The following is a 70,487-nucleotide window of genomic DNA, read 5'->3' on the forward strand; positions in this document are numbered from 1 at the left end:
TGAACTTGAGTGGGTGTGGCCTTCTATCATTTGAGTGGAATTTTTCAAGTTCATGTTGCCATTGATAGTTATATTTTTTGGCACTGCATCCTTTTATGGGCTCTTTATCTACTGGTGATGCTTGGAAGAATGTTAGAAGCAGGAGTTTTTAGATGGATTGGCAGAGACATGGTTAGTGATCCTCAACAGACTTCCTACTTACGATCACCCGAGCAAGTAGTCTAATGCGATTCTCACTTTTATATGCTAAGCTGAGAGGTTTTACAGCATTGATTCATCAGTAAAGCCCTTCGATGTTTGCCTGCTAAACTATGTTGGCTTGATAAAGAACTAATTAGAGGTTCTTACTTAAGGAAGCTGCAGTCAGATTCTGCTTGGAATGGATGTATCCACTGCGGTTGGAAGTCTCGGAATCAAAGTTTTTGCGAGGTTGAGATCTTATTGCAGTTGATATTGCTGTTAGAATGATGAGGTTGTTTTGGAAACCAAATTTGGAAATGTTTCTTGGTGTGAAGAAGAGTCTAGGTGATGTGCATTTGAGATTGTGCTATGTTTGGAATATCGAATCTCGATCGATTTTGCTTTAGCTTTTAGCAAAGGATCAGTTCTCAAGAACATGCCATTTTGGAATCTAACTGACCATTTATTTCTCAAAAACAAATGCCCAGTAATTGTCATGTCCCTTGTCCAGTTAGGAGGTTGAACTAATGCTCTAGTCCCGATTTTATGAAATCTTTTTTATTTCTGTCGTCTAATACTTCACTATGATGTATCAATTGCGGTCATTCTTCAAAAGGAAAAGGAAACTACTGAAACTGCACTTAATCGTTTGCAGATCATTCTAGTAACTTTTTAGGTACTCAAATATATGAAGGACGATTTTTGTTAAAATTATGAGCTAATAAATCATACACATTTTTAAAAATGAACATTGTGTAATTTTCAAATTATCTAGATCGGATAGAAAAACTAATATATAGAAACTATATCGCTTGAAATAACAATAAATTCATCATACTCCGTTGTAATCATTTTCATACTCCGTTGCAAAATTTTTCTTTCCTACATTAATATTTATGTGTAAATTTTACCCTTATCTCAAGTTTCTGAAAGATCATTTAAAGAGCTCCCTCGTGTAATCTTTTTCATACTCCGTTGCAAAATTTTTCTTTCCTACATTAATATTTATGAGTGATATGTAGTTTTCAATGCTTGTCGATTGAGGAATTTAAATACAATTTAAACGGGAATTCTTCGGGCCATTATTAAGAATTGGATTATAGTTTGTCCTCTGTTAATAACAAAATTAAATACAAATATGATGATTGTGTTAATAACAAAACAAAAACAGAACAATAAAAGTAGGTGGCACGTCTAATACTCATTTGGACTATGGTTTAATTCTTGTGCTTTATGGCTGTGTTTGATTTAGCTTTCATAAAGGGTTTTAGTCCTTCAAAGCCCCTTGGGAAATGCCCGGTTATTGACAAGCCTTCTATGTTGCACGGACACATTACACGTGCTTCCGTGTCATGTCTGACACATATCGGATTTGTCGACACGTGATAAACTTTTGTCGACACATTTCAACACACGTGTCCAAAAGACGATGGAGGGTGGAGACTAGAGGCAAGGGCAAGGGAGCAGAGATGAGGCCATGAGCAACGGCAAGCCCGCGACGATGAGTAGAAACCAGTCCTCCTCGAGCAAAGTCCCTCGAGGCGAAAGTATATCCCCACCACTTCTTTTGGCTTCCGCTTCTTCAACTCATCTTCCGGGCGGCGGTGCCTCTCCTTCTCAATCACTATGGTGGTAGCAGTGGTGGTGGCGGTGGCGGTGATGGTGGTGTGGCGCTCCTTCTTCCTGCCTCACCCCCTAACCCGTGGCCCAGCCAAATTAGAGAGAGAAAATAGTGAGAGAAAGCCTCTAAGTGCTTGTGTCGTGTGTGGGTCTCTATCTGCGTCCTTGTGGATATCAAAACTCCCTTCAATCGGAGGAGGAGAAGAAGAGGAGAGGAAGGAGGGTTGTGCGGCGAGCAGGAGGAGAAGAAGGAGGGTGTACTAGGGTTTTGAGAAGGAACTAAAAGAATAAATAAATAAGGGACTTGCGTGTTGGAGGGAGGGAGAAGTGACTGGTTGATGGCCTATCAGGGAAAGAAAAGGGCAAAAAGATTTGGGGTGGGGCGAAAGATATGAGGGAGGAGCTTTTTGGGGACCCCTCGGGGACTTTTTATTTTCGATTTTGGGGGGGAAATAAAATTAAAAAGTAATTTCGATAAATAAAAGTAATGAATGTTGAATGATTAGTGTAAATTCATTTTAGGTTCTTTTTAAATTATTTAATTATTTATAAATTTGAATCAAATTAATTACAAATAAAAATATTATTTAATATACAATGTGTCATAGTGTGTAGGAATTTTCTATCTTTGAGAAATAACATGTCGCGCGTCCGTGTCACGTCTCCGTGCAACCTAGCAAGCCTTCCCAAAGGAGTTTTAGCCAAATGATGGCCTTAAAAAAGCTAAAAGACCAATGTTGGTAAAGACTAGTTTTGGGCTTTAAGCATTTGATTGAATGCTGAAACTAGTTTTTTTCTTCCAAAATTATTCTTACCAACTCTTTCGTTTTCTGATTTTGCCCCTTGTTATTATTGTTCATCTTTTTGCATGAGGGAAGTCAACAAGGGCCGACAAGGGCAAATCAGGCTAGCAAAGGGCCAACGTGTTCATGCAACCACATCAACCATGTTGAGGGCCACTTAGGTCATGCGACCCCAAGCGATGGCTGTTGGCACCAGATCTTGGCCATGGCCGAGGCCGGCGACCGGCCAAAGAAAAAAGAAGAAGAAGAAAAGAGAAGAGAGAGAAGTGTTTCTTCAAAAGTGTTTCTAGAACAAAAAACAACTTTTTTTTGTTTCTCATTTCCGTTCTTTTTTTGTTTCGGGAACAAAAAAAATAGATTTTGAACAAAAACGCAAACAAACGCGTTTTTTGTTCTTTTTTTGTTCCATGGAACAAAAAAAACAAAATTTTTGTTCATGAACAATAAAAAAGAACATTACCATGCAGCCCCTAAAGCAACAAACACAAAGGGACATGAAAAGCATGGCATGAACAACCGGCCCCCATAAACACAAAAACCCTTAGCTAGGGAAGAGAACAATTGCCAAAAATAGCAAGCCGCTGCTCACAAGGCCAGAACAAACATGCACTAGTTGAAAAGGAAGCAACTAAGGATCCCCAGAGAAGATGACCGGGTCAATGCCCCAGCTCCTCTGCAACCTTCTATTTCTGAAGTTATCTTCGACATTCCTAAAAGTGATCGTCTTATCTCTGACCACTTTAAAAAGATGGCTATTCATAGCCGGAATAGCAAGATGTTGTTCTCTGAAAAGGATGTTATTCTTGTTTTCTAAATAATATGACAAAGTGCTCCAAAGGAAAAACGAGCTATGCACTTATAAAAATCCTTTCCCAGCAGTGATTCTCCTCCCATGGCCTGTTACGCCAAGGAAAATTGCATTTGGCCGCCCAAAAAAAAAAGCAATCCCCATTGTAACACGACAACCAAAAAACAAGTGGTCAATAGAATTGGGCACCTCATTGCAGAAGGCACAAGCACTACTATTTATCTTGCCATGAGACAATAATAGCACCTGTGTGGGAAGCCTGCGCTTGGCCATAAGCCATAATTTATATATGTGTTTGTTACATTTAATAACATTTTAATACGTATTAACTCTTTTGCATTGATTAAAGTATTTCCGAATGCATTGTTATTGAATTGTTGAAAATCTCAAAGTATTGTGTAAACTTTAAATAAAAGCTAAGGGCATCCAGTTACTAGCTTTAAGTATATGTCTTGTTACACATAAAGAAATGACATATGTAGGTTCATTGGAACCATAAAGATACATCAAGTTTTATGACACTTAAGGAAATGGAATGTTAACTAACAAAGGGGAAGGCACATAAGGTATTACCCTTTATGAGATATTATCAATTTGTCACACTATCATATTAAATTTATATCGGTAGAACTAAAAGCACTCGTGACCATGAAAGGCTGTGTGTATACATATAATTACTGCCATAATTCGATATTTAAGATTTTATGGAATCGGATTGACTATTAAGAATTATTTCTAAATCAATATAAAGGTGCGCACACACAGTACATTTTTAATTAATATAGCCCGAGTGGGAGAATGTAAGAATTTTTCTAATGTGGCTAATATTAATTAATATTTTAATTTACCATTTTACAAGATTGGTCTAATAAAGTGAAATATAAGGTTTCCTAATTTATCTAATATAGGGCTGGCTAGTGTGGGTCGAGTTGAACGTAACCCATGATGAGAGCACCTATCTAAAAACTCTATAAATAGTGCTTAATTCCCCTCCTCTAATCTTAATACACAAATATCCTCACATAAGGAGCTTTTATCGAATTCAAAAGGTGAGTGGTAATCTCATTAAACTAGTGATACAGAAAACAATAGAGAAAAATCACTTAACCTTTGAATTGTAATTGTTTCGAATCAAGAACAATGGATTCCAAATTAGGTGCTTAAATTTCTTTTACTCGATTATATATGTCCTAAGTTCTAACTGTGGAAATTTTGGGTGTGCTTTCGTGATTAATAGATGAAACTTCTATAGAAAACTTATGATGCTTCTATGGTCTATAATTCCAAATGGTCCATATTGTCATTAAACCAAACCTTTTTTGGTGATTTGGTTTGGTTCAAGAGTACCTTTTTAGGGGGCAAAAATGGTTCACAAACAATTCGCTTTTTGCAGTTTGGTTTGGTTTCATCTTTTTTGAAATGATTAAATTCAATTTGAACCGTGAAACTAATTGTATAATCTATTGATTTTTTTAAAATTTATTTTTACAATTCATTCATAAAGTAGCCTATTTGAAGTAGGTTTGATTTTCATTTTTTGTGAATCTATGAATTATTGTTAGTGTAGACTTTGGTTCTTTTCAGAAATTATTACTCCTTTTAAGTTAGTTAAGTGAGTTCAAGCTCACGAAATTACAGAAAATGAAAGAAGGAAAAACGATTTGGTTTGATTTCAAACTTTCCTAACTACAAATGATTTGGTTTGGTTTCACTTTTCTTCGAACTATATTTATGCCACCTCATTTTTTCCAAACCGCACCAAACCACACCGTGCTCTCCCTTAGATCCACTTGCAGTAATAATCAATCCATGATTCTAGTGAATGAATTTCTCGACTCCTCATAGAGGTGGTTACAAGTATGTTAAAATATATCCTGAATTTGAACTCATCAAACAAACACGGTTCAAGTTAAATCGAGTAACTTTGGCTAACGTCTTTTGACTTTGTTCATGAATCAATTTCTTCGCACGTGCCGCTCGAAAGATGAAGAAATCAGCAAGCGGACGTGTTTGATTTTTCTTCCTGTGGCCGCTGCACATAAAAGAAATGAATGGCATTCGACACTTCTCTGTGGGGCTCTTACGCTCCTTATTAAATGAAGGGCGCAAGAAGACTTTCATGTCGTCACACATGGAAGATCTGACATGTCAGGTGCAAGAGAAATTGAAGAAAAGAGAGGAATATGGGCTTTGTTTGTCTCTTTCTATTTTGCATTAAACGTGTTCCCTTACCTTTCATCTTCTTTGTCAAAGGCCATGGGAATGGGCAGGAAGAAAGAACAAAATGAGCAGCTGTTTTGATTTTTTTTTTTTTGGGTAAGAGCAGCTGTTTTATTTTGTCCTCTGAAGAGAGGAGAAAAGAGATGGTTTATCATTAGTCATCATTGTCGACTTCAACCAAGAAGAGAATCAAAGAAAAATAATTAATATCACAAAAATTTCAAATTAATATACTTATAATAAATTTATTCGAAATTAATTTTTCAATCACGAAAAATGCTAAACTAATATATCTGTAATAAATTAATCCCAAATAACCCCAAAAAACTCAAATCGATATACATGTGACAAATTTATCTCAAATTAATTTTTTGACTTCCAAAAACCCCAAACCGGTACATCCATTTGTTAAATTGGATTAATACCACAAAATTAATAAAACTGTAACAAATGAAGAGTAAAATTCCGAACTGGTACACCAGTTAAATGTCACGTGTCATCTAACTTAACAATTTGACAAATGAATTTCTGACAAAAGATAAATTTGTCAAATTGTACTAAATTACAGTAAATTCGTCAAAAGTATATTAATTTGGAGTTTTCCATAATATTAACCCAAAGAAAAAAAGGTGTGGGCTTCTTTTGTCCTTTTCATTTAACTCTTGAAGACTTCTTTGCTTCAGCCGCACAAAGCAAGACAGTTCTTGCATTCAATGATCAAGACTCTCTTCTGCATCATAAAAGAGAGTGGAGATGTTCGACAACAATTGCGCCAAGTCCTTGGTGGCTGAGAGACGACAGAACTCTGAGACTACACAGAGGAGTGTGTGGAGAGTCCTTCTCATGAGGATTTACTTGTTGTAATTACACTCGAGTGGTTTAGCCAATTAGATTCTTGTTAGTAGAAATTGTCTAATTTCTTAAGTGAGATTTCACCGGAAATAGTGAGGGGCTAAATACTATGTGATTTATTAGGTGTAATTGAGGGCTGAAAAATTGCGAAAGTGTGTTGAGTATTCAAGTGATTGTAACTCTATTATATCACTTACTTCTATAGTAGAATTCCATACTGCTTTTCTCATGAATGTAAGTTTCGAAATTTGGATCAAATCACGTAAATCCAATGTTTGATTTCATTTTCCATCCTTCCAACTAATTTTACTGATTCGCTTGGCCCTCCCTGTCCGCAACGGGGTCAGTCTTGGGTTGGCCAAGATAGGGCACCGCCTATTTGCCTTTTGTGGAAGTCCTACATGGGATGCCCGAGATTTCTCCTGTCAATCCAAACGGCTCGATATTTAAGGGCACGGTATCACATTGTATTTTAGAAGTTCTCTCGTGTCGGATCCTATTTGTTCTCTTTTAACCGGCATGGACAATAGAAACAAGATAGAATAGTTAAATGTGTGGGAAATATGAAAAAAGGAGATAAATCAACAGATAGAAAGTAAAAGCATCGTTTATGGTATAACGATTATATTGTATTATTTACTCGCTCCTCTATGCGAATGAAGCCTTACTTCTATCGTTTGCTTGAGCAAGCTGAAAAACTAACAGTGGAAAAGTGAGTGAGTGAGAGGGAACCGTAAGGGTAGAGAAGAAAGATCGGCGACTTGAGATTAATAACGAGTTTAATCTCGACTTTTTCCTTGGATTCTAGTATTTATGTTGTTTGGGGCACTTCTACGGTATCTCAAGTGTACCATACGACATTATAATGGATCATCGTAATTAAATATAAAAATTGCGTACCACATTGTAAAATTGATTTATGGGGATGTTACAACTTTTTGTCGTAACCAAATTGTAAAATAGTAAAAAAAAAAAAGTGGAGGTATGGTACACTGGTATATCGGGAAAAGTGTCAAAAAAGTCATAAATATTTTATTTTTGTGCCGATTTAGTCCTAAACATTTTTTTGCTACCGATTTAGTCCTAAATCTTTTTAATTTAGTTCTTTTCGGCCAATTTTGGCTGGATTTTGCTAACTTGGACGCCAGCCAACTGACATGGCTTGATTGGTGTTAACATGGACAACTTTTAATAATATTTTGATATTTTTCATTCTTTTTCTTTTTTTTTTTTCTTCTCATTTTCTTCCTTCAGCCGATCACCGGACCTCGACGACTAGCCAGAGACGACGGCCAGCAAGGTTGAGGTCGACCTCGCCAGATTCAGCGAAGATGAGCCTTGCCCACCTAGCGCAAGGCTGCCCTCGAGGCTCGGGCGTGAGGGCGAGCCCCGCCAGCTCAACGCAAGGCCGCCTTAAGGCCGCCTCCTCGCGCCGAGCCGCGGGGCTCGCCCTCACCGTCCGGTGCCTTGAGGGTCGCCTCGTCGCTAGGCCAACCCGCCGCCCGGCACAAGGCCGCCCTCGCAGCCACTAGCGAGGTGGTCGGCGAGGTCGACCTCAACCTCACTAGCCATCGCCTTAGGCCGGTCGCCGAGGTCTAGCGACCGGTTGGAGGGAGAAGAGGAGAAGAAAAAAATTAAAAAAATTAAAAATTAAAAATTATTAAAAGTTGTCCACATTAGTGCCGATCAGGTCACATCAGCCGACCAATGTCTAGTCAACAAAATCCAGCCAAAATTGGCCGGATTGACTAAATTGACAGGTTTATGACTAAATCGGCACTAAAAAAAGGTTTAAAATCGGCACAAAAATAAAAGGTTTATGACTTTTTGGCACTTTTCCCCCAATATACTTTAGAAGTTCCCATGTTATTCTTGGCAGTGAGTCATGTGTTAATTGGCATCAATCATTGACAAGCCTCTTCCGTCGGTGTATTTCGACATTTTTCTCTTTGTTATAGTAATCCACCTTGTGGGAAGAGTACTACGGTGTTGCTATAATTTAAGATAGTTTATGTTGATGATATGCTTTCTCCTCTGACGAAACAAGAGAAGACCTATTGTAATCCCATTTTACATAGCAGAAGTTTTTGGTGAGCTTGCTCCGTAGTTTTTCTGCAGTTGGGGCTTTCCACGTAAAATCTCATGTGTCCCAATTTTGCATTTCATGGTTGATTATTCCGGTTGCGCACGGCATGACGTGATCACACCCTAGCCTTTCCCCAACAGGATACCTGTTAAAACTTGCAGAGTTAGTAATGCCATCCATCATTTGCCTGAACTTGAGTCAAGAGCATGATCAAGCTGCCAAATACGAGTGAAAATTCCTTCCAACATAATCAATGTGTTGGTAGTGATTTTTAATGGCCAATGTTTAAATACATGAACGAGTTATGTTAGAAATCCCACATCAAATAATTGATATTGTATAAAATATTTAATATCTCATAATTGACCCATAACTCATTGGCTTAGATTGATGGGCCCCCAATTTTTATCGAGCTTCTACTACGTTCTCCCAACAAATAGTATCAAAGCTGATGGTAGATTGATGAGCCCTAATTTGTTCCAATGTTTGGTAAAAGATTGAATTTGGGCATTGAACAGTTGGTGTGAGACTAAGTAGTTAATATTATAGTTGGCCCACAACGCATTGATTTAAGTCTTTGAGTGGTAGGTTTGACTAAACATATTAACAAGCTTGGACTTGGGCTCCCTTTTGACAATCTCTCCAGGTAAAGATATCATTCTTCTATAATGATCCAGATACCTTAGGTAAAGAGTCTTTAGTAACGTCGAGGACTAGAGAGTAGCTCGAGGGGCAGACCAAGCGATAGATTTCAATATAGAGATTATCCAAACTGACTTCAATCTGGGAGTTGTACAACTCGCTGACGATCTTGTGAGCAATACTGGCTATTTCAATGAAGTTAATAAAGATGAAAACCATTCCATTTATTAAAACCAAGAGTGGGAACGGTTATAGCCATGGGACGATCCGCGAAAGAACAGTTATGGCAAAACCCATGATGGCAGTTGATGTTACAAAGCAGAGAAAAACCATGGAGAAGTTGAAGCGATGCAACTGAGACTGCACGTGCAACCCAAGTGTCGTCTAAGGAAGTGTCTAGAGTTTAAAAGGAACGAGCACAAAGAGAGAAGATGCGCTTAAGTTATGCAAAAAGTGATCGGTTCAAGGTAGAATTGGTTCAACCACTGGGGGTTCGCCCCAGTGGCCACCCTTCCAACTTGGAAGGGGAGGTGAGGTTCAAATCCCCATCTTCTCGGGGGATGGGGGTAGCAGAGGACGCGTAAGTTTCGAGAGTGGGTTGCGACTCCCACGCCCGCAAGGTAGGACACAAGTCCGCGAGTGAGTGTAGAGTAGGCAAGAGAGACCAAAGAGAAAAAAAAAAAAAAAGGTAGAATTGGTTCTGTCTAGGAATCGACCCCGGAATTGGTTTTCTTTTTCTTATTTTTTCTTCATTTTTAAAAAAGAATCAAGATAAATAGCAACTACAGTAAAAATAGTATGAGCTATAAAATGACTCAAGTAAAATATCGATACAAAACAAACAGAAATATAAGGTAATGAGGAAATTAAGCTCGTTTAACAAAAATAAATCATCTTCGTTCAACTTCATAAAATAGGCTCTAATGAGTTCACAGGTGGATGGGTGAGTAGGTTCAACATCTAGAATCTAGAACTTACCCGGACATTACCAAATCCAAAAATTTGGAATCAGGAAAAATAACTATTTCCACTAGAACTAGGAACCAGACCTATTTTTGTAGGCAATCACTTCACTTCCCGAGAAGAACTAGAACAATTTTACACAACCCAACCCAACCAATCCACTGTCAAATTTTCCTCTAAAGTTTATAGTTCAAAAGCAATGTCTTTTAGTTTAATTTCGCTTTAGGGTTAAGCTTTTAGTTTATAATGTACATTGTGGATGTTAATGTAGTGTTCCGTTCCATTGTTTCCTTTTGAGCATCACAATATTTGTAAGTTCCCGTTAATTTCAGTTCCAATGAAGTTTGTTCCCGTTTCTTCTTTCAAGTGTTTTCCTTTTTAATTTCCTTTAAATTCACTGCTCGCAGTTCAAGTTTCCTTTTGTTGTGGGCACCGTTATTTCAATTTCCTTAAGTCGCACTTAGCTCTACTTTCATTTGATTTCCAGCATTTTAATTTTGTTAATACTTAAATTTTGGTGACTCGGTTATTTATTTATTGCATAAAAATTAAGGATTAAGTTTATCCTTGAAAAAAATATTAGAATGCATAGTATATAATTTTAGGTGCATTTTATTTATTATTATTGTATTTACATTGAGCTGGTGATAGATGAGTTTGAATTGGTATTTCTGAACTTTAAATTGACAAGTAGGAATTAGCCTAGGCTCGTTTTTTTTTTAATTATCTTATGAGAAATTGAGATTTGATATGATATTACGATTGATTTTTTAATATTATTGAAGGTAGATTACGAGCTTATCTTCATAAAATTTGGAATTTAAGAAAATCGTATTGCAATCTTATCTTTAACTATAGGTGATAAAATTGATGAAAAATATTTTGCAAAAGAAATTTTGAAAGAGACGTGGAAAAACAAAAGGAATATTACGTTCGAAAAGTTATAAGCGATCTTCGTATATTAAAAAAGAGATTAAATATTTCATGAAGGTCATATTTTTTTTTACCTATAAAAGGAGCCGTGTACGGTGAAGGAAAGAAGGGGGAAGGGGGGGGGTCTTCTCTTCGTTCGAAGGAAAAAACAACAAAAAAAACAAAAAAGTCGAAAGTCAAGGAAAAGTGAAAAAGAAAAGGTCGGCAAAAGAAGACAGCAGCAGGGTGAGGGGACAGGCCAGCAGAAGAGAGAGAAAAGAGAGTAAAAAAACAAAACCAAAAAGAATACTGTTCATCTTCCTCACAAGTTCCCCTGCTACCGCCGGTCTCCTCGCGTCACCGCCGTTCCCCTGAGTCGGCTGCCGTCCCGCCGCTGCCGCTCTGCCGGCCACCGCTGCTCCGCGCCCCTGAAGTCGCGACGGCGCCTCTGCCCAGATTTGCCGTGCCGGAACGCGACCCCAAGTCACCGCGCGTCCGCGCGTCGCCACTGCTGCAATCCGACACCAGGAGCCGCCGCTCGCCGTACCGCCCTGCAACCGTCCGAAGCTCCGCCCCGCCGTCGCTGTTCCCGCGTCCTCTGCCGGAGTCTCTGCTCCGTCTCCGACTTGGCACTAACGCTCCTGCACTTCCTCGAGCACAGCCCTGCAGCAGCTCATCCGAGCCGATCGCCACCGAGACGCCTGAAGCCCGAGGATCCGCCCCGCATCCACCATCGCCGCTGCAGCGCCTCCGTTCTTCTCGCCGCGACACCTGACGCGGCTGTCCCCGACGCCAGCAGATCCCGAGCGGCTGCCGCGCCCCCGCCTCTGCTCCGCCGCGCCTCCGCACTCTGCTGCAGCGCCGCCAGCCCGCTTGAGTCAGCTGTCGACCCCCCTCTCCGAGTGACGCACGTAGCCAGCCTTTGCCGAGCTGCTCCGCCCCCTTTGCCCGCTGGTCGTTGCTGCTGCCGCCTCCGCCCGCCGCGGGTCCTCACCGGAGCTCCGGCGACCTTGCCCATCACCCTCACTGGAGCCCTTGGTGACCCACCACCATAGTAGGCCTTGTCAAGCCAAGCCGGGCCACGTCGAGCCGTTGATTTAGCCGGATTTTGGAAAATTCAAAATTAGGTAGTTTTTATTTTATTTTTAATTATTTTATTTTAATTATTTTTTATTTCTTTACTTGAAATATTCCTTGACGTAAGATTGAGATTTCCGACATGAATTAGTCTCTTAAATTAAGAATAAGAATTGACAGTTCAATTTTCACGCCATATATTCAACTCATAATCGTTTGGAAAAATTGCCAATTCAATTTGATTCATGATTTTGTTTAAAAATTGGCTAACTCGATTTTGCGCATACGCTAGATATGGTTCATCAATTTATGGATATCAATCTTATCTTATTTAATTTACCGTTATGTTGTTTGAATCAATTTTATTATCATAAAAGAAAAAAAAATTAAAAAAAAATATTTGAGTTAAGATTATGTTCTTGCATATTTAGAAATATAGGGATTTTATTTAGAATTTTTAAAAAATAAAAAATCTAAAAAATGCATTCATCTAGGATGTTAGATTTTTTTTTTTTTTTTTAAGTTGCACGTTAAATTATGTGGCAATTTTAATTTCAAATTTCATAGAAAGGAAAAGAAAATAAATAAATTAGAATTACGGTATTATTTGCACGTTATTGCATATTATGATAAAATTGTATGTTTAATTTTAAGTTTAGATAGATTGTATGCTTTTTAAGAAAATAAAAAATGTCATGTGCACGTCATATAGAATTATATTCATGAAATGCACGTCATTTAATTATTGTTACTAGGTCCATTTAGTTAAAAATTGTCTGTCATTAGAATTAAGTCATTAGGTTAATTTAGATTGCACATTTAATTATTGCATTTCTTTAAAGTTACTTTACTCATGTCTATACTACTATGTCATATCACTTAATGTTAGATTAGTAACATTGCATTACATATGAATTAAATTCTCATTAAATAAATGAAAACATAAATTGAGTGGTTGCGTGTTAATTAGAAATCATATATATGACTGTTAATATGAATTATACTCTAATAATGCATATGTTTTCGTTACTACGAGATAAGTCATGCAATTTATTTATTGTTTTATTATTAAATTAGTGGTTTGTGCACCCATACGATCACCTCACATGTTAAGGAAGTGAATTAAAATTAATTCAAGCTGTCTGCAAAATATTTTTTCGGAAATAAGAAGAGAAAGGTACCGAAAGGGCATTAGAAAAGTCTAGTATCCCTATACCCAAAGTCTCTAGTTCGTAGAAGTAAAATAATTATCTCATTATTTTATTTATATATCAAATCGACCTACTATAAACTGATTAGTGATAACTCACTTTTGCATGCTAAATATTTGAACTTAAGTCACGAATTGATATGAGCTTAGAAGAGCTCGAGTTAAGTCGGACTTAGTAGTCCATTAGCTTAATCCTAGGTGATATACCCAAAATTTGGTTGTGACAAATTTCAAGAGTTCGTTTTTTCTTTATCGTTTAGATTGAAGAAGTTATTTTCCAAATATTATTTTACTCGACACCTTTTACTCGCACAAATATATTTTGATGCAATCTAAAATACTTCTTTTGTGGAAATTAGATCACTGTGTGCTCGAGCTACAACCAGAGAACAAGCTTTTTGTTTGTTTTCCCTATAGCCCGTCTGTAAGATTTGCCCTAGATCGAATAAGGCCCAACATCTCTATTAGGCATGCCTGGTTGGTCGAAATTTTCTAAAGTTTTTCGAAATGACAAGGAAGAGGCATGAAGTCGAAGCTTCAAGCAATCAAATGCCAAATAGACAGTGACTTCTGGACAAAAAATTTAGGTGTGAATAGATATCTGCTTCTCCACATGCAAAGCTCACGCTTTTTGTTAACAAGCGAATCGATAAATATGCACTACACGAACAATGTTTAGGAAGTAAACTTGATCAATGGACGAGCCTGCGTGAGGTGGGCCCAATACCAGACTAAAATTCGTCGCTTTACTAATTACACTCCTCGTTCTTTATCCCTCTTGGAGGCATGTCCAGTGGTGTTTTTTTTTTTTTTAAAATTGTAAGACTTTATTTATTTCACGAAAAATATTTTTTTGCAAAACATTTTCTCTTTTTCTAACATTTGGTTCTCTTAAAAACTAAGTTAGTGAAAATATTTTTCTAATTAATAGAAAATCTATGTTTAAATTCAAAAAAATGATTTCCTATTTAAAAAATCAAATGTCGTTTTCCAAAATTTGATTCGGTATTACTATTTGTCCCGCAACTTTATGCTTAGACACAAAACGCCAATACTAGTTTGCGAGTCCCCAGTGTCTAGGACTTGTTCTCCAATGCTCGAGCTCAAGTCCATCAAGGCCAAGCCCATGACCCTAATGTTGATGCCCAAATCCCCAGTGCCCATGCCAAGGGCTAATCACAGCCAAGCCTAGGTTTGAGTACCCATACCTAGGCTCTTAGAACTTGTGCTCGAGTCCATTGAGGTTGAGCTTGAAACTGTGGCACCTGGGCTTAGGTCCACAAAGGTCAAGGGGGAATTACAATACCCAAACTTAGTTCTCCAACACTTAGGTCTAGGTCCATAAAGGTCGTGCTATGACTTGATCCCCAATGCCCTAGTCAGGGTCCATCAAGGCCTAATGAGAGACTCTAATGCTTGTATCCAATCCTCGGCTGCCCATGCGCAAATAACTAATACTCAAATGGTAAATGTCTATTTAAGAAAATCAAATCAAATCAAATTTTTCATATCACCCCAACAAATATTTTCCAGTTCATTTTCAAGTTTTAGCTAAACATTGAAAATGACTTGGTGGAAAACATTTTCCAAAAACTGTCACATTTTTTGCAAAACAAATGACACCTAAGTTCCATACTTACCAACTCTAGACTTATATTGTCATTTTTTTTCAACAATTTGTGTGCTTTGTAAGAAGATTGAGATCTGCAGAGGATGAAATGAAAGAAGATGGAGATAGAGGATGGGATTGAAGGAAAGATGTAATCAATGAATGTAAATGTACAATTCTTCTTGTAGATATTACAAACAGTCAAATAATGAAATAAATGATTCTTTTGCCTAGTTATAAATGTACATGTAATCTTCTAATCAAATCAATAATCAAATTAGATCTTCGATTGAGTAATCCGGGAAAATCCGCATATCTTCCAACATGCTTTTCTTGTAAGTTTTGTGTTATAAATGTGTCGTCATAAAATTATTTTTAAAAAAAAATCCCCTGTGATGACATATTTATAATACAAAGATGAGGTTACATGCGATACATTGGAAGAACCAAATTCATCCACGGAAAGTCTGTTCAAATATGTGGTATACGTACACGTTTTTATAATCGTTCACGTTTTCAAAATCAATGGTGCGAATCAACCCTCATTCTCATCCGACTTTCGCTACTAATCTGTGGTATTCCTTTCCTTGGCACCGACGAGTTGACCGTTCGCTAACTCGAACGATAAGCCTTCGTCGCTCGTTCTTATAAAGGAAGAGAGTTCCATACCAGCTCAAGACCCGTAAATCGAAAGAGAAAGAGAGAAGAAAAGCCAGTAGAGTGCTGAATGATCTATTAACATGGCCAAAACATCGTCCGATGCGTCGAACATTTTCCTTGCTGCGATCTTTCTTTTTCTTGGAAGTGTTGTCCTTGGAGCTCAAGCGAAAAATGTCCACTACTACGACTTCGTGGTAAGTAAACCAAAGTGGATATCTGCGGCTCTACGTGTGAAGTTTCAAGTTTTGTTAGTTAAATCGATGTTTCCTTTGCTAGAATATTATAATTAACCATCAGTTTCCAGAAGATACGGAATCAATGATTATGCATTTGAATCTTAGCGATTAATTATTCTCAAATCTATCTTATCCCCATGTGTGAAAATTGTTTTGTGCGCTTAGGATTATATGTCGAGAGAAAAGAAAAATGGATGTGACACGGGCTGAAATATGCGGATCAAAAAACGAGAGAGTCCATCCATATGACCTTCCCCTTTTAGTTTCATTTACGTGAAATAAGGCAGTGATGAGAACTCGGTGTGTATGAATCTAACTCGCACACACCATTAAATGAGATGGGGCTCGTTTAGACGCACAATCGAACAAGGCATGCAGATTGGGCTCATATGTGCTTTACTTTGCGGAGCCTCCGCGTGACCAGACATCGTCATTTCTCCACTTTTGTTACCAAAGAGGGAATCGGCGGACTGATCGAGTATTTTTATTCTTCCTTCCTTTATTGGGCGTGGACCACCACTAGGGAAAATTTGGACGTAAATCTAAGAAAACTTAAATTTGGGGACCATATAGAGGGACCAGCCAATGTCTCAGCTAAACATAGTCCACAATAATTGTTCTGACTTCCAAGTAGAAATTTGATTGTGTGGTGACCTGTACATACACCGACAAAATCGTTGAGATATAGTACCTTATCTTGTCATTTTTTTTAATGGATGGTGCAAATTTTTAGTAATAAATCTACTTAAAATTAATTTTTATCCTTGCAGCTGAGAGAAATTAATGTAACGAGGAATTGCACAACGAAGACAATTTTAGTGGTGAATGACAGTCTTCCTGGGCCAACCATTCGCGTTCAGAAGGGCGATCTTGTCTACGTGAAGGTTCATAATCAAGGACTCTACGGGGTCACTCTTCACTGGTAATTCCTTCTGTCCATCTTATTATAATCTTTTATTGTTCTCTTATTGTTATCTTGTGACGTGATAGTCATAACCTAAACGAAGTGAAATTGTATCTCAAATTATACTAAGATATAACCCCATTAGCAAGTTACATATGCTCAAGTACCTCTAATTATCTGTGGTGGTGCTCATTAGCACATTTTATTGAGCTCTATTTTCCGAGTTTCACTTAGTTGAAACAAGATTGATTAATGTACGTGCAAGAGTTAAACGACAAAAAGAAAAATCTCAAAATCAAATAATATTCTAGAAAGACATTGAACATTATTTATTGAATGAAATCACAAATTGTCTAGCACGTGGGGTTTATTAATGTGATGAAATTCGCTGGCTTGTAGGCATGGGGTGAAGCAACCACGCAATCCATGGTCAGATGGTCCAGAATATATTACTCAGTGCGCTATTCCACCAGGAACAGATTTCACTTATGAAGTGAATTTAACTGAAGAAGAAGGAACTGTTTGGTGGCATGCCCACAGTGAGTGGACAAGGTCTACCGTGCATGGTGCTATTGTCGTTCTACCACAAGAAGGATCAAGTTTCCCATTCGCCACACCAGACGGGGAACATATAGTCGTGCTTGGTATGGTCTAAAGATTTCTTATGGGACTCTTTTTGACATAAAACTAGAGGCTAGGGATATGAAGTTGATTAGAAGTCATAGAATATATATATATAAACATAGATTTCTGTTGACCATGTAATACTAAAAATTTGTCCATCTTAGTCAATCTCAATGACTCAATTTTTTGGCTACCAATCCTTCGCTTAACTGTGTTTTTCAATCCATTTGGGAAACTACTCACCCAAAACATAAAAGAATTCCTTTCCCTAAATGCATGTAAAGTAAACGATGATCAAGTGTTGTGATGTCTTTGAAATCATTACAAAAGTTTTGATTATAGCGAAGATCAAATTCCCTTACTTGAATATTGATATTTTGTCACTGTTTCATCTGGAGATTGGGGTTTAATGGTCAGACTTTCTCCAATGGATCCATCTTTCTTGCCCAAGAGAAGAGGAGGAAAATAATAAACTTACGTAGAAGTTTTAAAAAATTATTAGACGACTATGCTCTACCGTGTAATATACATTTGCGTTCGAATGATAAAAGCAAATGTTACCATAATTTAATTTTCCGTTTTCCCTTCATCATTTGCAGGTTCTTGGTATAAGGAAGGAAATTCTCTGAATGAAGCCCTGGAGATGGAATTGTCTGGAGGCAGTCCTGAAGAACCTCATGCAGCTGGCTACATGATCAATGGACAATTTGGAGATTTTGTTCAATGCTCGAATGGTACATCCTATACTCTCAACCATCTTCTTCATTTTTTTCCCTCTTTGTTTGGACATTATCAGATGAGGATAGGAATGCAAACCGAAGACATAATGGTTTTTCCATATATTGCATGTTTTGCCATGCACAATGTTCTGATAGATTGTTCTTTCATGCTATTAACTTTACAGAAACAACGCATCACTTTTTTGTTGATTATGGCAAGACCTATCTCTTCCGTATAGTCAACGCGGGGGTCAGTTCAGATATGTTCGTCTCCATCGCCGATCATAACATGACCCTGGTTGGAATGGATGGAGCATACACAAAACCAGTAGTCTTTTCATATCTAATGATTGAACCTGGACAGACGATGGACATATTAGTGTCCGCAAATCAATCTCCCGGAAGGTATTACATGGCAGCTCAAAGATTTTCAAGCGAAGATATGATTTACGACGAATTTCCACACCTTGTTGCTACCGCTATCATCCAGTATAGTGGGAATTACAGTCTGACATCGCCACCGAGTTATCCAAATGATACCCTGCCGGTTTATCATAACTACAGTGCCGCTGCTAGTTTCAATCAACAACTGAGAAGTCTAGGAACCGAAGAACATCCCGTAGACGTCCCTCACAACGTGACCACGAGGATGTTCATCACAGCTTCCATGAACGACGTGTCGTGCCCAGATGACTCCTGTTATTTCGGTGATTACAAAGATGCCACAGCCGTAAATAACATAAGTTGGGTGGACCCATCCGTCGATGTATTGCAAGCTTATTACAGGAACATCAGTGGAATATACACCGCAGATTTTCCCGATTTTCCCCCGCTTATGTATAATTTCACAGGAGATGATCTGTCGAGCAGCCTTGTGATGGCTAATGCAGGGACAGCCGTAAAGGTTTTGAATTACAATGAAACTGTAGAGATTGTTTTTCAAGGGACTAATCTGGTGGGCGCGTCAGCATACCATCCAATGCATACTCATGGATATAGCTTTTACGTCGTTGGGCTAGGGTTAGGAAATTTCGACAATGAGACCGATCCTCTAGTGTACAACTTGGTCGACCCGCCTAAAGTCAATACGTTCGGAGTTCCTAAAAGAGGATGGCTTGCAATCAGATTCAGGGCAGATAATCCAGGTATATTTCATCCTGTTTTCTTTATTTGTCTGCGTAATTTAACGTCTAATCCCCGATTCTCAAATTAACTACAAAAATTGAGACTTTAATCGAGCGGTTTTTCTCCATAGGTCAAATTGTAATTATTTTGTCCCCTTGATGGGAAAAAAAAAACAAGAAAATACGCAAGAAACACAAAATATCGAAATTCATTCTCACTACTTGGACCAAAAGACCATTTTGTGTTTGAAAGAGAATTCAACCACTAATGTTTGTAACTTGGGATGTGGCAGGTGTATGGTATTGGCATTGTCATATAGACCGACATATGAGTTGGGGAATGAGTTCCGTTCTTATCGTGAAAAATGGGGATACGGAAGAGACAAGCATGAGGCCACCTCCTTCCTATATGCCTCCTTGCACAGCCTCCAACTCCAAGGACAAACTCTTTGGTGGAACAGCTCAGAATTTAAAAAGTGACATCTAATCGCCAAGATTTATTAGGCACCAGGTGATACGTCAATGGTCACATGGATTTTCGCTTTCATCAACGCCACGAGTTTATTTATGTATGCGTCTTAGAACCATCGAATTGAATGAATTACTGCCTTTTATATTTGGATCTTCCTTGTAAAATATTAGTTCGAGTTGGATATTTTTCCAGAAATTCCTCGATTGACTAAGATGATCATGATAAGCCAAGTGTCTCATGAATTTATTTAAGTAAAATGCAGAATAAGAAGCAAAAGTGAAGGAGAAATTAGGAAGAAAACCCTAACAGAGCAAGACCTATAAAGTGAATATGAGAAAGTTAAATTGTCCCGTTGAATTAGATTTTTTTTTTGTCTGTTTTCCTATACGCCCACTTTAATATTTAATTTCAAACTTTTGTTCTACCTCCTTACAAGATGTAAGAGTCGAAACTCATATTTAAAACTAAATCGTCCACACCAAATTCTTCCTTAGAATGTGATGATTTGAACCCCCAACTCCCCTTCTCATGTAGGAAAAATGACTATTGGAGCAAATCTCATTGGGCCACTAGAAACTCAATATGGATTAATTTCTAAAATATTTATTGATGCACATAATTTTCCCTCCACATAGCTCGGGAAAAAGTATTAAAAAAGTCATAAACTTATTGTATTAATACTAATTAAATCTTGAATTTTTTAATTGGACAAATTTAGTCTTAAACTTTTTTCCATTAGTACTAATTTGGTCCATCTAGCTAATTTAAATAAAAATTATTGATGTGGACACTGATTGCTCTATTTGGCACTTCTAGTGTTGACATGGGTATATTTATATAATTTAATATTTTTTCAATTTTTAAAATTTTAAAATTTTTAGTTTATTTTCCCCTTCTTTTCTTTCCTCTTATTTTTCCCCCAATTTTTTTTTTCTTATTTAAACTATGGCCGGTGACCAACCACAATTGAGGGCCAACGAAGGCGTCATGACCCTTGCTGGCCACAAGTTAGTGTCACCCTTGTTGGATCTAGCAAGGGCACGACCCTCGCCACTTGGGCACAAAGGCAACCCTCGCCAGACTAGGCAAGGGTAGAGAGGGTCGAGCCCTCACCAAAGGCCACGAGGGTGACCCCCGCCAAATCTAGTGAGGGCCACCCTCACCTGAGTTGCTATAGTCGTGCCTTCACCAAACTTGACAAGGGCTCCCTCGCCCAAGCAATGAGGGTCGAGCTCTTGCGAAATTCGGCGAGGATCACTCATGCCCAGGCTGCGACGTTGTCGCCGACCCTTAGCACGGCTAGTGACCACATGGCAAAGGAGAAAGATTGAAAACAAAATGGAAAAATTAAAAAAAAAATAAAAAATTATTTAAAAATGTTCACATCAATATTGGCCATGCCACGTAAGATGACCGATGTTCACATCAACGATTTCTAATCTAAATTGGCCGAACGAACTGAATTGGTACCAATAAAAAAAATTGAAGACTGAATTAGTTCTATTAAAAGGTTTAGAACTGAATTGATGCAAACAAATAAGTTTAGGATTTTTTTATATACTTTTCTTGCATTCCTCAGCTTGGTTAAAGATATTACATTGTTGACCATTTTTACTAAAAGGACATAAGAAAATGTATCTCTTTGAGAGTTGCTTCATAATTAAGAATATTGCACGGCCAAAATTTATATATATATAAAAGAACCCCCAATTTCTTTAGATTCCCTGGAATTTTTTAGGCTATTAAGGAAAATAAATATTGGTGAAAGTGTAGGAGAGAGTTTTAATCTATTTACTTTTTCCCAAAGGCCATGAAGAGCAATAATGTGCTAGTACCTATTTTTACCACGTGCTTATTAGCACATGAATCATTGGTCTGCAATTTTACAGTGTGACATCGTACCATGGTTAGAATCACACCGATTGTTTATTGAGGCCCGGTCCAAAATCACGAGATATTGACTCGATTTTGATTGAACTCGACTTAGTAAAACTCGACTTGGGGAAGCTTGACTTACTTTCTTAACCGACTTCGCAACTTATCATTTTATGTGCTAAGCGAATTGGAACAATATTATGGTACGTGGAACTCACTATTCAATGGTATCCATCAAAAATATGGTGAGTTCAAATGAAATTATGATCCAGGAGTTAAATTATGAAATTCGTTAGTGAAAGCACTATAACCCTCGTAGAAACCTTATGTGAATTTAGATAGACTCAACTTGGAACAACCCTCCAAGTGTACACAAATTTTTGTACAACTTAATTTTCTTGTATTTTCTAACACAATAACAATCCGTAGACAAAACTCAAACAAGAAGTAAGACTTTTGACTCAAGATGACTCTAGAAACAAAATATTATGCATAGGATCCAACATACTCATGAAAAGACACAAAAATCTCATTCTTGGGTAAATTGAGCGGCGCTTACTAAGCACAACTTCTTTTAGAAAACTTCAAATAGCATGAATATTTGATGTATTAGAAAAGATAACGACCCCAAGTGTCATAACTTTCGCAAGAGACTCACTTCATAACCATAACTTTTTCCTAATTTTTTGAGTGCTATGACTTATAAAAGAAAGTTAATTTAAGTACCATAATTTTAATTGATCATTTGAGTGCCAATATTTTTCTAAACGTTCATCCAAGTGCCAAAATTCGATGTGACATCTCACTTTTGTCAAGAAAGTTATTAATTGAAAAGTTACATAGCACTTTAACGATCAAAGAAAAATTCTGACCCTCAAGTGACCGTCATATTAAGTTATGATATTTAAATGATTAGGAAAAAAGAGTTGCAACATTTAAGTGAGTAATTATGAAAGTTATGATATTTGTAATATTCTTTATATTTGTAATATTCTTTTCCCCATTAGAAACTAACTAGATACGTGGAAAGGTTGCAAACAAATAGTGTGAAACCATATTAGAGCTATGTTGATGCCTAAATTTTGATTAGGCCTTAGTTTCTATGTTTATGTAATTTTCCTTTTTTTGGATAATAAATAAATAACAACAATATATATATAATAAAAATAAATAAAAACAAAAGTAGCAAAAACAAAAGCAGCAGCCTTTTGGTCGACAATCCCAGCCCCTTCCTTTTATCTTCTCTCATGTAGGCCCCCACCGGCCTAGCTCGCGCGACTCAGCCCAACCCCTTCTGCAGTTTGTCTCCTTCTTCCTGTTGTCGTCTTCCCCAATCGGATAAGCAGCACGCGCTGGAGACGAGGACGCGCACGACACCGGAAGACAGAAGGAGGCGGCAGCGTACGATGGAGTGGACGCGTCTTCAATGCGAGGCGGCCTAGCTAGAGCCACCTCAATAGATAGGATGCCGGTTTGGCCGACGAAGGCTGTTCGGCGTGCGAGGACCGGCGGCCGAACCTCCATTGACCGACCTCCTCCTCGCCTATAAATAGGAGGCCACAAGCTCCGTCGAAGGGCACGGTGAACTCGGAGATCTTCCCTTGAGAGACTTTAGGGGAAATCGAAGAGCGAGCACGCAAGAGATCGGGTCGCAAACTCGAAAGACCTCCCTCCAAGAGACTTTAGGGGAGGCCGGCGGCAAGCGAGCCCGAGGGGGAGAGATCCGAGTGGGTGGAGGCTGAGAAAGGGGGAAACCGGAGTAAAGGGGGTAGATCTGAGCGTGAGGGGGTTGAACGAGGTCAGTCGAAGGAGAGAGAGCCGTCATCTTGAGCAGAGCCGTCGCCATCCCGACGCACACACCACCGATCGCCGCCGTGTCACACCGTTGCTGCAGACAGGTAACGGTGGGTTCCTCCGTGTCGTCACCATCGTTTCGCCCCTCTTCTTTTGAAACCCTAGTCTCGGCCTCGGTCCCGTTTTGGCCAAGAGACTCCGCGTTGCTGCCACAACGCGTCCTGTCGAGTAGTCGGCCGTTGCTGTCTTCCTTGTCGCCGCTGCGTCGTAGAGCCATCGCCCGTCATCGCCGCCACCGTCGCCATCTGTTCGATGATGTTTCGGTCTCCATCAGCGCCGCGAGTAGAGAGAGGTGGGAGAGAGAGAGCGCCGCGAACCGGTGGAATCGGGTTGGGCGCATGACCCGGTTCCCCTAGGGTTTAGTTGCGTGGGCCAAATTTGCATGGGCCTAAGAGAAGTGGGCCTATTTCGCTTTGTTTTTGGGCCGACTGCTTAAAAAGGAAAAAAGAAAAGTCCTGGGTCGAGCCTATGTTGCAAGCCCGTCCGGGTCTTGGGCAAATGGTCTGGTCGGACCCAACTCGGGATTTGACCCAGTCGCATTTTAATATTATAATTATATTATAATAGTTTAATTAAAAAATAAAAAAATAATCTATTTTCCAAAAAATCAAAACATCAAAAATCAGAAATATTTCTTATTTTCCCAAAAAAGCCAAAAAAAAAAAAAAAAAGCCAAAAAAGAATTATATTTTCCAAAAGATCAAAAATCCAAAAAAGGCCTTTTTTGTCCAAAAATGAGAAAAATACCAAAAATGTTTTTCCTCCACAAAATGCATGGAAAATCCCTCAAACATCCAAAAGCCTTAAGGTTTAAATAAGATTAGGTATCAAAAGGACATTAGTGATTAATTAGTGTAATCGAGTTCCCGATCCTAATTTCTCTAGTTGCACATGAGCGGGTATTTCTCTCGATATTTCGCTTAGGTTTCTAATCGACCCACCCCCAAACCGATTAGTGGCGACTCCGTTTTAAAATTGAATTATAGGTTAAAAATTTGAACCATTAAGTTGAGAATTGGTGGATTTGGGAGAGTCCGGGCTAAAATAGACATAGCCGAACCATTAGCCTCCGCAAGGCATTTGCCTCGATCGGGCGGCACCGAAAAAAAAAGAGAGGTTGTGACAAGCTCGAAATCCTCATCAAAATACAGAAGAAAATGACTCTTAAAATCCTGTGGCTAGAGTTGAACTTATCCCCAAACAATTCTCAATACTCTTCTGGAGATAATTCTTCACCATTTCCTTCGAGACTCGAAATGGACCAGAGGCTCTCGATTTGATCTTCCTCTCGGATATTGGATCCTTAGGATTCATTCGATAGGTCGCCTTGGTTGGGATATGGACACAAAATTAATGCAATGCATGAAACTCATTAAGTAAAGGCTGAGAAATAGATGGGGTCTCCTCTTTTGCTCTATTTTCTTCCACCATAACAATAGTATAAGTATTGCAAGAATCCACCATTGCTTTAGGAAAGTGAGACTTTGAGAGAAGATTGCTTTTGTATTTATTTATTTATTTATTTATTGCTTGAGTAGGTTATAAACTCTTTCTATCTTGTAAAGGCCCGGAGTGATCTTGACCCGACATTTGACAAATGGATAGGTGTTTTCGAAGCCATTATAGATTGCCCTCCAATCATGCAATCACAGTCCTCCAAGATGTAAATGAGAAGCATCCATGATAACAATCTTCAACAACAAAGTAGAATTTATTCAACGAATCAGGTAATGATTTAAAATGAACATCGACCATTTGGTCATGCGGGAACTGACATGGAATCCGTGATTTACGTTAGTTGAAAATGTTGGAAAATCTATCTAAGAGATACACTTGAAGGGGTCCGTGTTTTTACTTTTCAAGTTCCAGAACGCTAATGTCAAAGGAGGGATATTAAGTCTCGTAGTAATAAATAATAAACTCAAACATTCAAGAAGACATAGACAAGACTTGCATTTTAGAGCTCTCTAGATGAAAGAGGCATAAATCCGTTTTCACTTCACGCAAAATGGCCGGATACCTAGTCTAACCTAAAATTTGACTGTGATCCCATGTCAGCACAGCAAAACGGCGTGCACTTCTTGCGAAAGGCGACTGTGTTTCAGTTATTTAAATCAAGGACTCTTTCACTGAGGAAAGAGAGGGATTGGTGTATATGGAAATGCATGTCAAATCATCTTTTATATCCCAATGTTAAATGTACCAAAAAAAATTCTTAATCTGTTAAAATAAAATTATGGTTATAAGCTAAAATTAATTACCATGCCAAAGTGATCTGTATATCCCTTTTAAGACATCGGATAGCTTGCATGAGATACAATCAATTATGAGAATGCGTCCAAAAAAATTATCTATTAAAGAGAGGCTATTCAAGTATTCTAGCTCACCAAATACCGCACAAGCTTGTTCACAATTAGAAAACTTTTGGCTTGTGGCACAATTCATCTCCTCCTTTTTAAAATATCTTCTATTTCCTCCAAGTTCATCGCTTAATGATATTGTCACCATTGAACGAGATTCAATAAAAATTCATAGAACAGGTACATCCATTATTTTTTGTAAATACAATATTTTGCTTTACACTAGTCACGAAGAAACCTATGAGAATACTCTTTGTTAAAAATTTGGATGTGTGCATGTGGAAGCATGATTTTAGTATTGATGATAGTTTTTAATTAGTGATGCGTGTAAGCGTGTGGTATAGTTTGTAGAGGATGGACAATGGATAAATTAGAATAATTGAAAGATGTAGGAAATGAGATATGAGAAAATAATTTCATTAGTTGAACAAACTAATTTGACCACCCCCTCCCCCCAACACGGTGGAGGTCTAAGACCTCTCATGGTGGAGGGTTCACCCCACACAAGGTGGAGGGTTCACCTCACGTGCTCAAATGATAAATTACATGTGAGTTACCGCCTTATTCTACCGACTTAAGGGTACAGAAAATAATATAAAATTTCAGCTTGCTTCTTATCTCCTGCTTGTTGTGGCTAGTTGAAGTCCAAGTTGGACTTTGCTTTCCTTTTCTTCTTTCTTTCAGATCTTCTCGTTGCTTCTTCCTTATTCTCCATTTTTCTATTCTCTGCGGCTGCCCACCACTTTTGTTGACTTTAGTTTACTTCTTATTTGCTTGACTTCTTGCTGCCCACGCTCGAGTTTCTTATTCAGCCACTATTGTTTAATTTTCATTCAAGTTTATCTTGCTGCCCCACGTAGTTCCAGAAACTTCTCCAATATATGAGAGTCTTCACTTTTTTACTTAACTTGCCTTTTCTTGCATTTCACATTCACTGTTGCCAACTCGTTCCTTCTCCATTGAGTTAGTAGTTTCTTGATAATTTTAAAGAAAATGGATCACAATTTCCAACAACTCTATTAATTCCATTTTACATTCTAAAACAATATTTATCAGATAAAATGAGAAGGAAAAAATAAAATAGAATTCATGAAGGCGTTGATAAACTTAGATGAGGAACGTAGCACAAAATATTGACGCATTGATTCTCCCCGTATAGTGTCATATTTCCATGACCATGAAGAATTTTAGATTTATGACGTTATGAAACTAAGACAATACACGCCTCAGGAGACAATATTCCAAGGCCTGCAAATTCATTTAACTTTATTGCATATACTAATTAGTAAGCTTCATCTTGAAGCTTCCGACCAAAGTACGTACTGCACTTCAATTCTTATTATCAGTACTTTTATATAGTACCCACGATTATAACATCAATCATACTAATAAAGACGCGAAGGCCGCGCATCACTTGCATGTGGATGATGACAACCTTTTCTCTTTTATGCGGGCGAGGTGGTCACGCAACTTCTCCTGATCAGGCAAGTTCTCGGCGATCATGGGCGAGCTCTCGAAGTTGGCCTTCCAAGCGTTCAAGCGAGGGAACTTCCCGGCGTCGAACAGCTTGCGTCCTGATACCTCTTCTATGGCTCCCACCCAAAGTGCCACCCCACCAAATGCAATGTCCACAATGTTGATGCCGTCTCCTCCAAAGAATTTCTTTCCCCTGTTCGGACCATGTTGCTCTAGGATCGACAGCATCTCCACGCTGTCTCTCACGGCCTTCTCTTGCTCTTCGCCAACGCTCCGATACACGATCCAAATATTAGGACTCTGCAGCACGAGCACCGGAAACATAAACGAGATGCAACACAAGTCGGCCTTATGTTTGTCTCGCCCCAATTTTGAGTTGGGTATTGAAACAAATGGAATCTATGCATTGGATGATTGGCTTTACAAAAGATGAATTACCAAAGAAGAATAACATTAGATTAGCAAACCTTTTCCTCGATGAATTTGACCCAGAAACGCACCACGGCTCGCTCGTGAGGATCAATGGGCAACAGCGGGTATTGCGGCCACGTTTCCTCAAGGTACTCGATGATGACCATGGACTCGCAAACAGGTCGCGAGCCATGGACAAGCACAGGAATCTTCTTGTGAACTGGGTTGTATTGCAAAAGCAAGGCGCTTTTGTTGGAGAGGTCTTCCTCAATGTAATCAAATGGTATGCCCTTGAGCTTCAATGCCCAAATGACTTTGCTGCTGAACGGACTCGCCCAAAATCCATGCAACTTCACTCCATCCATGTCTCTCAAGAGCGTGATAGTACGGCTTTGTGCTTTGTGAGCTCAATTTAAAGGGTGTGTAATGGAGTCGCGTTGCTTGGGCATTACGTTTCGGGTTTCTGGTCAAACTAACTCAGAAGGTAGAATTTAAATCATATCTTTGTTTGTGGATAGCCTAAATTGCAATGCACATGATAAAGACATTTAAATATAATTCGAAGAAAGGTCAAACACGCCAGTCGTGCCGGTCCAGGATTGGTTATATTAAAATCATGCATTTGCTAAAGTTCCAACCTCCACATGTATTGAGGTATTACCTGGTGTAGCTTTTGTCCGGTGAAGGTCTCGCATTTCTCTGGATAACTTGAGTCTTTAGAAGAAAGGATTTCGCCTGGATTTTCAATATGGTATCAAAAGTACGGGCAATGCTAGATTTATTAAACCGGTTCAAAATTTTGGTCTATTTCATGTCAAGATTGTGAGTGACATTTTAAACAAATGGGCCAAAGTCAAAAACCAATAATAGTCTGCACATCAATTAGTAAATCAACTTTGTCAAACAATTATAGTGAGTTCTAGCATTGCTCTTCTCTTGATTCAATTCGTCGTGCCTCCTTTCACCTAATTATGTCTATCCCTTTGTTTATACTTGTCTATTGGGTTTCCGGTAGTTTGAGTTTATTAAATGAATTAGTTGCGCACTCAAATTCAATATGTCTAGAGCAAAATGGCATTAGTAGTTTATCTTTGCAAGTCATCTTGATATTTTTAATAAGGGTGAAGTTGGGCCCATCTTGCAAACCTACCAAGACTTCTTTGAACTTGGAAAAGTCTGATGAATCCACTATTTTCTCACAGATGATAAAAAGAAAGTCTTAAAGGCAGGTTATATTTGGGTAAACTATAAGCTCATTTAACACCCTTTTTTTTTGGGGGGTTGGTTTGCCGTTATAAACAACCCATTTACTGAATATAATTAATCCCATTTAATAATTTAATCATCAAATAGGAGTTGAGAAATGGGTTCATGACACATTTTAACAGGTTTAGTTTATATCATCTTAGTTTGAGCTTTAAAATGTAGATAATATAGGGCTAATGTCCTTTTCTTTCTTGGCATATGAGAGGTTTGAGTTAAAGAAATCTATATAAACGATATTGTAAGCCTAAGATATTTTCATTAGAGAAGGTATACTTGTCGTAATTATATTACAAATTGTCAAAGATGAGAAAATCTAATTTAAAAGTATATAGGCTGTGAATGACAATAATAGTTAATTTCTTTTAATTTAACAAGGAGAATTGCATAAGTTCCACGGTTGATATACTCTTGCCTGAATTATAATTTAAGGGTTGCTAAACACATTAAAGAGGGTAGTATTGGAGTAAAGTGTCAATAAAGTCCTAAATCTATAGCATTTATGTGAGTTTAGTTCTAAACATTTTAATTGTATCAATTTAATTTTAAATATTTTGACTTTGTGTCTAGTTAGTTATTCTAGCTAATTTTGGCTAAATATTACTAGTGTGGATACTGATTGACCTACGTTACACACCGGCACTAACGTAGACAATTCTTAATAATATTTTAACATTTTTTCAATTTTTTTTTTTTCTTTTTCCTTTTTTTCTTCTTTTGTGGATGGGCAATCATTAGCCATGGCTTGGTAGGCTAACCTCTCCTAAGTGAGGGTCACCGCCGCCCACCACAGGTGAGGCCCAATTGGACGAGGGCTCCCCTCACTAGATTTAGTGAGGCCCACGCCCTTTCCCAAGTTAGGGCAACCTCATTGTGGGCGAGGGGAGTAGCAGGGCGTTTTGTATATGTTTTGACTGATGAATTTAAAAATGGTGGGTGTCTGGTTGTTGCGGAGTGGTTGCGGCATTTGCTCGAACAGCTTGAAGGCCAAGGCACGACCATCTACACGGCATGGCATGCGTAGGCTTAAAAAGACGTCTGGTTACTCGCTATCCACAAGAGCACCAACAGAGAGGACGACGTGGTCGTAGAAGACAGAAAGGTGATGATTCAGTCGTCCTCACCTAGGATGCCGAACTCAAGCCGGTTCGAAATGCCGATACAACAACGACGAGCCATTGTCGTCTCCAAGATTTATTCCCATACCAGAATCAGAATAAGTCGAAGAATTTCAAGGTTTCTTCGCAAACTCGAAGGCAACCCAAGTCAAGGTCATGCTTTTGCCAGAATCCACCGTCATATCGGCCACCAAATCGCGTGAGACCACGCGGTAGCTTTGCAAGTGAAAGCCCCACTGGCCCCAAAGCCGTGGCGATCAGCGGGTAGCCGCTGCCTGTGACATCAGGGGGAACATGACCAAGGCCAAGCTACAGATGTTGAAGCGGGGCACCCTTGGCCAGAGGAGCCTTGCCTGTGGCAGGCAACGGTGACCCTTGCCCAAGTGAGGCTAGTTTGACTGGCCATGACCAGTAGTCAATGACTAGTCACCGATAAAAGGAAAAAGAAAGGGAAAAAATTGGAAAAGAAATCTAAAAAAATCTAAAAAGAAATCTAAAAAAATATTAAAAATTATCATGTCCGCCCAGCCACCGACCGGTGTCCACATCGCCGCTTAATCGACCAAAATTGAGTAGATGAATTGAATTATTATTAATGTGAAAATGTTTAAAATTAAATTAGTCAAATTAAATGTTTAGAACTAAATTGGTACTAATATAATATATTTAGTACTTTTTTGGTACTTTTCCCATTTTCCAGCCGCACGAAGATCACGTGAATCAGACATCTGACACAAAAGTCACAAGACTTGATAGATAGATGTAAGGCTCGACCTACGGCGTGACGTGCATGCCTCCGGTCAAGGCACTGCTTCACCTTGAGGCATGCCTCCTTAACTTCGCAGGCGCCATCTCCGTCACTTTCAATTCATGGAGACTTGATCCCTTGCTCTCACTCTCTTGAAGTTCTCTCATTTTGAAATCATTCTTGCGTTTCTTTCTTTCCATGTGTTTTTCTTGTACTTGTAGGTGTTGGTTGGCCCGGTTGCCTCTCGGTAAGTTTTTGATGCCATCCCTTTCGATTTCAAATAGAAATGCACATTAGCATATCGTAATGTACATTACTCAGAATGTATAATGGATCATTATACTACCCGTTTGAAAAAATATTTGGAAAATACATGCTTTTAGGTCGTTGTAATGACAAAATGAAATGTAGAACCATAGAATGCGTTGTTATGCAAGAAATTATACTTGCTTCCAAGCTATCATAGTGATTATTTTGAATCACATATTTGAATTAGGCTGTTATCTCATCAAATTTAAGCCTTTATGCTATTTGTGTTGAAAATATGCTAGAATGCGTGTTGTTGATACATGCGTGGGCAAGTGATTCCACAATGTAGGACTTTTTTGGTTAAGTGTTTTAGGAAATAGTGTTTATGAGGATGGTTTTGATGGGTAAATATAAAAGCATGATAGAATGGGGTGTATGAGGATGAATATCAAAGGATGAATTGTAGAATAAAGGATAGATTATGATCCTACCAAGGTCTAAATGATGTGCCACCAACTGAAGATAAAGATCGAGACAAACGAAGTTCTCCACTAAGGCTTAAAGACGAATCACCCACCAAAGATAAAGGACTTTGGGATAAGAGAAGCTCACCATCAAGGTCTAAAGAAAAATCAACTGGCTGATGATAAAGAGCTTTTTGGCTCACCACCGATGAATAATCAACACTACAAGAATAAAGAGACCGAAATAGGAGTTGTACACTCTCTAAAGATATTCGCTCACGCAAAGGAAATCTTAAGTATTTTCATTTATCAAATCTAATCTATTACAATTGAGAGACAACCTCTATTTATAAGAGGAATACAGTTTAGGAAATAGAAAAGTAATAAGTAAACATGGGAACTAGCCTAACATTAAAGACATTGGAACTCAAAACTTTGACTTTTGAAACTTATATAACAATAAAGACTACTAGGAAAATAGAGATGCATTTGATTCTTCAGCTTGGCAAACAAAATTCGTGCTCCCACCTTGACCAAAAGATAAATATCCTAAGACTTTATCAAATAACTGAGGAAATTATTCAAAATGGCCTCCCATTGATATTAAACTTCGAGATCAACAACTAATAAAGTGTACCGAGAAATTAGCAACTAATATATCATACCGAGAATTCTATAACTCATTAATCATTGGTATTGATAATTTCGGTAACTCATTAATCGTCAATATCAATAACTTTGGTAAAAATGTTTCGATATTGCTTTAGTTGGAAATTTTAATTTTGACCCATTGAAGCACATTATGCGCAAATTCTATCTTGGCTTGAATGAGCAATGATGGTGCTAAGTGAGCTGATAGAGCTAAGTGGATTGCTCCCGCATTAGTTCATGAGATAAACCGTGCAATTTTGAGGATGTATAAGGTGGTGAATATATTGAAGGATTACATTAGACACCTATTTTATTTGTGAGAAACCCATAGGTCATATACTGAATTGATTGGGTTCCTGTATAAGATAGGTTATGACAATATAACTAGAGGTCAAAAAGCTAATAACCATCACGATTCAAACTGATGAACTAAGATCTCATGCATTTGGACATTCAATTAATGATTTTAATTGAATAATGACTCCAATTCAGCTCAGCCGAAAGGATGTGTGTTTCTATATAAACATTACCGTGTCCAAGTAAAGTTGTAAATTGAATGAAAATAACTCTTCACTTAGCGTAAGTATCATACCTCACATCATTATTGTACTTTCAATATTATTTGCTATGTCCTGTTGAAAGCGAATATCACTATCCCTAGTCATTTTGTCATTAGATTTTGAAATCTGATTCATCATGTCATACTATACTTAATTATTGTTATGCTATGTTATTTTGTCGTCACATTATGAATTTTGACATATTGCATGTGATTATTCTCATGGTGAAAATTACCAAAAAGTCTTATACATATTGCAATTGTATCAATTTAATCATAGACCATTTATTTTTTTAATTCTAAAATTTTTTGTATTTGTGCCAATTCAATCCATTTAGTCAATTTTGATCAGAAATCGTTAACATGGACACTAATCATCCTATGTGGCACAATCAATACTAACATGGAAAATTTTAAAAAATTTAATATTTTTCAAATTTATTTATTTATTGTCTTTTTCTTTTTTTCTCTCTTTCTTTTTTTTTCCCTGCTAGAGAGAGAGAGAGAGAGAGAGAGAGAGAGAGAGAGAGAGAGAAAGAGAGAAAGAAAACATAAAAGAATAAATAGATAAATAAATAATTCAAAAAAATATTAAGATGTTATCAAAATTATTTACATTAGCACCAGTCATGCCATGTATGATGGCTAGCATCCATGTTAGCAATTTCCTATCAAAATTGATTGAATTGACTGAATTGGCATAAATACTTAAAGTTTAGAACTCAATTAGTAACAATAAAATGTTGAAAACTGAATTAACACAATTAGAATATGTTTGAGACTCTTTATATTTTTTTCCTTATTGTCATGTCATGTCTCTTCTTGATCATGATTTGAAATTATATTTGTCATGTCATGTCACATGTGGATATTGCCATCGTGTTACGTCATCCCATCATCTATTGTGAATTTTATTTATCATGTCATGTTATTTTGTATCATGTTCTAAAATTTGATGTGTACTGTCATGTTATATGTGAATCTTGCCATGTCATGTTGTTTGGTTATCGTTTTTGAACTTGACTTGCTATGTTATGTCATATGTGAATATTATCATATTATGTTATTTTGCCATCATGTCTTAAATATGAATTTTTTTCATGTCCACATCTAGCTTAAGGAAACTACCCAGTTACGTACAGTCTGGCTAGAGTATCCAATTCTCATTTTCAAATAGCAAATTACAAATGTGGCTGCACACCTCCAATTTTTCCCCATTTTCAAATAATCCTTAAGTTTAACTTACCAAGGCCGACGATAAACAAGGCTCGACACACATTTTAAACATCAAAGGTGGACTGTGCTCGTTAAAACGAGTCTTTTGACCCCCGAATTACAACTCGAAATGGAGAGTCAATTCTGATTTGAGTTATTCAGGTCTCGAGCTGCTCTGTTTCTTAAGCAAGAAATGACAAAATAGAGGTGATTTTGTTGATGTCTCTATTCATAAGAAGAGCTTATTTTTGTGTTGCAGATGGTGCAACGGCAGAGAGGAAGGAGAAGAAGGTGGGAAGGAGACCCAAGAAGCTTTGAGTGAGCATGAGGTTGGGAACAACTTGGCCCTCGACTTGTGCTGCCCCTTTCGAAAAACCTATGGGATGGCATCCGCTCTCAGGCCATAACTGCTACTACAAGTTGTTGAATTTTCGGAATTTTTTTAAATTAGTTTTTAAAAATGGAATTTTCGCTATTTTCTGAAAAAAAATTTGAATTTTTTAATGTTCTCTTAAAGTTGTTGAATTTTTTCGGAATTTTTTTATTCCCTAACCCGACCCAAACTCGGATCCGACCCAGCTTGGATAAAAAAAAATGAAAATTTTTATTTTTTAAAAACATTCCTATGTTTTCTTTCTTTTTTTTTCTTTTTGTCTTTTCCCTATTATGGTGCATTTAGTAACGATTCTATTCTTGGAAGTGGATTCGATAAAAAATAATTCTTTTTAATTCGTTCTTGGAACCGATTCTAAGCATTTTAAACCGTTTGATAACTGTCCAAAATTTCGATTCTATAATAGAATTGTGTTTGGTACAGTGCTCATTAATTTCGTTTCAAATCAATTTCTTTTAATTTTTAAATAAAATTTTTACTTTTTCTTTCTTTTTATCATCTTCTTCTTCTTGTGGCCGATCACCGAACAAAGGACCCGACTGACGAGGGCCGGCGACCTCACCGGAGTGTCACCGGCCCTCGTCGATTGAGCCTCGCCGAGGCTAGGCGAGGCCTACCAGGCCACCGGCGGGGCTAGGCGTCGCGAGGCTTGCCCAGCCCCAACGAGGCTCGACCTCACCAAACCGGTGAGGCCGAGCCTCGTCGATGGCGGCGGGCCTTGTGGGTGAGCCTCGCCGGGGCTGCACAAGGCCCGCCCGGCCACCGGCGGGCTGCGCGAGGCTCGCCCGGCCACCGGCGGGCGCGCGAGGCTCGCCGGCCACCGGCGGGGCTAGGCGAGCCTCCGCCGGGCTAGGGGCCTCACCCGGCCGGCGCGGCCCGCCTAGCCATCGGCGAGGCTCGGCCCGCGCCTGGGGGAGGCCGAGCCTCGCTGGTGGTGGGCTTGCCTCTAGCGACCTTATCCTAGCTGATGATGGCGGGCGGTGATGGACGACGGTCATGAGATGGCCAAAGGAAGATGAAGAGTTGTTGGTTTTGGTTCTCAAATTTATTCCCGGAACAAGAATCAATTTTTTTTCTTTTTTATTCTTGATTCCACTCACAATCTATTCTCGGAAACAAAAATTTTACCAAACACGATTTTAGACTCAAACTAATTTTATGAACAAAGAATTAGAATTTAGTCATGTTTAGATGATTACCAAACAAGGCCTTATATGTCCCATTCCCCTGCATCCCTTCTTCATGCCTTTATCAAACGTCTCCATCCACCGTCCTGTCTTTCCTTTTGTCTTTTCCCATTTCTTTTGATTACTCCTTTTTTTTTTTTTCTTTTGCTTTTCTTTTCCTTTTACTTTCCTCCCCTTCTTCTCTGGTCTTCTTCCCCACGTACCGAAGCTCCTTCTTCCCCAAAACACGGCCTCACTGAAACTGACCCAAACAACGATATGGCCCGGAACGAACAACGACCCTTCCACCACCGAGCCACCGCCGTCCGCCGGTCGTCCATCCCGACCGGCATTGACCGCCGACGGCCACGAACGATGGCGGCCATTAATTCACTTGCCGGAACGAAGAAAAAATACACCCACTCGACAATACACGATTCTCGGGCGAAAGCCATATAAAAACACCACAAACATGATCAAAACAAGCACGATTCAAGAGTAGAGAAGCAAGGATACGTCAATCTCGAGTTTAAGCAAGAACTGGACTCTCGGCTTTCTTTGAGGCATTTCGTCAAACACATGGCATACGCTATTTGAGGAACGAACAAGAGCACGATGGAATTTCGGACGAGGACCGAGACGCATGAAAATGAGCATATAATGATTCAACAACAGCAAGATACGTCAAAAACGAGAGTGGAGACTCATACGAAACGGGCACAGTGGTCCGGTTCGGCAAACCCCAAACTAGGGGCGGAAATGGGGCATGGTGAGGGCCGTACCTATCCCCAGCTCTCTGCTTTTTAACGGCCAGCGACAGGCACGCATGGCTTCTACCACCGCCAGCCTGTCGCGGCCAGCTTGATCTCCTGCCGTCGCCATCCTCTGCCTCTTCCCCTGCTTTGTACGCTCATTTCCTGCAAGAGCAAACCGTCGTGAGGGCGTGAGGGAGAGAGGAAAGAGAGAAGGGGCCGGGCTCAGGGAAAAGGAGAAAGAGGTTGGGCTTGGGCCCAGACAGAAAAAGATGCAGAACAGAGGAGAATGGAAAATGACTGGGCCTAGTCCGGTCCGCTGTTTTTTTTTTTTTTTTTTTTCGTTTTTTTTAACAATTAACCTTTAATGTTAATAATTAGTGATAGTTATGTAAATGCTCCTAATGTCTACGCATAATGAATTTTAATGAAAACATACACGATACATTTTAATGAAAGGTATTTAGTTTACTATTTACTTCCTTTTTGTTAACGATTAATTCCTAATGTTATGTGAATACATTGGTTCTTCCTTCTGATGCTTTGGATATCGGGACCTCCTGAGCCGCTCCTCTGACCGTGGCGAATGTCAAATAAGTCGCGTTCTTTCCTTTTCTCGACCTACCAAATGACTCAGTCCATCCACCAACCTGATTTATGACATTGAATGTCACTGATATTGTTGAGAATATATTATGGTCATCCGAAAGTTTCCAAGCAGATTCAACAATGGACAGAAACATTCTCTTTCCTTTGCACCGTGGCGTGTTGAGCTAAAAAAGAACCTAGACAGGAAGGGAGCCGAACCTGCTTTTTGTTGTACCAAGGTGCGTATTTTCCCAAGGATGTGAATTTCAAGTCTCGAGCAATCATGTTGGCGATGATCCTCGTCTGCGTCAATGGTATTTTCGAATCTTGATCGCCACTGCAACATGCAGTCCAATTTCATGTTATCAGTTGATATGAGTAATGCGACACTGATGTTTATGTTCATGAATTGAAGGCATGTTTCCACAACACAGACAGTGATACTCCCAACAGGAAAATGTTGTCATGGAACGGAACATGTTGGAGTAACGCGATTCACATCCATGACTTACCTAAAGAGGAGGACTCGCAGATGCTTCTTGATTAAGGCCGATAAAAGAGGTGTGATGTTGATGCCTATATCGACGTCATGATAAGAAAGAGGCCTGCCACCTTCCACATGAAACAACATTTAGAAACAGAATGTGTGGTTCCGACTGAATCAGGAAGGTAATACGGCAGAGGTGGGCAGAAAGACCCTGAGCAGAATTTCCAAACCGATGGCAGCTTCGTCGTATTGGTGTGGAGTGCTTTCTGAACCTGAGGATTGTTGAGGTACGAAAATATTTAATCCCCGAGGCACGGATCAGTTAGAACCATCCTTCGAGCTAGCTGCTCACAAGAAAAGATGATACTTGATGAACAAGGTCAAGACCTAAATTCTGAATAGTCCTATCTGTTAGTCAATACCATAGGGATGCTCTCGTGGGTTTTTGTTCCTAGGCTGTCCCATTCTTATGCTGTATGCAGGTTCAGTTGAAATTTTAAGAGCGTGTCTCTTAATGACTGCGTGCAAGCGGCTTTGGTACTCTAAACGAAAACTATCACAAGAAAATCTCACTAATTGCATGCTCATTTTGCAGTACTCTCTGCCGATGTTTCTTCGTGTATTCTGAGAATACTTTGAGAAGTAGGAATGCTTCCAGCAAATTGGCATTAGCAAAAATCTGATCAGATAAAAGTAAGACGATCGATATTAATATAGCTGTAGAGACTTGTACCTGAGGCAGGTGCTTCTGGGTCTACTGATTTGGTTTTGGTATTACCAAAGTATGGCTACAGATTTGGTTTTGTAATCCTAATTAAGATAAAGGAGGGTAAGGATGAAATCTCTGAAGACAGCAAGAAGAAAATGTGATCCTTGTCTAGTAAATAATTGGAAAATTTTGTATCTTACATGCTTAGTTTGATGTGCATATAAGCATTTCCAGAATTCCATCTTTTTTTTGGCGGTTTTCAGACTATGAAGACAGATACACATGCTAATTTTCCTTCTGAGCACCAATACACAAGCTTCCCTCGTTTAAGATGCCTCATTCTACTTCCTCTGTATTTCTTGTTCTCTCCTAATATTCAGCGTTCATGTGGAAAAAAAAAACCGCCTTGAGCAAATATGGAATGGTGTTGCATTTTATGCTGTAAAGATTTCCTAATTTTCAAGAATCGACTCGCTGACAGTAATCTGTTCTTACAGGAAATATCCCTTTCAAAGGAGAGAAATCAAGAGAAAGATAATAACAGGTTAAATACTGAGCCAAACAGTGCGAAAAATCTGCCATTACATATCAAACGAGAGGATCTCACCCGACCAAACAAGTATTTTCCACATTGGTTCAATCTCTTGTTCCAACATCATTATACTACCATGACTTTATTTTATTCTCTTTTTGGCTTGGAGAAGTGAACCTCTCCCTGAGCCTTCTAAAATGGCCCAACAATTTCTCAGAGTCAGGATGGCTTTCTTTGACCACATCAACCTCCTTCCAATTCTCAACCCATAAATGCAAACGAGGGAAAGTGGTGGGACTTAGCAATTTCACATCGCCGACTGCTTCCATACATTCAAACCAATAAGCCAACCATCCAAATGTTATATCTGCCAGTCCTATGCTGTCTCCTCCGAAGAACTTCTTGTCCCCGAGAGCTTCATGTTCTAAAGTCCTCAAGATTTCAAGTACTTCCTCAGTTCCCTTCTCTCCCTCTTCTCCTCGGGACATCATGAAGAACTTGAAAAAGGTAAGACCCTACAAGAATGAAAAAGAAAAACAAAAACAAAAAAGGAAAAGAAAATATCTGATGTTAGCTATTCTCACAGGATCCTTGCAATTATGCAGTATTTGGCATCTTGATTAAGTGGACTAACATTTGGGTAGAGTAATTAAAGTGGCAATCAGTTTTTGCTGATCAGATTGTGCGAGAAGATGAAGTTCTTGGATAGTCACAGGTTAAATAGAGTAGAAGTTTCCCAGAGAAAAAGGAGAACAGTGCTGAAATCGGAAGGCGGCAAGAAGAAAATCCAACAATTTTCCACACAAAAAGGAAACGAGCCGGAGCAATAAATTTTTTTGCTTGGGCAGCAGACCACTTGGATTAAGTATGCTTGGGGACATCTATGATTAAAGATATAACTACATTAACTTGAAAAACGACAGATTTTTGGTTATAGCATGAAACACAAAATCAATGCAATATCTGCAATGATAATGGTTGGCTAGGTTTCTTCTTCTACTCAATTCCTTGTAGATCTACTGCTGAAGATGCAAAAGTTGTGTACTAACCTTTTCCGCCATAAAGTTTATCCAAAACCGAGATGAGGCTCTCTCGTGAGCATGTTTAGGCAGCAAGGGAGGCTCAGGCCATGTTTCTTCAACATACTCCAGAATAACAAGGGACTCGATGATCGGTTTTCCACGATGAACGAGGACTGGAATCTTTTTGTGAACTGGGTTGTACTGCAAAAGCAATTGGCTCTTGTTGGAGAGATCTTCTTCAATGTACTCATATTCCACGCCTTTCAGTTTCAGAGCCCATATCACTCTGTGACTGTACGGACTTGCCCAGAAACCGTGCAACTTCACTTCTTCCATTGCCAAAGACGAAAGATAAAGTTAAGAGAAGCCTAATCAATAGAGGGTGCGAAAAGTGCTCGCTTTATGTCCAGTTGAGAAGATTGGTGGAACCAGGGATATATGGATATGGTTCTCTGCCTTGTAGCACACATAAATTGTCCCAATCACGCTCCGATCACACGGAAGAGATGAAAGCAACCTTGCAAATTATTTTCTAAAGTTGACAACCTGTCTTTTGACAAATAATAACTCCGGTCAAATTTGGCAACTACATTGGACAAGCCAAAGAGAAAAGCCATCACAAGCATCTTTGAAAAGGCTGTTGCTTTAAGGACCCACTGAAGAGATCATGACTCTGGAGAAGAAAATCACATGAGAAGGATAATTTCGACAAGAAAAGTCTCGGCCGAAGTTGCAGCTTAAAACAAACAGGAATTAAAAGTTTTAGCCTCACCAATCAATTCTGCCCATTTCCTCGTTGAACATATGCAACTGTGAGGAACGAAAATGGTGAAATTCTTCATAACTGCAACTTTCAGATCATTATTTGTGGTCCTACTTTTAGGATGTTTCTTCGAAATGCCAAGTATATTGTCCAAAATGGCTGGCCACCAACCCAGAAAGTGAAAAAACAGAAAGTGGTTCGATTCCTGCTACATATATAGACTGCCGCTGTTTACAAATAAGTAAAAGATACACATGCTCCTGGCGAAAATTAAGACCTAGTGGGATATGGTAAACCAGGAAGAATACTAAAAAGGTGGCACGATAGACGAACCAGAGATAGAGAGTGTCTCAAAAGTTACACCAATTTTTGCATCGCTGAGGAAAACAAACTCTATGCAATGTTAGCTTTGGCAAAATTAAGGAAAGTAAATGGACCTAACCTTATCAATTGTTTGCCCAGAGTATGGATGAATCCAGTTCAAAGCATCACGAATGCCATCCTCTCCATTTAGCTCTTCCATCCTCGTTGCTCTGACTAAATTTATTCATCCACTCGGCAAACATGCTGCTTGGAGAGTTCTCTCAAGATAAATAGTCTTTGGCTGCTCTAGCAAACTAACCTCCCCCTGACCCTAGAGAACTTTGACATAGGTTAACACTTTCAGAGATTTTGTTTCCTTAATCCATGAGATCCCGAAGATTTCTGTTTTCCCTGAGAAGTTTGCCATATTCTTGGAAAATTCATTTTCCTAGGAATTTTAGGTGTGTGACTGAGAACCGTCACTTGGACAATTCAACCTGATTGGAGGCAATGGGTTCATGAATCACCTTACCCCACTCGTCCCAGATGAATCCACAGACTGAGGTGTGGTCACGAGTAACAGATGATTTAGAATAAAGAGAAAAACATGGAATTTCTGCCATTAGCAGCAAAATGCGTTTGATCCTTAAATTCTACAGGTAATGAGCCTACGTTGCCAATTGGGTGTATACCGGATGAATTCTTTTGAAAAAGAACAGAAGTAAATTAAGCGTATACTTTCTTTTTGGTTGGTCCTACTCCACTACTCCTATTCTAACTCTCATTTTCAGACTTTTGTCATATCTACTTGCAAGGTGTGGGAGTTGAAACCCACACTTAAAACTAATTTGTCCCCACCCCAACCTTCCCTAAGAAAATGGGGATTCGAACCCTTCACCTCCCCCTTTCATATTGGAAGGGTGGCCACTGAGGCACTATCATTTTTTGGTGACCCCATTCGGGTCCTCACGACACAACATATGTTAAGGTAGGAATTGAAGATATGATAGCAGAAAAAGTCCCAACTCTTTTTCGCCATAAAAGTAGCACTTGGACTTGTTATGAAATACAATTTATTTTTCACAAAAAAAAGAAATACTAATAGTAAATGGAGGAAAAGGATAGAGTTGAATTTATACAAGATCTTCATGGACTTCCAAATAATCACTCCCTTCAACGCTTCAGGCATGCCAAAAGCTTTCATGATCAGGTAAGTTCTCACGTATCATTGGCACTTTCTTAAAATTCTCCATCCAAGATTGCAAGCGCCTGAACTTTTCTGCATTAAATAGCTTCAATTTCAATACCTCCTCTATGAAGCTCATCCGTGAGCAACGCTACCAAAGGCAATGTCCGCAATAATCTGTAATCATTGTCAACATTTCCATTATATTTTTGTGGATCTTCTCCTGTTCTTCACCCGTGGTTCAATACAACAATGAAAGGTTAGATCTTTGACCATAGTAAAATATTGAATGTAAAAATCAATGGTCACTGACCAGGGAAAGAAAGGGAACTGGAGAAGGAGAGAAGTTCTTTTTGGACAGAATATTGGACTCTGGTCATTCTTTCTTTTTCCTTTTTTGGTAAAGTAAGATTAGTATCAACTTTTAACCAAACAGAACTTTACAAGAAAGAGATCTTGCACCAAAAAGCTTGCACTCTTGGAGACAAACAAGTAAGAAAGAGTGAAAGGGTGCCGAGAGTAAAAAGGGAAGGGGGGGAATCAAAAGGAGGCAACCCTCAATCAAACTTTACAAGGAAAGATGTGACACTTCGGAAGAGAAAATAAAGGGATCAAGCCCCCAACTTCTTTGAATCCTCCTGTGCCTTGGCGTGTCCGCAACGAGGCTGAACGACACAACCTTGTCCTTCACGGCTTTGATGAGATGCTTCTTCAAAGCAGGCACAAACAAGATCTAGTCCCGGAAGAAAATGTTGTTCCTCGTCTTCCATATTAGGTGACACAGGACCCCAAAGGCGAACCGAGCAATACTATGATGGAACTCATTGCCGGATAGGAATTTGTTGGCCCAAGTTAGATTTTCCAGCCACGAGCTATTCTTTTGTTTCACTTAAAACTCAAAAAAGCTTCCCCTGGAACAGATTTTACTCCAGATGATCATATCCACTCCTTGAAAGCAAACATCTTAAGTCTCCATAATCAAAATCATATGAGACCAATCTTACTTCGCAAGTCATGCGGTGTTTCTGATTTGTTTTTAGATGAAGGAGACAGACGACGTGATACTTTTGCCGCGACAGGTAATGTTTGACCACCCAAGAACCTGCCATAGGCATGTTAAAGCATAAGTCTTCACTAAATGTTATTACAAAGGGATCAAGCCTATCCAAACTGCCGGGACGTTAATGTCCATTTAATGCAGTAACACGGAATTGCTTGCTAACTAAATTCAAAACGTAATAATACAACTCCACAAGGAAAAACACTTAGAACGCCCTCATGGATAAGCCTGTTTAATTTCTGATCTATCCAATTGCTAACATAACCAAACACAGTGTCTGTTTGTTTTACCATTTTTTTTGCACTTCGCAACATTGAAACTTGTACATCACTGTCCCCCTCGATTTCATCTGCCACTCGTCTTTAACTTTTAGGTACATAAGTTTTATGAACCTACTTCATCACCAAATATTGTACGCATATGTGCACAAGGGAAGAGGGAGAGAGACCTTTTCTTGGGCTAATTTGGCACAGAACCATGCCATGGCTCTCCCCTGAGTGTGACTTGGCATTGGAGGATGTTGTGGCCACTTCTCTTCAAGGAATTCGATGATAACCGTGGACTCACAAATGGGTCTTCCACCATTGACAAGCACAGGAATCTTATTGTGCACCGGATTGTACTGCAACAGCAAGTCACTCTTGTTGGAGAGATGCTCCTCTATGTACTCGAATGGAATTCCCTCGAGCTTCAGAGCCCATAACACATATTGACCGTACGGGCTTGTCCATGCGCCATGAAGCTTCAGATCTTCCATGCCTTGAGAGTCTGAAGACAGATCATTGCACCATGTTGGGCCATAATGCACGGTTAGTTATTTACTCTTAGTTGAGTCAAATTGCTTGGGCAAAACGTTGAGGAATTTCATGAAATAATAGGGAAGTTTGGTTCAAAACTTCGTTCTTGCCCAGTAAGACAGTATCTGTTGACTAAAGCCTGATGTTGTATTTGCCAGGAAATTTTCAGCCTTGACAAATGGTATTAGAGCAGGGTTTCCCAAATCATATGGGCAGATATTGATAATAAATCTATTGCCATGTTTCTAACAAGATTGTAATTGGTTTGCTAAGATCAGGATAAGCTAGTAAGTGAAGGAAAGTTCTGCTGAAGGGGCACAGTTGGCTCAGGACACCACATTTGCTAATAACTTGCACTGGGGGAAGTAACCGTTGGACTAGAGTAGCCTGATCTGTTGGGAGAAGCATTATCTTTCATGGTCTCAAAGAAGGGAGAGTGATGATTGAAGGATGCTGATAGAATAGCCCCAACGAGGGTGATGTTGAAATTGGATGGGAGAGAATGTCGTGGCTCACATACCAAGCTGAAAATGGGGCTTTGTGGCATCAGATGAAGAATGAGAGATACATAAGTGTTGATACAACTAACATTTGGCAATGTCGACCTCTTAGGCATAAACTGGTTGAGAGTCAATACTACTTTTTAGATGATGGTCATGACAAGCCAAAATCAGTAGTTGTGCTAAAGTGACCTATATGTCTCAGTCGAGAGACTAGATGATTGAGTTAAATTGAGCTTAGGAGAATGTGATTCACAATACTGTTTTGGGAATGATCTACTGAGGGAAGGCAGCCTGATGTTCAAGCTGACCAAACATCGCATGGGCTTGTCCTCAACAAGAAAACATTTGGCACATGACATTTGCCTACTTCTCCTTATGAAATTTGTTCTCTTCCCTCAAAGTTCACTGCCTAACCATTAGAGGTGTTAAATGGGTAGAAAACCCATTTATCGACCCATTTATGCTTAAATGGGTCGTTAATGGGTCAGCCTTTTTTTCCCAAGACACCCATGTGTGAGAGTGCTAGTATGAACAAAATAAAGGAGTTAAGGAAGAGAATAAGAACACAGAAATTATAGTGGTTCGGCTTAATCCAAGCCTACGTCCACTCTCCCACGATAACAGCCTTCTTGGCTGGATTCCACTATGCAATCAACAAGAGATTACAACCGAGTGCACACACTTAGTAGTAGATCACACTATCTCACTAAGTCACTCTCTTGGTATTTCTCTCACGATTACAAACGTTTAAACTCTCAAGAGACAAGTATATGATCTAAAGTCGCTTAGACTTTGGAATTATAAATTCTACGCTCCGTCTCTTACTTGCTCATCGGTCCATGATCTCCTTAAATACTCCTCCACTTCCAAACTACCGTTGGACAGCATCCCGGAGAATCGTCTTCCAATATACCCATTGGACAGCTCTGTATCTTAGAAGATTTGGTAGCCGTTGAGTGACAAAGGTAAAATCACAAATTGATTCCGATCGCCCATACAAACGAAATCTTGGTTTCCATAAGTAAAGCTTCTTTGTATAGAAAGTCCTTGTCTTCAATCAAATCAATCTTGATGTGGAATCCAAACCAGATCACTAGCCGTTGTATGATTGGGCTTGAGTTACGATTCATCGAATCTGGATGTAAAGTCTGAGTCTTGAGACTTTACGATATGAGTCTTGAGACTTTACAATCTGGGTCTCTAGACTTTAAGGTCTGTACCCAATTCAGCTTCAGCATAGAGTCTGTCTTCTGGTTCAGCTTCAGCATAGAGTCTGTCTTCTGGTTCATCATTCACGTTCAGTCTGGAATTAGTCAGAGTGAGCAGACTTCTGATGTAGAACAGACTTTGACACTAAAGTCTTGCAGTCTTCAGACTTTGAATCTTGAGTCTGGCAATCTTCAGACTTTGAGTCTCGAGTCTGGCAGTCTTCAGACTTTGAGTCTTGAGTCTAGCAGTCTTCAGACTTTGATAATATCCTTTACATGTTCTATTATCTGCATGGTCTATTACTCAATCATCAAACATGTTAGTAGCCTTTGATTTATTTTGTCATCTTCAAAACATCATAAGGGATTTCCCTAACAATCTCCCCCTTTTTGATGATGACAAAACAATCTCTGAATATGCAGATTTAAAAATTTAAATCAAAGGATATCAGAAGATATAAAATAGATTGAGCATAATAATATTTAGAAAATAATCACAGCTCAATATTATGCCATAGATAATATCAACCAATTAGCACATATGCATATTCATATTTTCTCCCCCTTTTTGTCATAATCAAAAAGTGATAATGGATTCACGTAGAGAATGATAACAAATATCTTGCATGAATCACAATTTCCAAAAATCAGCTTTTATCGAATATTAAAGATATGCAATATAGCTCACTTTGATCATATCAGCAAATATCCAATAAAAATCACGGATGCATCATGAAATTCACGTACCATTTTTGTCATAAAAGATTTGTTAATGACAAAAGGTAATAAGAGATGCACTAACTGGATTTTGTAGAATAAATTCTGACACAATTACCTTTCCTTCCATCCATAATAAGATCACGATCAATCAAAAAAAGATTTTTCCATAATTGATCAAAGCTCCCCTCAATTTGTTGCCTTTTGAGGTGATCACGATTCTTTTCCTTTTCTTTGGATTCGATTTCTCCCCCTTGATTTCCTCATTAGATTCTCGAGTCAGTTCCCGAATCGACTCGATTCCGAGTCTCTGTCCGAGTTAGACTCAGATTCTGAATGTGCCATCAAGCATAGATTTCTTTGCTCATCATCTTCTTTCATGATTCTTTTCTGGCCATTATGCTTGTATTGACTTCTTCCACTGAATTTCCTTTCTTTTCTACTCAGCTTTTTGAATTTCTCGACCATAAAGGCAAATTCTTCATCGTCCATGTCATTTTCTGAGTCTGTTTCATCAAAAACAGCATTAGATATTAAAGCAATGGACTTCTTACCTTCGGGATCTTCATCGTTAAGTTGCTCCACTTCATAGGATTGAAGAGTGCCGATCAATTCATCAACGGTGAGTGGCATAATCCTTTGAGTCTCCCGGATTGAGGTCTTGACATGGTTCCAATCTTTTGAGAGACCTCGCAAGAGTTTGTTGACCTTCATTGGGGCAGAAATTTGCTGACCTTGATATGCTAAACCATTTACAATTTCTGTAAAACGGCTAAACATATCTCCAATCGATTCTCCTTGCTTCATCTTGAAGGATTCATATTTGCCGAGCAAGAAGTTTACTTTTGTCTCTTTTACACGATCGGTCCCTTCATATGTAACATGAAGTCTATCCCAAACTTCTTTTGCTGTTTCACATGAAGAGATTCTGTTATATTCAGCAAGAGACAAAGCGCAATATAAAGAATAAATAGCTTTTGCATCAAGCGCTTCTCTTTTGAACAACTCCGTCCGAGACATAGGAGCGGGGGCTTTGGTGTTTTTGTCTTTTGCCATTCTTATTTGATGTAGACGCAGCAATGGGGTTGATTCCTCTTTCCACAACATCCCATTGTAAGAGATCTCTGGATCTTAGGAATGCTTTCATTTTGTTCTTCCATACGTCGTATTCCTTTCCATCAAAATATGGTGGCCTTGTGTTGCTTTGCCCTTCCATAAGTCCTAGTGCCAACATACTAGCCATAAAGAATCTTTAGCTCAAAAGTAAAAACACTTTTATAAACTGAGCACTTGGCTCTGATACCAATTGAGAGTGCTAGTATGAACAAAATAAAGGAGTTAAGGAAGAGAATAAGAACACAGAAATTATAGTGGTTCGGCTTAATCCAAGCCTACGTCCACTCTCCCACGATAACAGCCTTCTTGGCTGGATTCCACTATGCAATCAACAAGAGATTACAACTTGAGTGCACACACTTAGTAGTAGATCACACTATCTCACTAAGTCACTCTCTTGGTATTTCTCTCACGATTACAAACGTTTAAACTCTCAAGAGACAAGTATATGATCTAAAGTCGCTTAGACTTTGGAATTATAAATTCTACGCTCCGTCTCTTACTTGCTCATCGGTCCATGATCTCCTTAAATACTCCTCCACTTCCAAACTACCGTTGGACAGCATCCCGGAGAATCGTCTTCCAATATACCCATTGGACAGCTCGTATCTTAGAAGATTTGGTAGCCGTTGAGTGACAAAGGTAAAATCCCAAATTGATTCCGATCGCCCATACAAACGAAATCTTGGTTTCCATAAGTAAAGCTTCTTTGTATAGAAAGTCCTTGTCTTCAATCAAATCAATCTTGATGTGGAATCCAAACCAGATCACTAGCCGTTGTATGATTGGGCTTGAGTTACGATTCATCGAATCTGGATGTAAAGTCCGAGTCTTGAGACTTTACGATATGAGTCTTGAGACTTTACAATCTGGGTCTCTAGACTTTAAGGTCTGTACCCAATTCAGCTTCAGCATAGAGTCTCGTCTTCCGGTTCGGCTTCAGCATAGAGTCATCTTCGGTTCATCATTCACGTTCGCCCGGAATTAGTCGAGTGAGCAGACTTACGATGTAGAACAGACTTTGACACTAAAGTCTTGCAGTCTTCAGACTTTGAATCTTGAGTCGGCAATCTTCGGACTTTGAGTCTCGAGTCGCAGTCTTGGACTTTGAGTCTTGAGTCTAGCAAGTCTTGGACTTTGATAATATCCTTTACATGTTCTATTATCTGCATGGTCTATTACTCAACCATCAAACATGTTAGTAGCCTTTGATTTATTTTGTCATCTTCAAAACATCATAAGGGATTTCCCTAACAATGTGGGTTTTAAAAATAAAAGGACTGGGTCTTAAATGGGTCTACTGTATACCCATTTAAGACCCATTTACCAACCCATCAAAATAAACCCGTAACCCACGAAGGCCACGCCCACGAGTAACCATATCGTCTTTACTGACCATGTCTATAAAAAAAAATTGAAAGATTCAGTCTATCCATTTTATTTTGTAAATACAACATCAGGCTTTATACTTGTGGCAAGAAAGTATACTCAGGGTGCGTTTGGAAACTATTTTTGGGAAAAGTCCTTAGGAAAATGCAAAGACCTTGGAGCTAAAGGTGTTTTTTAAAATGCAACCGTGTTTGGTAAATTGTACTTTGAAAGCCCCTTTGTGAAGTACTTTGAACAAAATAGTGTTTGGGGAATTGCATTTACAAAGGATCTTTGTGATAAAAAAAAAATTGACAAAAGAAAAATTTTAAAATATTGACCGGCAAGGGCAACGACCGCCGGCAACCTCCGGCGACCTCCGACGACCTCCAGCGACCCCCGGATCTGAGGCGGTGAGGTCGTAAGACGGCGTCGCGACCTCCGGCGACCCCGGATCTGGGGCGGCGAGGTCGCGCGACGCCGCCTCAACCTCAGGCGACCCCGGATCTGGGGCGGCGAGGTCGCGCGACGCCGCCTCGACCTCCGGCGACCTCGATCCGGAGCGTCGAAGTTGCGGGAGGACCTCGCCGCTCGGATCTGGGTCGCGGTGGGGTCGCGCGACCCGCCGCCCCGCAGATGCGGGGGCGGTGAGGTCAGGTCTATCCATTTCGGATCTGGTCGCCGCCGAGCCTTGTAAATACAACAGCTCCGTGCGAAGGGCTTTCGCCGGCGACCGCGTGCGTTTGGCCACGGATCTGCGACTCGCGGAGGTCGCCCTGCTTAACAAGGGCACGCACTGGAAAATCAAAAAATTCATGAGGATAATTTCGGAAAAAAAAAAAGTGAACGGTGCGGGTGTCTCCACGCCTTGGGCTTTCAGCCTTCAAAATGTTGGCTTTGCCTTGAAGATACTTGGAAAGTTTTTTCCCAAACACTTTATTTTGGCCCAAGGGGCTTTTGATGGCCAAAGCTCCTTCCAAAGCTGATTCCAAACGGACCCTCAATTATCTCGCTTTACAATACAGTATTCATCAGATAAAATGAAAAGGAAGAAAAATGAAATAATTTATAGGTTAGGAACATAGCACAAAACATTGAAGCATTAGTAATCTCCGTATTAGTGTCATATTACCATAATCACGACTAAATGTGGGACTTCATCAAACAAAGATAATACCTGCCTCAGGAGACAAGATTCTGATGCCTAGAGATACATTTTACTTTACTGCATATGCTAATTAGAAGCTTCAGCTTGAAACTTCAGACCACAGTACACGCTTCCCTCTCACTACAAAGAAACGGCAACAAAAATGCAAATGATGGTCGGTACTTTCATATAGAATCCTAGATCACCGCGTCAATCATGGAGGCTCACGAAAAAAGAAGCGACGTCCGTGCATCATTTGTGTGTAGACGATGAAAACAATTTCTCTCTTTGGCGGGCGAGGTACCGGCACAAATTCCCTTGATCAGGCAAGTTCTCGGCGATCAAGGGCAAGCTCTTGAAGTTGCCCATCCAAGCGTGCAAGCGAGGGAACTTCTCGGCATCGAACATCTTCCTTCCTGATACCTCTTCCACGACTCCCATCCAATGTGCCAACCCACCAAATGCAATGTCCACGATGTTAATGTTGTCCCCTCCAAAGAATTTCTTTCCCTTGTTTGGACCATGTTCCTCTCGGATTGACAGCATCTCCAAGCTATCTCTCATGGCCTTCGCTTGCACTTCGCTGAGTGTCAGATACACCATCCAAACTCGAAACATCAATAAGATGCAACTTGTCTCATAGCAAGTTTCAATTGGGTATTGAAACACGTGGAACTCATGAATTGAATGACTGACTTTTGTTAAAGATACCAAAGTAGAGAATCTTAGATTTACCAACCTTGTCCTCGATGAACTTGACCCAGAAACGTGCCACGGATCGCTCGTAGGGATCAATGGGCAACAGAGGGTATTGAGGCCACATTTCTGTTGGAGTACAACACCTAATATAATAATAAGAAGCCAAAGAGAAGTGTGCTGCAGCGTCACTTCGTAAACCGCCAAAGAAGAGAGTTCTTGAAGAAGCCACAAGATGATTAAAAAAAGAATGGGCACATATTAAAATAATATTATACTTGTTACTGGAGCCTTCAAGGAGCAAGAAGCAAAGTTCAACTTTGCTAGTACTTGGACGTGAAGAAAAAGAAGACAGCCCACAATGTTTGACTCAGCCAAGAAGAAAAGTTCAGGCGGTGGAAGATGTCTATAAATAGGGCTTGGGAGTGCAAACGTAAAACAGGCCAAAGTGCCTCAAAGGAGAAGGCCAGAAGGCCTCAAGGTGAAGGAGCAGGCCGAAAGGCCTCGAAGAGAGGCTTAACAGCCTCAAGCCACCGCAGGCAGAGTAGGGAGGCCAGGGAGAGGGACTCACGCCATACGCAGGCGGAGAACTTCAAGCCAGGAAGCCACACGTATGTGAGCTTCAGGGAAAGCCTCCAGCAGTAAGAGCTTCGGAACAGGAAGTCACCAGGTGCAACGGTGAACTTCAACAGAGAGAGGCACTGCAGCCTCAGTAGCTCTGTTTGAGCGAGTTATCCCTCCGTGATCGAGAAGGGAAGAAAATAGAATAGCTGAGTGTATGCTTGTATTAATGTGTTTGAGTGTGTTATTGTATCAGCTAGTTTGATTTGAGTATTTTAATGCTTCCGCATATTTTATAAGCTGCGCACTCTACAATTAATATCAAAACAATTGGTTCCAAATCGTTTTGGTTCCAACAATTTCATCAAGGTACTCAATGATGACCATGAACTCGCAAACGGGTCGCTGGCCATGGATGAGCACGGGAATCTTTTGTTGAAATATATTCTAGAGAAAGCAAACGGTTTGTTGTAATCATAACATCAATGTAAAGAAAACGATAACAACTTTATAATATCTTTCTTTTTATGTAAACTTACAAATCTTGGAGAAGAATAAAATAAAATATCACTAGAAAAATAACATAAAATTGGAGGTGAAATTCGGATATCCGAATCTACTTAATGCGATTAGTTCCTACCAATGGTACTCCATAAATTCACGAACTATGCCTTTCAAGATAATAACACGTTAAACCTGTTTGGATTAGTACTATGCAAACAAGACTCAGTTAAACCGTTCAATTAAACCAGCACACCCAGAAAAATCAGAAGAGTAGAGTAGTATTTCAAATCTCTTTTGGAATCGTTGTCTCGAATTGTTCTATCGTAAAACCCCTCTAATGAAGCTCTATGCTCTTATCTATTTATAGAACTTTAAACTTCATGTACATAAGAGATATATGAATTAAATAGATGCATGTATCCAAGAAATTCATGAATCCAAAGATACACAAATTTAAGAAATTCGTGAACTCAATAAATATATAAATTAAAAAGATAGGTAAATCTAGGAAATTCATAAATTCAATAGATACGTGAACATAAAAGACATATATTAATTTGTTGGCTTTCATTGATCCATTAACCATAATTATAACATCTTTTTGTGCATTGGGTTGTATCGCAAAAGCAAGGCACTTTTGTTGTAGAGGTCTTCCTCAATGTATTGAAATGGTATGCCCTTCAGCTTTAATGCCCATTTAACTCTGGTGCTGTATGGACTTGCCCAAGTTCCATGCAACTTCACTCCATCCGTGTCTCTCAAAAATGGGATGATATGACTCTGTGTTATTGTCAGCCCAATTTAAAGGGTGCTTAGGGGAGTCATATTGCTTGGCCATATCTTGGCTTTTTTGGTCAAACAAACTCAGCTTTAGAATATTTATATAATAAATTACACATTCATTTTATAGTTTAAACTTTTGAAATAGTTGGCAATGGCCTCACATATTTCATATAATATTCAAAAGAGCAGGAAAATTTAAGTTCAAATCCTTTCAAACCCCCATTTGCCTCCCTATTTTAAAATACTTATTTTTTTTATGAAAATTACTATGGTGACATAAGTGGCACTCAATTTCAAGCATCATTTGTTAAATTTGTACATGGTCAGGAAAATTTGTGGATAACCTAAGTTGCAACCGACATGACAAAACAATTAGATTTCTTTCGAAGAAAGGTCAACACGCCAGTCGTGCCAATCCAAAATTAATTGTATTGGCATCATGCTATTTTTAAAGTTTCTCTAGATTCGTGACGTGTTGGTTGGTGTAGCTTTCCGAATCAGATTTCTTTGAATAGCTTAGCCTCTAGAAGAATGGATTCCCCTAAATTTCAATGCGGTATAAAAAGTACGAGAATGCTAGATTTATTAATTTGGTGCAAAAGTATTATAATTCACTCCGTGGTATGCCAGATTGTTAGTGATCCTTTAAACAAAGGGGCAAATTCAAAAACCAATAGCAATCCAACATATCGCTTAATAAATTGACTTTGTAGAACAATCATGATAAGTTCTAGTATTGCTCTTTTCTCTAGTTTGATTTGTCTCACTTCCGTTCACCTAATAATGTGTATTTCTTGTTGTATACGTGTCTATCGGGTCTTGGATAGTTTAAGTTTAAAATGAAACAATTTTTTATTCAAGTTCAAGATGTCTAATTCAAAATTGTATTAATAGTTTCTTCCTGGAAAACAGCCATCTTTGTCGATCAAATGTGCCTTCTTAGGTCAAGAAAAGTTAATTGTGCGTAATAACTGATATTGAAGATGTCGACTTCAACCGCGACCAACTTCTTAATGGGTGGTTGTAGAATTTGGTGGCAATGTCTCATGATGTTCAATTTTTCTTAGTACCTAATCTAATTTTAGAAACTTCGCTCCCCTATCCGTCCACCATTTTTTTAGCTTATCCTAATTAGCACGTCATAGACGTGTTGATCAAGTAGAGACTTTCCTAACGACAAATTTTCTTTCTTTAATTCACGATTTGTTCTAGTCTGAACCACAATATCACTACAGACTCGTAGACCATATTCATTAATTATCACCCATCATGGAGCACCAAACTGTCCAAAATCTCACCTTGGTTTTTTTTTTTCTCTTTCTTTTTATAATCCAAGGGTATAGGCATTGAGACTCAAGGAGATTCATGAAATATCTTGCAAGTCTCCTAGTCAAATCCAAACATTTAGCATGTACATGTAGCACTTTTTTTGAAGTTTGCATACAATTTGTCAAAGGGAGAAGTACCAAAAAAGTCATAAACTTATTGTAATGATATCAATTTAGTTATAAATATTTCAATTGGACTAATTTAGTCATAAATATTTTCACATTAGCACTAATAAAGTCCATCCAGCCAATTTTTGGCAGGCCAGTGTTAATGTAGACACCAACCGTTTGACTAATGCTAACATCACAATTTTTAAATAAATGTTTTTTATTTTTTCGAATTTTTATTACTTTTTTTTTTTCTTTTTACTTTTCCTTTTCTTTTTTCTCTTCTTCTTCCTTGGGCTTCTTCTCCCCATAGTGCCCAGTGAGGTTCGCAGCCCTCACCTAGCTTGCTAAGGCCGTGGGCGAGGCTAGCCTCGTGTTTGCCTAGATCTAGGTGAGGCCAACCTCGCCATGGCCTTGCTATAGGCAAAGGCAGCCTTGCCCGTAACTAGTGAGGCCATGACGGTGTTCGCTAAGGCTTAGGCGAAGGTTGCCATAGCCTCGCCCATACCTAGCCTTGCCCTGGCTTGGCCCTCAAGCTTCATTCAATGGCCAACGAGCTTTGTCTAAGTCTTGCTGGCCACTATGAGGAAAGAAACCCAAGGAAGAAGAAGATAAAAATAAAAATAAAAATGAAAAGGAAAAAAAATGAAAAAGCAAAAAATTAATTAAAAAATTCAAAAAAATCATTTAAAAATTACCACCGACAACCAACACTAGTTGACACTTACGTCCGTACCAACCGGCCAAAATTAGTCGAATGGACTAAATTGGTCAAACTAAAAATATTTAGGAATGAATTGATATCAATACAATATATTTTGGACTTTTTTTGTACTTTTCTCGTTGGTCAAATTCAAACAAGCTACCTTCGGTTACTAAGCTGAAAATCCTTCAATACCTCAACAAATTACATCAATTTTGAAGTCTATACTATCTTTTACTTCTTTCTCAATACCTGAAAAGTTTTGAGTTGTGAAATCTACATATAATGAAATTTGTATCCTTAGATCTTTGATTAGATAGCTCAAAACCATATCTGGAGGTCTCAAAATCGAATGAAACTTTCCAAATCTATAAAACGGTAACTGAACATTTTTGAAAATGTTAAGCCGCTGAAGCATACTTTCATACACCGGAGCTTCGGTGACGATATAGGCCAAAATCTCGGATTCATGATTTTGCGATTTACCCTAGCATATTGGACTCATTCGAAAGCTCAATAGCACAAAGATCACGCAAATCAAACATGAAAGTTACGAGACTTGGAAGACGCAACACTAGACCTGAGTTACGCAAGCCCCAACTCAAGAGGTAGATGCCTCCAGTCGAGGCAGGCAGCCATGCCTCGACTTGAGGCATACCTGCTTGCCTACATAGGCGCCAGTGCCACCTCCTTCCGCGTGTTTGTCTCTCCTTTTTAAATCGTTCTTATTTTTCTCTTTCCGCGTGTTTTTCTACCTTCTTTGTAGGGTTCGTCGGCTCGCTTGTCAAGAGGTAAGCTCTCGACCCCCTCTCTTTGGATTTGGAATAGAATTGCATATTAAGATATCATAATGTCCATTTTATATCTTAAATTCAAAAGTACATCAATATGATGCCCATTTGACAAGTCAAAACACACACTTCATTAGGCCGTTGAAATGCCCAAATCAAATCTCGAGATCTAGAATGTGTCACTTTTCTGGCTGTTCAAAATGTTTCAAAATATGCATGCTTTTATTGGGATTTAAGTAGGTAGTCAGTTCATAAACATGAGAGAAAAAATCACCCTTTAAGCTAGTTTTTGAGATGAAAGAGACCCAAAACTATAAAACATTAGTATCAAAGCCCAGGTAAGTCTAGACCTAATAGTCACTAGGAGAGAATTGTTGATGCTTCAACCTAAGCCTGATGTGAGAGGAATATATTGTTGGGCTTTGGAAAGCCTCATCCTTAGACCTAGTTTTTAGGGCTGTTATAATTCGAAATTGAATTCTAAAAACATGGAGTGTGGTTTTATGCTAGAAATTTTGGCCCCATCACTTTCCATCACAAGTTCTCATCCCTGGGTGGTTATTCTTTAAAATCGCATTCTCCTCTTCTGCTCGTCGCCACCTCGAGTTTCATCTGAATGGTTGCCTTATCTATTTCGCTCTCTCCTCACAATGCATTGTGCTTCATTGTCTTATCCACGACAGTTTTTGAGTATTATCGCACCAAGATTTCACACTAACCTTACTCTTCAAGCACTTAACTTTCAACTGGCTCTTCCATTGAATGTTCATCTACACTTTTCCATGAGTAACTTCCCCAACATATTTTGCTAATTGGCAATCAAATGGTCATTGATAAGGCATGGTCCTCGACAGGAGTTCTTGCAGTCGATGTGGCCATGAATAGAGGTTTACATATATGTGTCTCATCAATCAATGCACCTTGTCGAAGTCACGTGCTTATTTGAATCAGTATCATGCCGATGACCTAGCCAATTTTTTATGCGAACATTTCTTTTAATTCTTTTAAGCATTTAAGGAAGTGTGAATCCCCATTTTCTGGATAGATATAATAAAGCGTCCATATTGTACTTTTTACACTTCGTATTTTGCGCTCTGATGGCTACTTTCCCTTAACTTACAACGTTCCAGAACGTCACTTCAATCAAGACGGTTCAGGAATCACCGTCATGTGAGCCATGGATTTATGGATCATTATATCGAAATCGTCACTTCTTTTCGACGGGTATAAAAGCTTGGCAAGATTTGATTTTTATCTCTGCAATACCTTTCATCTTCAACTTAGATCCGTAGTCATCCTTTTTTGATCTCTGTTGATTTCAAGGTTTCACTTCTTCTCACTCTACTGCTTCAGTGGCTCCCAGAACTCCCATATATTCGTCTGCTGCTTATCTTGCTCGTTTTGATAAGCTGCGAGAAAATGAAAGCCGTGAGAATTGCCTTCTCGAACTTTTAATTTCATGGAACGTAATTCTGGGTCCTCGTTTCATGCGGGACTCCAAGATTCCGTAGTCTCTTCAATGTTTCTTTTCCCGTTTGAGAGGAAAAAAGCTCCCTTTACAGAAGTCATCCATCATAGAATACGTGTGGTTTGTTGAATTTCAACGATTCAAAGGTTTCCCTTCCTTCGACGTCGACTTTTATGAGGGGTATCTTAGGGTGAAGTCCTAACATTAAATATCTTCTGCTTGGGAGGAGGCCAATATTGACGCAGTTGCCAATTTCGCTGCTTTGATTAGGATCTGAATTTAGGCCTTTTGGTCGCCGTGATCAGTTTTGGTCTCCGTAACTAACTGCATCTTTTTCCCTTACGGACCAATGTCGATGACTCTCCTAGACTTATGTTATTGCTGGTTTTCTTCCTTCTGTATACCCGTGAAAGACATTGGTCCTCCTAAAAACCTTTAAGTCCATTGATGATAGTCCTCTTTGCTATGAAAATTTCCTAATTAGATTCCGTCGAATGTCTCTTAGAGTCACTGATGTCAAACATGTGGCCTTTTTGTTATGGTTTGCTCTCCAAATATGCATTTTTCCATTCTTCTCTCAGAGTTTTAACTTTTAAGGGATCTTGTCAGTATCGCTTCCAGTCCAGCAGAAGGTACCTCGATTGCTTCAGGCCCACTTATTTATCCTGTTTTTCTTCGTTTTTTTTTCGGAGGTATCACACATGCTACTTTTTTCCATGTATCAAGAGGAATCTAATACTTTCTTTGGCCCTTTTGGTTTTTCCGGGCTTGGATCGCTCTGTATTTCGCTTTCCTTTTTTCCAACCAGATTCGTACTCGTACTTTACCGTAATACAATGTAGACTAGAGGCCCATAGGTAATCATTTTATTTCTAACTAAAATTATTTTTCTGCTTCCCGTAATAGATTTGGAATAGAAACCCGTTTAATAGTGCATTTTCATTATTGTATTTCTAAAACAAATTATTACTTTAGAAATAAGTTTAAAATGGAAATCAAAATTAAAAATTTATGCTTTTCTATTTCTAGAATAGAAATGAGAAATAAATTTTTTTCTCAAAGCTCGTCCTCACTACCGTCAATCACCATCCACCACTGTTCAACCCTGCTGTCCGTTGTCTGTTGGGCACCATCTGCTGTCCACCACCCACCGTTGGCCGTCCAAGAGAGATTAGAAATTTTTTGTTGTTATCGAACGCGTATTTTTGTTCAAAACTCATCCAATAATGGAAAAAAATAGTTATCATTTGCACCCTGGATCTCCAACCTCATTTCCCCAATTCCATTGGTTGTTGATTATTAAGTCGTCCTCTCTTATTGACTTCAAGAAACATTTCTCCTTTTAAGCACTCAATCTAGTTTTTTTTCTTTAGGATGATTTCAATTTCTGCCCTCTTAACTTTGCGGATCATCTTCACCTCTTTGTTTTATTCCTCGGGAAAAGTCTTGCCGATTTTTTCAGCTCAGTGTACTCACTCCTGTTGATCTATTGAGGTTATCAATGAAGGTTATATTCTACAATTGGATTGAAATATATTCTCCCTAAAATGCGTTACGCAATTTGGATTAACATAAGATGTGCCTATGCCGGTCTTGTATTCACGAGAATTTCCTTTCAAAAAAAGAAGAAATACAAGTCGACTGACAATGATCCCTTTAAATGCTATTTCAAAATCACCAAAGTGCTTCATGCTCGACATTCTATCTTTGAGTTCAACCCAAACCCACGAGCCATTAGGAGTGAGTGGTTCCGAGGTTTTGAATAGGTTCCATCTAGGACTCAAAACCTATCCGTTGGAACATGTTCCTTATTTTTATAAGCCTAGAACCTACTCTGCATACCTTGAAACATGGAACCTACCCTATCACAAGTTACGGGATTGGTTCTAAGTTCTACTCAAGTCCCACATATATCATTAATCAAATGATTGCAGTAAATTACTACATTTAATGACCATCGCTTGCTGTTAATCCATTAACCACGACTTATATTTAGACACATAAAGAATATGAAATACTAACAAGTAAAAGTCTCAATCATAAAATAGAAGTTTAGATTAATGCTTCCATATTATATACTCATCATCGGATACCATGGAACACCCAAGGATCACATGAAAACACAAACCAAGAAAACACAAAAACTTATTCTAAGTTCAGGATCCAAGTTCCACCTACCTAGAACCTAGAACCTATATGTCAAAACAAGTTCTCTAATTTTTTTAATGTTGAATCTATCATGCATATCTCAGAATCTGGAACTGGACTAATTCTTCTTTTTCTAGATTTTTACTGGTTTAATTCTTCAGTTTCAGGTTCTACCTTGGAATTATATACGCCCCTATGAACAACACATGAATTCACCCAATGGCGGATGTTATATACTTTTGAACACTTCCGCAAGGCCATTGAGTCTGTTTTTAAGAAGATAAAAACACACAATCCTTTCGCCAAAAAGAAAGTCATTGACCAAGCGGTTCAAGAGGAATCATCCAGGCAAGGAATTAAGGTCATATCCAAAGCACCAAAGATTAAGGAAACCGAAGAACTTTTAGGAAGTCAAAGGATGCCCAAGACCTAAGTTTAGCCTTCTATGCTCCGACCTCAACTAAAAACAAGGGGAAAAACAAAGAAAGGCAACTGCCTTACCTTGTATGCCTCAACCCATTTATTTTTGTATGTTTTATATTATCTTATACAGTATCCTCTAGGGAACCAAAGTGACCTCCCAATGGACTGTTGAATGCATACCCTCAAGTCACCATGCAATAGTTACATATTAGAGATTTCATTTGTACTGTCAATCTTATTATTTAATTAATGGCAAAGATGTATTCATTTATTTATCCAATTATTAATATATATATATATATAATGATTTTATAAGATCAATTGCGACTGGACCTATTCTTGAAACGTTAAGAATATGTGTGACGGCCGCATAGTCAGATTGAATCTTTAAATTGTTCCCAGTTGATGGATCATTAAGTGGATCCTACTGAGATTGGTGTGTTTTCACCATCAACTATTGGATACTTAAGAGAATGGCGAGTCACAAGTCAATGGGTATTGTGATGCGCGAGTTAGAACACAGGTGTTTGTACTAGACAAGTTCATAGAATGTGACACGCATGGAGCGATGAGTGACATGGAAGCCTTTAGCTTGGTCAATGTTTGATTGTTCATTACTTTGGTCTTCTATAAATAATCCTTCGACATGAGACACAATGTTAACAATTCAATTATTGCCGGCTCATTTCTGTCTTTGTACCTGATGATCATAGTTTGTTCACATAGGAAATTACATGTGTGTAACATGGAATCTATCTCTTTGTTTATGCAAGGTACAATAATTATGTCTTATATGATCTAATTATGACACTGCATTGAAATTCTCGGCTGAGGTTATAACCGAGAATGAATTATTTATGTCTCGTATAAAATATAGGTCAATTAGGTTTCCGCATATGATCAAATTGGTGACTTGACAAATATTCCATGGTTTTTGTTCAAGTGGAACATAGTAAGATGGAATAATTGAATTACATTATAGTCAAAGTTGACAAATTTATTATGTTCTTGAAGCATTAGCCATGGCATATTGTTAGATCAATCATGGCTTGTAGGACTTAGATATTGATTGGGATAATCAATTCTCTTTGGAGTACTAATGTGTTAGTGCAAGTTTTACTACTAACTCAGTGATGAACTTAAGGATGTCACATACCATAACAAATTCACTCATTCTCTTACGGACACAACCCACTCACAAGAGTTGTTCTCTCACTCACCCAACTTCTGAGGAAGTAATCATTTAACTTCATTGAGAGGTTAGAGATTAGCTCTTGGAGTAAGTAATCATTTAACTTCTTTAAGAGGTTAGAAATTTGCTTCTAGAGGAAGTTAAATGCAACTTCACCGGGACATTATATATAGAGAGCACAAAGAGGGTGAGTGGCTTAAAGAGAGGATTACATGGTTAGCAACGATTGCTGACCACGTGCACAGGATTGTCTCCACAAAATTACTAGCATAATCATAGTGACGATTACCTACATAATGAATTATTTTAAAATACAACAAGAAATGGTGACTACAAACCCACTTACTTCTATACTTGACAAAATTTGTTTGACTGGACCCAATTTCATTAACCGGACGAGGAATTTGAGAATTATTCTAAATTCAAGAAAATCATATATATGCTTGATGAAAAGATACAAAATTCCTTCTTGAGAGTAAGACCCAAGAGGAGCACATCCCTTATGATAAGCGATGTGACGATGACATAAAAGTCAGTTCGTCTAGGAAGGTAGTGCTGGACGGAAAATAGTCTTACAAGAAAAAAAATAATGAAGTTCCAAGTAACCAAGTTTAGATATCGATCTCTAATTTAGTGAGAGCTTCTAAAACACAACCTCCTAATGCAAGAGAGTCACATCCACTTGCTCATTATAGACACTTGGTTGAACAAATAGAACTACTATTCATTGTGAATGATAGTGATCAACCCGGTGATCTAACACCTATGAGGAGGCAATATCGGACGTCCATTCTAGTAAATGGCTAAAAGCCAAGAAATCCAAAATGGATTCAATGTATTCCAACAATGTTTGGACATTAATTGACTTGCTTGATGGTATCATACTAATTGGCTATAAATGGATCTTCAAGAGGAAAATGAACGCCAATGGTCAAGTTAAAACTTACAAAGAACAGCTAGTGACAAAAGGATACCGTCAAAAAGAATGAATCAATTATGATGAAACTCTCATGTGTAGCCATATTAAAATCCATTCAGATTATGTTAGTTACAGCTGCACACCTTGATTATGAGATATTGCAGATGGATGTCAAAACGGATTTTCTAAATGACTTTCTCAAGGAGGATATCTATATGGAACAACCATGGGGTTTTGAATCCAATAGTGAAAGTCAAAAGGTGTGTAGGCTTAAGAGATCCATTTATGGACTCAAATAAGCTTTCTCAAGTTAGAACATCCATTTTGATGATGTAATCAAATCGTTTGGCTTCATAAAAAACCAGGATGAACCTTATGTATCTAAGATCAGTGGGAGTGCCATTGTGTTTCTAGTTTGGTGAGTCGATGATATACTTTTGATTGAGGATGATGTACCGATGATATCATCGATAAAGCTATTCTTGTCACAAAAATTCTTCATGAAAGATTTAGGAGAGGTAACCTATATTTTAGGTACCCATATTTATAGAGATAGATCGAGACGATTGATTGGTCTCTCACCGTCTACATATATAGATAAAATGTTAACACATTTTGACATGCAATGTTCTAATAGAGAATTATTTCCTTTTAGGCATGGAATTCTTCTTTCTTAGGAGATGTGTCCCAACACTCCTGAAGAAAGAGAGCGGATGGCAAAGGATGATGAAGGTACCTTAAGCATCTACTGTTAGAAGCATAATATATGTTATGCTATGTACGGGACATGATATTATGCATGTTGTAAGCATTACTAGCATATGTCAGTATGATCCAGGGGAAGAGCACTAGATAGTAGTCAAGAATATTCTTAAGTACTTGCAAATGACTAAAAATTTATTATTGATATATGTAGAATGAGAGTTTAAAATTGTAGCTTATACCGATTTCGATTTTCAATTGGATCCTAATAATTATAAGTCTACATTTGGGTTTGTCTTTACGTTCAATGGTGGCACAGTTAGTTGGAAAAGTTTCAAAAAGAACATAATTGCTAATTCTACCATTGAAACAAAGTACGTAGCCACTTCTGAAGTAGCAAAAGAAGTTGTTTGGATGAAGAAGTTCATTTCTAAACTTGGAGTCATTCCTTCAACTAAACAACCAATTTTATTGTTTTGTAACAATAATGGGGCATAGCTCAAGCTAAGGAACTAAGGTCTCACCAGAAATCCAAGCACATTAAAAGACATTTCCATCTCATCGGAGAAATTATTGGGAGAGGTGATATCACCTTGTAAAAAATTACCTCAATGGAAAATGTGGTAGATCCCTTTACCAAGGCCACGCCTCAATCTTTTTTTGAAAGACACATTGACAAAATGGATTTGAGGTACCAAACAAGTTAGCTTTAGTACAAGTGGGAGATTATTGGATGTATGCCCTAAAGTTATTGTGTAATAGTTACATGTTAAAGATTTCAGTTATACTATCAATCTTATTATTTAATTAATGGCAACGACATTTTCATTCATTTATCCAATTATTACATACATACATACATACATACATACATACATACATACATACATACATACATACATACATATATATATATATATATATATAATGATTCCATAAAATCAGTTGTGACCCAATCTATTTTTGAGACATTAAAAATATGTGTGATTGGTTTACAATCAAACCAAATCTTTAAAATGTTCCTGATTGATGGATTACTAAGTGGATATTAATGATCTTGTTGAGATTGGTGTATTCTTAACTTCACCATCAAGTATTGGATATTTAAGCGAATGATGAGTTACAAGTCATTGTATATTGTGATGCTCGAGTTAGAACACGGATACTTGTACTAGACAAGTTCATTGAATGTGACATGCATAAAACGATTAACGACATGGAAGCCTCTAGCGTGGTCAATATCTAATCGCTCATGTTTTATTCAAACGTAATAAGTTTAGGATTTTTTTTTTTATATACTTTTCTTGCATTCCTCAGCTTGGTTCAAGATATTACATTGTTGACCATTTTTACTAAAAGGACATAAGAAAATGTATCTCTCTTTGAGAGTTGCTTCATAATTAAGAATATTGCACGACCAAAATTTTTATATATATAATAAAAAGAAGCCCCAATTTCTTTAGATTCCTTGGAATTTTTTAGGCTATTAAGGAAAAAAATATTGGTGAAAGTGTAGGAGAGAGTTTTAATCTATTTACTTTTTCCCAAAGGCCATGAAGAGCAATAATGTGCTAGTACCCATTTTTACCACGTGCCTATTAGCACATGAATCATTGGTCTGCAATTTTACAGTGTGACATCGTACCATGGTTAGAATCAAGCCGATTGTTTATTGAGGCCCGGTCCAAAATCGCGAGATATTGACTCGATTATGATTGAACTCGACTTAGTAAAACTCAACTTGGGGAAGCTTGACTTACTTTCTTGACCGACTTCGCAACTTATCATTTCATGTGCTAAGCGAATTTGAACAATATTATGGTACGTGTAACTCACTATTCAATGGTATCCATCAAAGATATGGTGAATTCAGATGAAATTATGATCCAGGAGTTAAATTATGAAATTCGTTAGTGAAAGCACTATAACCCTCGTAGAAACCTTATATGAATTTAAATAGACTCAACTTGGAACAACCCTCCAAGTGTACACAAATTTTTGTACAACTTAATTTTCTTGTATTTTCTAACACAATAACAATCCGCAGACAAAACTCAAACAAGAAGTAAGACTTTTGACTCAAGATGACTCTAGAAACAAAATATTATGCATAGGATCATACTCATGGAAAGACACAAAAATATCATTCTTGGGTAAATTGAGCGGCGCTTACTAAGCACAACTTGTTTTAGAAAACTTCAAATAGCATGAATATTTGATGTATTAGAAAAGATAACAACCCCAAGTGTCATAACTTTCACAAGAAACTCACTTCATAACCTTAACTTTTTCCTAATTTTTTGAGTGCTATAACTTATAAAAGAATGTTAATTTAAGTACCATAATTTTAATTGATCATTTGAGTGCCACAACTTTTTAAAATGTTCATCCAAGTGTCGGAAATTCGATGTGACATCTCACTTTTGTCAAGAAAGTTATTAATTGAAAAGTTACATAACACTTCAGCGATCGAAGAAAAATTATGACCCTCAAGTGAGTGTCATATTAAGTTATGATATTCAAATGATTAGGAAAAAAGAGTTACGGCATTTAAGTGAGTAACATATGAAAGTTATGACATTTGTAATATTCTTTTCCCCATTAGAAACTAACTAGATACATAGAAAGTTTGCAAACATATAGTGTGAAACCAGATTAGAGCTCGAAATCCTCATCAAAATACAGAAGAAAATGACTCTTAAAATACTATGGGCAGAGTTGAACTTATCCCCAAGCAATTCTCAAAATACTCTTCTTGAGATCATTCTTCACCATTTCCCTTCAAGACTCGAAATGGACCAGAGGCTCTCGATTTGATCTTCCTCTTGGATATTGGATTCTTAGGATTCATTCGATAAGTCGCCTTGGTTGGAATATGGACACAAAATTAATGCAATGCATGAAACTCATTAAGTAAAGGCTGAGAAATAGATGGGGTCTCCTCTTTTGCTCTATTTTCTTCCACCATAACAAGAGTATAAGCATTGCAAGAATCCACCATTGCTTTAGGAAAGTGAGACTTTGAGAGAAGATTGCTTTTGTATTTATTTATTGCTTGAGTAGGTTTATAAACTCTCTCTATCTTGCAAAGGCTCGAAGTGATCTTGACCAGACATTTGACAAATGGATAGGTGTTTTCGAAGATATTAGAGATTGCCCTCCAATCATGCAATCATGGTCCTCCAAGACGTAAATGAGAAGCATCCATGATAACAATCTTCAACAACAAAGTAGAATTTATTCAACGAATCAAGTAATGATTTAAAATGAACATCGACCATTTGGTCATGCGGGAACTGACATGGAATCCGTGATTTACATTAGTTGAAAATGTTGGAAAATCTATCTAGGAGATACACTTGAACGGGTCCATGCTTTTACTTTTCAAGTTCCAGAACGCTAATGTCAAAGGATGGATATTAAGTCTCGTAGTAATAAATAATAAACTCAAACATTCAAGAAGACATAGACAAGACTTGCATTTTTAGAGCTCTCTCAACGAAAGAGGCATAAATTCGTTTTCACTTCACGCAAAATGGCCGGATCCCTAGTCTAACCTAAAATTTTACTGTGATTCCATGTCAGCACAGCAAAACGGCGTGCGCTTCTTGCGAAAGGCGACTGCGTTTCAGTTATTTAAATCAAGGACTCTTTCACTGAGGAAAGAGAGAGTTTGGTGTATATGGAAATGCATGTCAAATCATCTTTTATATCCCAATGTTAAATATACCAAAAAAAAAAAAACTTAATCCGTTAAAATAAAATTATAGTTATAAGCCAAAATTAATTACCATGCCAAAGTGATCTGTATATCCCTTTTAAGACATTGGATAGCTTGCATGAGATACAATCAATTATGAGAATGTGATTTGTCATATTGTCCTTAAAAATGATCTATTAAAGAGAGGCTATTCAAGTATTCTAGCTCACCAAATACCGCACAAGCTTGTTCACAATTAGAAAACTTTTGGCTTGTAGAACTTTTCATTTACTCTTTTTTAAAATATCTTCTCTTTCCTCCAAGTTCGTCACTTAATGATATTGTCACCATTGAACGAGATTCAATAACAATTCTGGTACATCCATTATTTTTTGTAAATACAATATTTGGCTTTACGCTGGTCACAAAGAAACCTATGAGAATACTCTTGTTAAAAATTTGGATGTGTGCGTGTGGAAGCATGATTTTAGTATTGATGATAGTTTTTACTTAGTGATGTGTGTAAGTGTGTGGTATAGTTTGTAGATGATGGACAAAAATAATTGAAGGATATAGAACATGAGATATGAGAAAATAATTTCATTAGTTGAACAAACTAATTTAATGGAGGCGTTCATGCTCAACCCACCCACCGGGTGGAGGTCTAAGACCTCTCACGGTGGAGGGTTCACCCCACCGAAGGTGGAGACTTAAGAGTACAGAAAATAATATAAAATTTCAGTTTGCTTCTTTATCTCCTGCTTGTGCAGCTAGTCAAAGTCCAAGTTGGACTTTGCTTTCCTTTTATTCTTTCTTTCATATCTTCTTGTTGCTTCTTCTTTATTCTCCATTTTTCTATTCTCTGCACCTGCCCACCACTTTTGTTGACTTTAGTTTACTTCTTATTTGCTTGACTTCTTGCTGCCCAGGTTCAAGTTTCTTCTTCAGCCACTATTGTTAACTTTTATTCCAGTTTCTCTTGCTGCCCAAGTAGTACCAGAAACTTCTCCAACATACGAGAGTCTTCACTTTTGACTTGACTTGCCTTTTCTTGCATTTCACATTCACTATTGCCGACTTGTTCCTTCTCCATTAAGTTAATAGTTTCTTGATAATTTTAGATAAAATGGATCATAATTTCCAACAACTCTATTAATCCCATTTTACAATCTGAAACAATATTTATCAGATAAAATGAGAAGAAAAAAATAAAATAGAATTCATGAAGGCGTTGATAAACTTAGATGAGGAAAGTAGCACGAAATATTGACGCATTGATTCTCCCCGTTTAGTGTCATATTTGCATGACCACGTAGAATTTTAGATTTATGACGTTATGAAACAAAGACAATACACGCCTCAGGAGACAATATTCCAAGGGCTAGAAATTCATTTAACTTTATTGCATATACTAATTAGTAAGCTTCATCTTGAAGCTTCCGACCAAAGTACGTACTGCACTTCAATTCTTATTATCAGTACTTTTATTTAGTACCCACGATTATAACATCAATCATACTAATAAAGACGCGAAGGCCGCGCATCACTTGTATGTGGATGATGACAACCTTTTCTCTCTTAGGCGGGCGAAAATCTCACGCAACTTCTCTTGATCAGGCAAGTTCTCGGCGATCATGGGCGAGCTCTCGAAGTTGGCCATCCAAGCGTTCAAGCGAGGGAACTTCCCGGCGTCGAACAACTTGCGTCCCGATACCTCTTCTATGGTTCCCACCCAATGTGCCACCGCACCAAATGCAATGTCCACAATGTTGATGTCGTCTCCTCCAAAGAATTTCTTTCCCCTGTTCGGACCATGTTGCTCTAGGATCGACAGCATCTCCACGCTGTCTCTCACGGCCTTCTCTTGCTCTTCGCCAACGCTCCGATACACGGTCCAAACATTAAGACTCTGCAGCACGAGCACCGGAAACATAAACGAGATGCAACACAAGTCGGCCTTATGTTTGTCTCGCCCCAATTTTGAGTTGGGTATTGAAACAAATGGAATCTATGCATTGAATGATTGACTTTACAAAAGATGAATTACCAAAGAAGAATAACATTAGATTAGCAAACCTTTTCATCGATGAATTTGACCCAGAAACGCACCACGGCTCGCTCGTGAGGATCGCTGGGCACCAGCGGGTATTGCGGCCACGTTTCCTCGAGGTACTCGACAATGACCGTGGACTCGCAAACAGGTCGCGAGCCATGGACGAGCACAGGAATCTTCTTGTGAACCGGGTTGTATTGCAAAAGCAAGGCGCTTTTGTTGGAGAGGTCTTCCTCAATGTAATCAAATGGTATGCCCTTGAGCTTCAATGCCCATATGACTCTGCTGCTGTATGGACTCGCCCAAAATCCATGCAACTTCACTCCATCCATGTCTCTCAAGAGCGTGATAATACGGCTTTGTGCTTTTGTGAGCTCAATTTAAAGGGTGTGTAATGGAGTCGTTTTGCTTGGGCATTACGTTTCGGGTTTCTGGTCAAACTAACTCAGAAGGTAGAATTCAAATCATAATTTTGTTTTTGGATAAGCTAAATTGCAATGCATATGATTAAGACATTTAAATATAATTCGAAGAAAGGTCAAACACGCCAGTCGTGCCGGTCCAGGATTGGTTGTATTAACATCATGCATTTGCTAAAGTTCCGACCTCCACATGTATTGGGGTATTACCTGGTGTAGCTTTTGACCGGTGAAGGTATCGCATTTCTCTGGATAACTTGAGTCTTTAGAAGAAATGATTTCGCCTGGATTTTCCATATGGTATCAAAAGTACGGGCAATGCTAGATTTATTAAACCGGTTCAAAATTTTGGTCTATTTCATGTCAAGATTGTGAGTGGCATTTTAAACAAATGGGCCAAATTCAAAAACCAATAATAGTCTGCAGATCAATTAGTAAATCAACTTTGTCAAACAATTATAGTGAGTTCTAGCATTGCTCTTCTCTTGATTCAATTCGCCGTGCCTCCTTTCACCTAATAATGTGTATCCCTTTGTTTATACTTGTCTATTGGGTTTCCGGTAGTTTGAGTTTATTAAATGAATTAGTTGCGCACTCAAATTCAATATGTCTAGAGCAAAATGGCATTAGTAGTTTATCTGCACTCAAATTCAATATGTCTAGAGCAAAATGGCATTAGTAGTTTATCTTTGCAAGTCCTCCTGATATTTTTAATAATGGTGAAGTTTGGGCCCATCTTGCAAGCCTGCCAAGACTTCTTTGAACTTGGAAAAGTCTGATGAATCCACTATTTTCTCACCGAAAAAGAAAGTCATAAAGGCGGATTATATTTGGGTAAACTATAAGCCCATTTAACACCCATTTTTTTGGGTTTTGCCATTATAAACAACTCATTTACTGATCCTTACCAAAAAAAAACAACTCATTTACTGAATATAATTAACCCATATAATAATTTAATCATCAAATATGAGTTAAGGAATGTGTTTATAACACATTTTAACAGGTTTAGTTTATATCATCTTAGTTTGAGCTTCAAAATGTAGATAATATAGGGCTAATGTCCTTTTTCTTCTTGGCATATGAGAGGTTTGAGTCAAAGAAATCTACATAAACGGCATTGTAGGCCTAAGATATTTTCATTAGAGAAGGTCTACTTGTTGTAATTATATTACATATTGTCAAAGATGAGAAAATCTAATTTAAAAGTACATAGGCTGTGAATGACAATAATAGTTAATTTATTTAATTCAACAAGGAGAATTGCGTAAGTTCTACAGTTGATATACTCTTGCCTGAATTATAATTTAAGGGTTGCTAAACACATTAAAGAGGGTAGTGTTGGAGTAAAGTGTCAAGAAAGTCCTAAATCTATAGCATTTATGCCAATTTAGTTCTAAACTTTTTAATTGCATTAATTTAATTCAAAATATTTTGACTTTGTGTCTAGTTTGTTCTTCTAGCTAATTTTGGCCGAATATTACTAGCGTGGACACCGATTGACCTACGTTACATGCCGGCACTAACATGTCGGCACTAATGTAGACAATTCTTAATCATATTTTAACATTTTTTTGATTTTTTTCCTTTTTTTCTTCCTTTTGTGGATGAACAATCATCAGCCATGGCCTCGTAGGCTAACCTCTCCTAGGCATGTGGCATCCTCGAATTTCATAAAAATCCCTAAATATGCCATGAACCATGGATAGGCGATGGAGGTACCGATATTGTAATTTGTAGCCTTCTAATCCATGAGTTGCGATGAGATGTATGGCCAAATCTTTAATAGATGAATTTTGGGAAAGGTAGTTTTATCTTTGGCCATATGTATGATAAATGGGTACTTATGGATTTATAATTTCAAGTATATAGTTATTTTAAATTGCAATTTAGTGTTTTAATTAAATAGAGATTTAATTAGTTTTTAAAAGGGATAATCTTAGGATAATTAAACTTGGGTCTTAAGCCCAAGAGGGATGGGCCTAAGATGGGCCAATTGGCTGGCCCATTAGAGCCATGAGGGGCCATCAAACGTGAGGAAAGGGGGGGAAACCGGTTTTGCATGTCCTCCCCCATTTGTCCCAAGTTGATGACCAAGTGTCATCCATGCAAGAATCAATCATTGCTAATGATGACTAGGAGAGAAATTAAAAAAAGAAAAGGTGGCCGGTTTAGGAAGGAGGAGTGTCGACCGTAAGAGAGAGGGA

General features: G+C 38.4%; 8 protein-coding genes across 8 annotated transcripts; 1 reads left to right on the forward strand and 7 right to left on the reverse strand.

Annotated features, from left to right (window-relative positions):
* Positions 1-11,443: 11,443 nt before the first annotated feature.
* LOC104417041 lies at positions 11,444-12,104 on the reverse strand. The gene is made up of 2 exons (XM_039305297.1): positions 11,858-12,104; positions 11,444-11,787 (listed from the first exon to the last, which is right to left on the reverse strand). Exons 1-2 carry the CDS (start codon positions 12,102-12,104, stop codon positions 11,444-11,446), a joined length of 591 nt encoding a protein of 196 aa, XP_039161231.1.
* A 3,560-nt stretch (positions 12,105-15,664) lies between these two features.
* LOC104414198 (putative laccase-9) lies at positions 15,665-19,934 on the forward strand. Its single transcript, XM_010025237.3, has 6 exons — positions 15,665-15,836; positions 16,649-16,800; positions 17,182-17,426; positions 18,006-18,140; positions 18,311-19,270; positions 19,543-19,934. Exons 1-6 carry the CDS (start codon positions 15,723-15,725, stop codon positions 19,734-19,736), a joined length of 1,800 nt encoding a protein of 599 aa, XP_010023539.2. The 5' UTR covers positions 15,665-15,722; the 3' UTR covers positions 19,737-19,934.
* A 6,997-nt stretch (positions 19,935-26,931) lies between these two features.
* LOC104414197 (probable glutathione S-transferase) lies at positions 26,932-28,159 on the reverse strand. The gene is made up of 2 exons (XM_010025236.2): positions 27,754-28,159; positions 26,932-27,586 (listed from the first exon to the last, which is right to left on the reverse strand). Exons 1-2 carry the CDS (start codon positions 28,060-28,062, stop codon positions 27,221-27,223), a joined length of 675 nt encoding a protein of 224 aa, XP_010023538.2. The 5' UTR covers positions 28,063-28,159; the 3' UTR covers positions 26,932-27,220.
* Positions 28,160-36,785: 8,626 nt separating this feature from the next.
* Positions 36,786-38,401, reverse strand: LOC108954648 (serine carboxypeptidase-like 41). Its single transcript, XM_039305298.1, has 4 exons — positions 38,261-38,401; positions 37,377-38,161; positions 37,084-37,201; positions 36,786-36,926 (listed from the first exon to the last, which is right to left on the reverse strand). The coding sequence occupies exons 2-4, from the start codon at positions 37,493-37,495 to the stop codon at positions 36,786-36,788; spliced, it is 378 nt and encodes a 125-aa protein (XP_039161232.1). The 5' UTR covers positions 37,496-38,161; positions 38,261-38,401.
* Positions 38,402-38,583: 182 nt separating this feature from the next.
* Positions 38,584-40,051, reverse strand: LOC104414196 (probable glutathione S-transferase). The gene is made up of 2 exons (XM_010025235.3): positions 39,642-40,051; positions 38,584-39,107 (listed from the first exon to the last, which is right to left on the reverse strand). Exons 1-2 carry the CDS (start codon positions 39,948-39,950, stop codon positions 38,724-38,726), a joined length of 693 nt encoding a protein of 230 aa, XP_010023537.2. The 5' UTR covers positions 39,951-40,051; the 3' UTR covers positions 38,584-38,723.
* A 2,851-nt stretch (positions 40,052-42,902) lies between these two features.
* LOC104417040 (glutathione S-transferase U5) lies at positions 42,903-43,683 on the reverse strand. Its single transcript, XM_010028365.1, has 2 exons — positions 43,375-43,683; positions 42,903-42,968 (listed from the first exon to the last, which is right to left on the reverse strand). Exons 1-2 carry the CDS (start codon positions 43,681-43,683, stop codon positions 42,903-42,905), a joined length of 375 nt encoding a protein of 124 aa, XP_010026667.1.
* A 6,139-nt stretch (positions 43,684-49,822) lies between these two features.
* Positions 49,823-55,121, reverse strand: LOC104417039 (glutathione transferase GST 23). The gene is made up of 5 exons (XM_039305300.1): positions 55,020-55,121; positions 52,146-52,323; positions 51,403-51,473; positions 50,518-50,608; positions 49,823-50,390 (listed from the first exon to the last, which is right to left on the reverse strand). The coding sequence occupies exons 1-5, from the start codon at positions 55,119-55,121 to the stop codon at positions 50,035-50,037; spliced, it is 798 nt and encodes a 265-aa protein (XP_039161234.1). The 3' UTR covers positions 49,823-50,034.
* An 11,941-nt stretch (positions 55,122-67,062) lies between these two features.
* Positions 67,063-68,222, reverse strand: LOC104414195 (glutathione transferase GST 23). The gene is made up of 2 exons (XM_010025234.3): positions 67,885-68,222; positions 67,063-67,717 (listed from the first exon to the last, which is right to left on the reverse strand). The coding sequence occupies exons 1-2, from the start codon at positions 68,191-68,193 to the stop codon at positions 67,352-67,354; spliced, it is 675 nt and encodes a 224-aa protein (XP_010023536.2). The 5' UTR covers positions 68,194-68,222; the 3' UTR covers positions 67,063-67,351.
* Between the last annotated feature and the right edge of the window lie 2,265 nt (positions 68,223-70,487).

Source organism: Eucalyptus grandis, chromosome 11 (assembly GCF_016545825.1).
Source record: "Eucalyptus grandis isolate ANBG69807.140 chromosome 11, ASM1654582v1, whole genome shotgun sequence".
Classification (NCBI taxonomy): domain Eukaryota; kingdom Viridiplantae; phylum Streptophyta; class Magnoliopsida; order Myrtales; family Myrtaceae; genus Eucalyptus; species Eucalyptus grandis.

Coding starts and splice junctions, on each gene's coding strand:
- LOC104417041 (XM_039305297.1), bottom strand. CDS start 12,104: ATGGGCAAGGTCGCCGGAGCTCCGGTGAGGACCCGCGGCGGGCGGAGG. Junction 11,788..11,857: donor GTCGGGGACAGCCGCGTCAG/GTGTCGCGGCGA, acceptor CTCGGGCTTCAG/GCGTCTCGGTGGCGATCGGC.
- LOC104414198 (XM_010025237.3), top strand. CDS start 15,723: ATGGCCAAAACATCGTCCGATGCGTCGAACATTTTCCTTGCTGCGATC. Junction 16,801..17,181: donor TACGGGGTCACTCTTCACTG/GTAATTCCTTCT, acceptor GCTGGCTTGTAG/GCATGGGGTGAAGCAACCAC. Junction 19,271..19,542: donor ATTCAGGGCAGATAATCCAG/GTATATTTCATC, acceptor GGGATGTGGCAG/GTGTATGGTATTGGCATTGT.
- LOC104414197 (XM_010025236.2), bottom strand. CDS start 28,062: ATGGATGGAGTGAAGTTGCATGGATTTTGGGCGAGTCCGTTCAGCAGC. Junction 27,587..27,753: donor TCAAATTCATCGAGGAAAAG/GTTTGCTAATCT, acceptor CTCGTGCTGCAG/AGTCCTAATATTTGGATCGT.
- LOC108954648 (XM_039305298.1), bottom strand. CDS start 37,495: ATGTTGTTTCATGTGGAAGGTGGCAGGCCTCTTTCTTATCATGACGTC. Junction 37,202..37,376: donor CTGCGAGTCCTCCTCTTTAG/GTAAGTCATGGA, acceptor TGCATGTTGCAG/TGGCGATCAAGATTCGAAAA. Junction 36,927..37,083: donor CTTGGTACAACAAAAAGCAG/GTTCGGCTCCCT, acceptor GTCATAAATCAG/GTTGGTGGATGGACTGAGTC.
- LOC104414196 (XM_010025235.3), bottom strand. CDS start 39,950: ATGGAAGAAGTGAAGTTGCACGGTTTCTGGGCAAGTCCGTACAGTCAC. Junction 39,108..39,641: donor TAAACTTTATGGCGGAAAAG/GTTAGTACACAA, acceptor TCATTCTTGTAG/GGTCTTACCTTTTTCAAGTT.
- LOC104417040 (XM_010028365.1), bottom strand. CDS start 43,683: ATGGAAGATCTGAAGCTTCATGGCGCATGGACAAGCCCGTACGGTCAA. Junction 42,969..43,374: donor CCAAATTAGCCCAAGAAAAG/GTCTCTCTCCCT, acceptor TGCCTATGGCAG/GTTCTTGGGTGGTCAAACAT.
- LOC104417039 (XM_039305300.1), bottom strand. CDS start 55,121: ATGCCTCAAGTCGAGGCATGGCTGCCTGCCTCGACTGGAGGCATCTAC. Junction 51,474..52,145: donor GCGATACAACCCAATGCACA/AAAAGATGTTAT, acceptor ATATATTTCAAC/AAAAGATTCCCGTGCTCATC. Junction 50,609..51,402: donor TCATCATTGAGTACCTTGAT/GAAATTGTTGGA, acceptor TGTACTCCAACA/GAAATGTGGCCTCAATACCC.
- LOC104414195 (XM_010025234.3), bottom strand. CDS start 68,193: ATGGATGGAGTGAAGTTGCATGGATTTTGGGCGAGTCCATACAGCAGC. Junction 67,718..67,884: donor TCAAATTCATCGATGAAAAG/GTTTGCTAATCT, acceptor CTCGTGCTGCAG/AGTCTTAATGTTTGGACCGT.